We start from the raw sequence: 72,089 nt of genomic DNA on the forward strand, positions 1-72,089 counted from the left end.
ATATGGACAGTTATGCATAAAAAAGAGAGATCAACAAACAAATATATTATTTTTTATTACGTGGCAATGAGAAAAAAAAAGTGCTTTCCTTATTTCAATTGGAAAAAAATTCTTCTTAGCTTCATTTCTTTCAGGGCCTTCATTTTACTTCTTTATGTTTGTTTTGGTACTTTGGGCGTATTTTATATCAGTTGAAAGCCATAGCTAACTTTGTGGTATTCTGTGAGATATGAAGAAACAGGTTTTATCTTTCTCAGGATTTCTCATCATTTCCTGGGCTACTTGTGGTATCTTTTCTTACTCTAAGTTTACTTAGTTTACTCAGCTACATCTAATTTGAAATTAATAGATTCTTAGTAAAATTCCAGTGGTGGCCATGGGGAGAACAATAAAAACTGGAAAAACCACAATATTTATCTGAGAGAAAAATAACAAAAGATACAACATCTCATAAGCAATAACAAACTATTTAAAGTATTATCACATGATATAGAATTGGGTTTATTCTGCTTAGTTTCAGAAAGGAGAATTGGCAACATTTAGAATTCCTAGGGAGGCAAGTTTTAACTTTAAATAAGCAGAAATATTTTTTAACAAGTACATTTGTAAAAAAAAAAAAAAAAATGCAAAGCTCTTTCTCTTGAGATGGTGAACTTTCACTCAAGAGAAATTTTCAAGCAGAGGTTGCATGACTACTGGTTGGAGGTATTCAGGAAGTAGCTAAGTATTAAATGTAGGAAACAACAATAAAGCTAAATAAAGTACTTCATTTTTATTCTAAGATCATTCAGTTCTTCATTTCTTCCTTATAGTTAATTTAATAATTTGAATAGCTAGAAACAAATATTAACAATATGCAAATTGATCCAAAAGTTTTTTAGCCGACTTTTAAGATTTGGTTGCTTTAACCATTAATTGCTTTAAGCTATATTAACACTTTTATACTTTTTGTATATGCTCTATATATACCTCTGGTACAGGTCAGTGGGAATAAGAATTAAGAGCTAGATAAAACATAGGTCTTTTCTATGGAGGTTACCTTCAGTTAGCACTGGCTTGGGGAATATGATGAAATTCTGACTCTCAAAGCAATAGAAAAACCAAAGAACTTTGACCTGGAGGACTACACAGAAAATTAAAGGTGAGCAATTCTAGCCAGACTATTTAGGCTAAAAATTGAGCAGTAAAATCAAGCTCCATGTTTCCTATCTTTGAGGTGAGGAAGGACCTTAGTCCTGAGCTGCTAACAAACCAGACAAAAGACAATCTAGAAGCCCCAAAAACCTATGTGACAGAAAGCCCCTTAGTTAATATTCAAGATATTATTGCATTATATATTTACTAGGGATAAGCTTGTGAAAGTATTATGTATGCTGTTGGATTCTACTAAACAAACTAGTAATATCAGAATTATGTTTTAATCTTTAAAAATTTCCTATCATAGGAAAAAGGTGGTAAATTTTTTCATGTCTTAATTTTAGATTTCAGTAACATTTATTTATAATAACCTACTACAAGTTTCTAGGAATCTTGATGATAAACATGGATTTTTCAGTGGAAAAGGCATTTTAGTCTAATTCCTTTTCAATGAGTCTGAATAATTTGAGAAAAATTCTAGCCAGATCTCCAAATGATAAATTCTTACATTTCTGAAACATTGACAACATCTGTGAATTCACATTTTTTATAATCTATGCTATAAACAAATTTTTGTTTTTAATTACAAAAATTAAATTTCATATATTTCTTTGACTGGATATATTAGGAACTATGCTGATATGGGTAATACTTTGAGTAATTAAAATCCATTATAAAATGAAAAGAACAATCAATAAAGGGAGCCAGAAGTGGGAAGGCATACATCCCTTTCTGTTTTTGCCTTTTTTTAATGTTATTTAGAAATTTTAATTGTAACTGAGAAAGGTTTAACTTTAAACATTTAGCTTTTCTTTCTATTTTATAGTATCATTCAGTTTTATATAGCATTTCATAGCTTAAGCCATTTCTTTTTTTTTTTTTCCTCACAATATCCCCTGTGGTCCCCTAAATTTTAGTCTTTTGTGCTACTAAATCTTAAAATTATATTAAAAGTTTTAAGAGATCTTATAGTAGATGTATTGTTATTCCCATTTCTCAAATGAGACCCTGGAGTCAGGGAGTCAGAGAGATAAAGTGATTTAATTTTACACACTTATTAGGTAGCACTAAAATTCAGAATATGAAAAAAAAAAAAAAACTTTTTGATTCCAAATTTAGGGATTCTTCCAGTACATGATACCAATGTATACTAACTTTTGATTTGGACTGAGAGGACATAGGTTCAAACCTCAGCTATGCTATTTTCTACACAAATAAATTTGGCGCAAATTACTTGACCTTTTTGATCTTGAGTTCTTCATCTTCAAAATAGGGATATGGGAATTAGAAGATCTCAAAGGAGTACAATTCAAAGAGGGACATAGATTAGTGGACTGATCTTTTCTCCAATATATTTTCTCACACATTGCAAATCATAGCCCCAAGTTCATTCTCATCCCCCTAAAACCCTGCACATGACTTCCCCTAAGCTGATTTATGTACTAAGAGTCTTCACCTACTTCTCTAAACATTAAACATTGTAAATGCAGTTCCATTAGACCCACTAAATTCCAAGTCCAGGCCTAGCACTATGGATGATTCAAAAACTATGCTAGTAAGGTGCTACTACAATAAACAACATTCCTACTTCTTTGGCTGCAGAAAGAATAGATTTCATGATCATGATCATAATCTTAGCTTTTAACTTTTTAATGGATAGCTATTTCCTACCAAAGGTACTATTTAATAAATATTCACTGAATTGAAGCAAAAGAAAGGAAAATTGATAGAATAAGGTGAAGAAGGCAGAAAGAGATATAGTCAAGAGCAAATAAAAGATCCTAACAAGAGAGAGTATCTATTCTTCTGTTATAGGAAAAGGAAAAGGATGGGTAAAAATATGATAATTTTTTTCAAAAAAAAGAAGGAAAACAGACTGCTATGATGCACTGTTCTTGATTTCAGCAAAGAGCAAATATCTTCTGAGATTGAGAGATAAAAGAGGGGTAAAATATGGAAAAGTATGAAATGTTTTGGAACATATACTATGGCAAATGTTTTATATATACATATGTATATGTATATATATGAATAAAAGTATTGTTACAAAATACAGAGAGAGACTTTCTTTAGAATCTATTATTAGAGACAGGAAGAAATAAAGGAACAAAGGAAGGAAGAAAGGATACAAGGAAAGAGGAAGAGAGGTAGAAAAGACATATTTATTAGGTGCTTATGATTATTTTTAGTCCCTGTATAAAGCATTTTACAAATATTATCTCATTTAATGTTTATAATAACCCTGGGAGGAAGGTTCTTTTATTATCCCCATTTTTATTTGAGGAAATTTAAGCAAGTCAAAGGTTGTGACTTGGCCTGATTCACAAAGTAACATATGTACAGATTACATTTGAACTGAGCTTGTTTTTACCCACACAGACAGACAGACACACACATGCACACACACATATGTGTGCTTCAATGCATTGCTTGAAATGTACTCCCTAGGAATGTATTATTTTTAGAAATATAATGTTATGTAATACATCTGAAACCAAATACCATTAAAATTACCTTGAATATACTCTTGAAATAAACCATATTTGCCCAGAGTCCTATTCAAGTAAAAACATATGGAAGCCAGTGAGAGTTTTAATTAAACCTCAACTTTTGTGATGGAACTGGAAGGTAACGAGTTGTATAAAACCATACTTGGCATTTAATTTTCCATTCTCTTCATGAATGACATGTTACCTAAAGACTCTCTTGGGATACTAGCTTTTAATTCTACAACATAAAGTCAATATTTCAATAAGCAGCAGACTCCTTTATACCTTCTATTCATAGTAGTCTGTCTTTGAAAAGTAATTTAAAAGGTGAAGAAATTGAAGCAATAAAAGAATACAAGTGCCAAAATACCCTTCAATTTCTCTCCTTTAAATTCTTTTCTCCATAAAAAAATTCCTAGAGAAAGCTTTGTAGCCTAGGGGAGTACCCTAGGAACAGTTAAGCTTAAGCACTGTATCAATTCCCTTTTCAAAGATCTACCCCACTAGGATTTGTCATGATTGTCAATCACTTCCAGGTACTAGCCAATTTGAGCAATTCATTTAACCTCTCTGGGCCTCAGTTTCCTCATCTATAAAATGAGGTATTTGAACTAGATGATGTTTAATGTCCCTTCTGACTCTAAAATTCTATGGCTCTCAGTTCAAAATGCAAGAACATAAACCGGGTTAAAATAGAATGAGCACACTGTATTGGCTCTCTTTAATACATTGAAATAACAACTTTGAGTAGAAAACTTTACGCATATTAACAACAATAAAAAATTGGAGGCACAAGTCATTTTATTTTGAAACAAGAGAAATCTAGTTACTTGTCAGCATCATTCCTAGCTCAAAGGAAACTATTTTTCTTTCTGAATACAAGGTCAATTCGATCAAAAGCATTTTAATAAAATTGTTTTTAGTTTGAGTCTATATAATAGCTTGGGAAAGAAAGTATCACAGAATGTCAGAGTTGTAAGGGATGTCAACTAATCCCATACACATGGACTATAATGTTCTTTACAATATCTCCAGAAAAATGGCATCCTAGGAAATCGATGTCTTCTAATCTTTCTTAAAGTCATCTACTTATTTAGATGTTTTCTCTTTCCTTATATTTTATACATTTTCTGTTTAAAATATATATATATATATATATATATATATATATATATATATATATATATATATATATATATATATATATATTTATACTACTCCTTAATTAGCTGAAGGTAGTTAGGAAAGGTTGGTATTTAATATCCATGTTGAATGGAGCATATATCTTTGATTTAATTAGTAGAGAAAATTCTTATATGAGGAAAGTCCCTCTACAAATATAAGTGGATAACTTCTTTAGAATTTATACTATTATAGATTTTCCAAGAGCAATCAGAGATTATGAGATTCATAAAACTAATAAAGGTGAGAATTATACTGAACTTGCATCTTCTTATGCTAAAGTCTGAATTTTTATACATTATATCATATATTATATAACATAAATATCACATATCACATAATTATGTAACTATGTATACGTTCGTGCATATTTTTACACACATATCTGTTGGGGAAAAGATGTATATAAATCTCAGGAGTATTATTCAGATGTTAGCTATTATTTGAACTAATGAAGTAAGGTCAACAGGAATTGCATCTACATATTTTTGTCATCCTGTTGTACTTCACAATAAATTAATTCAATTATTCAGCAAACTATACAATTTTATGAAATTACAAAAGAAAAGCATAATAACATTTGCCAATACATACTCCCTTGTAAATTTAGATTCAAATATATTTGTAACACTTTTGTAAAAGAGAATGATACATACAACTTCATGTAACTTTTCAGTATAATTTTTTGGGGCCATGAAATGTATTGTCTTTTATTAAAGAAGAGAAAAAGAAAAAAAAAAAAAAACTATAGAAAATTTTATAAAGCACTAATCAGAAATTTCCTCATTGTCAAAATCAGAAGACCAGTAACTTATCTAATCAAATGTATGATCATTTCTTTTTTTTTAGCCCAATCCCCTGAAATTTGCCAAAATAATTTTTCTCCCATTTATTTAAAATATAAGGAATCGTTTCCTCTCATACACAGCAGTGTTTTCAGTCAGTTAAGTCACGAACAACCTCTATGTGATCCATTGAGAACTTTATTGGCAAAGATAGGGAAATAGTTTGCCATATCTTTCACTAGTTCATTTTACAGGTGAGGAACTAAAGCAAACAGGGTGAAGGGACTTGTCCAGAGTCACACAATTAGTAAGTGTCAGAAGGCAGATTTAAACTCAGGAAAATGAGTTTTCTGAATTCAGGCCTAGCACAGTAGCAATTGTGTCACCTAGCTGCCTATCCAATAGCATTAGGAGCTTAATGATATTTCTAATTCTACAAACCTATTGCTTCTTTTGAGCTATGAAAGAAGGATTTGGATGATGATAAAAACTATAAGCCTACAACTGAAACATATATCATTTAAATAATATACAAAAATCTTGATATTATTATTCTAACATTGATTATTATTTTATTTTTTTATAATTTTTTTCACAGTTTATATGCATGAGTAATTTTTTTAAATAATATTATCCCTTGTATTCATTTTTCCAAATTATCCCCTCACTCCCTCTACTCTCTCCCCTTGATGACAGGCAATCCCATACATTTTACATATGTTACAGTATAACCTAGATATAATATATGTGTGTAAATACCATTTTCTTGTTGCACATTAAGTATTAGATTCCAAATGTATAAGTAACCTGGGTAGATAGACAGTAGTACTAAGAATTTACTTTCACTTCCCAGTGTTCCTTCTCTGGGTGTAGTTGTTTCTGTCCATCATTGATCAACTGGAAGTGAGTTGGAGCTTCTTTATATTGAAGATATCAATTTCCATCAGAATATATCTTCATACAGTATTGTTGTTGAAGTGTATAGTGATCTTCTGGTTCTGCTCATTTCACTCAGCATCAGTTCATGTAAATCTCTCAAAGCATCTCAGTATTCCTCCTGCTGGTCATTTCTTATAAAGCAATAATATTCCATAACATTCATATACTATAATTTACCCAACCATTCTCCAATTGATGGACATCCATTCATCTTCCAGTTTCTAGCTACTAAGAAAAGAGCTGCCACAAACATTTTGGCACATACAGGTCCCTTTCCCCTTCTCAGTATTTCTTTGGGATATAAGCGCAAAAACAGCAATGCTGGATCAAAGGGTATGCACAGTTTGATAACTTTTTGGGCATAGTTCCAAATTGCTCTCCAGAATGGCTGGATTCTTTCACAACTCCACCAGCAATGTATTAGTGTCCCAGTTTTCCCACAGCCCCTCCAACATACCAATACAATGAGACCTTTGTCAGAATCTTTAACTTTAAAACTTTAACTTTAAAAATATTTTCCCAATTTGTTACTTCCCTTCTAATCTTGTTTGCATTAGTATTGTTTGTACAAAAATTAAAAGGATAAATCAATAATATTGAAAGTAAAAAAAAACTATTGAATTAATAAATAAAACCAAGAGTTGGTTTTATGAAAAAGCCAATAAAATAGCTAAACCTTTGGTAAATTTGATCAGAAAAAAGAAAGAGGAAAATCAAATTGTTAGTCTTACAAATGAAAAGGGGGATCTTTCCACCAATGAAGAGGAAATTAGAGAAATAATAAGGAGTTACTTTGCCCAACTTTATGCCAATAACTTTGATAACTTAAGTGAAATGGATGACTTTCTCCAAAAATATAGGCTCCCTAGATTAACAGAGGAGGAGATAAATTGCTTAAATAGTCCCATTTCAGAAAAAGAACATATAATAATATATAATAAAAAATTATTAATTAAAAAAAATCAATGTGACCAAAATAATATTTCTGTAATTGTTTAAATTACAAACATGTACACATACACATAACTGCACATTTAATTCAAATAAATCTTTATATGCTGTCCAATTGAGATTTTTAGTAGCTTAGCAGAAATATTCTTTTCTAAGAAAAAACTGAAATGATAAAATATTTTAGTAATTGCTAGCTATATTTGCACTTATCATAAAATCCTATACAATGTGACTCATAAACTAGGTGACATTTCAAAGAATGAAATCACTTAGATTTATTGGAAATATTTCTGTCCTTTTCTAGTCAAGCCAATTAAATAAGATCTTCAGTATGACAACTGCAAGACAGCTTTGGAAACTTTTCACTCAAAAGAAAAAAAAAAAAAAACAATTTTCAAAAGTGATCACAATTTAGCTATAGGAAATTAGGGGAGTATATTAAATGACATAGGGACTAAGAAAATTAAACACTGAAGTGAAAGGAAAGTGATCCTTTATAGACAAGAATAACTAATATTTTTATTTTGATAAAATATTTGATTTCTTTATAAATTTTGATTCCTCAGGTCATGAATTTTTATTTTTTTTCTAAGTTTTTTCATCAGCCTGTCACACTATGTCTTTCTCAGAAACAGAGATATCATTAATTTTTTTTTTTGACATCCTTGTTTTTTTTTTTGTTTTTTTTTTAACTGTAGTGGCCTTTTGTATCAAGGCAGCTAAGTTTGATACACGTTCAGTAACATTTCTTTCAAGAATTAACTCATATTTTTGTGCTTGAGAAACAACACAAGCAATAAGTCATCATGTTGTAGTTTTCAGACTAGTAGATATTTCACCCAAGAAATTTCTGATTTTGATAAATGATCACTGCCTTAAACAATATTGATGGGGAAATGAGTCTACACAGACCTCATCCTTTAATGAACTCAGGGTAATGCCTTTGATCATGTTTTCTACATGGCTATGGATTATGCAGTTTCAAGTTGTTTTTGATTTCCCCACCATTTATTCACTGTAGCCTTCTTTCCTTCCTTTTGTTTTATTTTTAATTAAAGCTTTTTTATTTTTCAAAATGTGTGCGGGGGTGATTCTTCAACATTAGCCCTTGCAAAATCCTGCATTCCAACTTTCCCTCTCTTCCCCCATGCTTTCCCCTAGAAAGCCAGTAGTCTAATATATGTTAATCATGATATAAATATGTTAAATCTAATCTATGCATACATATTTATACAATTATTGTTCTGCACAAGAAAAATCAAATCAAACAGTAAAAAAATTTTAAAAAAGGAAAAAAAAAAGAAGCAAAATAAAATACAAGCAAACAGCAACAAAAAAAAAGTGAAAATGCTATATTGTGAACATGTTCAGTTCCCACAGTCCTCTCTTTGGGTGTAGATGGCTCTCTTCATCCCTGAACAATTGGAACTGGTTTGAATCATCTTACTGTTGAAGAGAGCCATGTCCATCAGAATTGATGATAAATGTAGTCTTATATGTAATGATCTACTGGTTCTGCTCATTTCATTTAACGTCAGTTCATGTAAGTCTCCAGGTCTCTCTGAAATCATCCTTCTGGTCATTTCATACAGAATAATAATATTCTACAGTATGCATATACCATAATTTATTTAGCCATTCTCCAATTGATGGACATCCACTCAGTTTCCAGTATCTAGCCACTACAAAGAGAACTGCCACAAACATTTTACATATGTGAGTCCCTTTCCTTCCTATAAGATTTCTTTGGGATATAAGCCCAGTAGTAACAGTGCTTGATCAAAGGATATGCACACTTTGATAACTTTTTTGTATATAGTTCCAAATTGCTCTCCAGAATGTTTGAATCAGTTTATAGTTCCACCAACAATGTATCAGTGTCCCAGTTTTGCCACATCCCCTCCAACATTCATCATTATCTTTTCCTGTCATCTTAACCAATCTGAGAGGTGTATCATGGTATCTTAAAGTTGTCTTAATTTGTATTTCTCTGAATAATAGTGATTTAGAGCACCTTTTCATATAACTAGAAATAGTTATAATTTCTTCATCTGAAAATTGTCTGTTCATATCCTTTGACCATTTGTCACTTGGAGAATGGCTTGAATTCTTATAAATTTAAGTCTATTCTCTATATCTTTTAGAAATGAGGTCTTTATCCGAACCTTTAAATGCAAAAATATTTTCCCAGGTTATTGCTTCCCTTCTAATCTTGTCTGCATTAGTTTTGTTTGTACAAAGTGTTTGTTCACTTAATATACTCAAATTTATCTATTTTGTGATTAATAATTATCTCTAGTCCTTCTTTGGTCACAAATTCCTTCCTCCTCCACAGATCTCAGTAGTAAACTATCTTATGTTCTTCTAATTTATTTATAATATCATTCTTTATGTCTAGATCATGAACCTATTTCGACCTTATCTTGGTATACAGTATTAGATGTAGGTAAATGCTTAGTTTCTGCCTTACTAGTTTCCAATTTTCCCAGAAGTTTTTGTCAAATAGTGAGTTTTTATCCAAAAAGGTGGGGGCTTTGGGTTTGTCAAACACTAGATTACTATACTCATTGACTATTTTTCTTGTGAATCTAACCTATTACAATGTTTAACTACTTTGTTTCTTAGCCAGTACCAAATGAAGATCACTGCTTTATGATATAGTTTTAGATCTGGTAGAGTTAAGCCACTTTCATTTGCTTTTCTTTTTTTTTTTAATTTTAATAATTTTTATTATACATATTTTTTATAATATTATCCCTTGTATTCATTTTTCCAAATTATCCTCCGCCTCCTTCTATTCCCTCCCCCCGATGACAGGCAATCCCATACATTTTACATGTGTTACAGTATAACCTAGATACAATACATGTGTGTAAATACCATTTTCTTGTTGCACAATAAGCATTAGATTCCGAAGGTACATGTAACCTGGGCAGACAGATATTAGTGCTAACAATTTACATTCACTTCCCAGAGTTTCTTCTCTGGGTGTAGCTACCTCTGTCCATCATTTATCAACTAGAAGTGAGTTGGCTCTTCTTTATGTTGAAGATTTCCACTTCCATCAGAATATATACTCATACAGTATTGTTGTTGAAGTGTATAGTGATCTTCTGGTTCTGCTCATTTCACTCAGCAACAGTTGATTTAAGTCTCTCCAGGCCTCTCTGTATTCCTCCTGCTGGTCATTTCTTATAGAGCAATAATATTCCATAACCTTCATATACCATAATTTACCCAACCATTCTCCAACTGATGGACATCCATTCATCTTCCAGTTTCTAGCTACAACAAAAAGAGCTGCCACAAACATTTTGGCACATATATGTCTCTTTCCGCTCTTTAGTATTTCTTTGGGATATAAGCACAGTAATAGCACTGCTGGGTCAAAGGGTATGCACAGTTTGATAGCTTTTTGGGCATAGTTCCAAATTGCTCTCCAGAATGGCTGGATTCTTTCGCAACTCCACCAGCAATGTATTAGTGTCCCAGTTTTCCCACATCCCCTCCAACATTCATCATTATTTGTTCCTGTCATCTTAGCCAATCTGACAGGTGTGTAGTGGTATCTCAGAGTTGTCTTAATTTGCATTTCTTTGATCAGTAGTGATTTGGAACACTCTTTCATGTGAGTGGATATAGTTTCAATTTCTTCATCTGAGAATTGTCTGTTCATATCCTTTGACCATTTATCAATTGGAGAATGGTTCGGTTTCTTATAAATTAGGGTCAGTTCTCTATATATTTTGGAAATGAGACCTTTGTCAGAAACTTTGGTTTTAAAAATATTTTCCCAATTTGTTACTTCCCTTCTAATCTTGTTTGCATTAGTATTATTTGTACAGAAACTTTTTAGTTTGATGTAATCAAAATCTTCTATTTTGTGATCAATAATGATCTCTAGTTCTCCTCTGGTCATAAATTCCTTCCTCCTCCACAAGTCTGAGAGGTAGACTATCCTCTGTTCCTCTAATCTATTTATTATCTCCCTCTTTATGCCTAAATCATGGACCCATTTTGATCTTATCTTGGTATATAGTGTTAAGTGTGGATCCATATCTAATTTCTGCCATATTAATTTCCAGTGTTCCCAACAGTTTTTTCCAAATAATGAATTTTTATCCCTAATGTTGGTATCTTTGGGTTTGTCAAAGATTAGATTGCTATAGATGTACCCTTTTTTGTCCTTTGTATCTAATCTGTTCCACTGATCTACCAGTCCATTTCTTAGCCAATACCAAATTGTTTTGGTGACTGCTGCTATATAATATAGCTTTAGATCAGGTACACTTAGACCACCTTCCTCTGAGTTTTTTTTCATTAGTTCCCTTGCAATTCTCGACCTTTTATTTTTCCATATGAATTTTGTTGTTATTTTTTCTAGGTCATTGAAATAGTTTCTTGGGAATCTGATTGGTATAGCACTAAATAAATAGATTAGTTTGGGGAGTATTGTCATCTTTATTATATTCGCTGAGCCTGTCCAAGAGCACTGAATGTCTTTCCAATTATTTAAATGTGACTTTATTTTTGTGGCAAGTGTTTTGTAATTTTTCTCATATAATTCCTGACTATTCTTTGGTAGATGGATTCCCAAATACTTTATACTCTCAACATTTGTTTGGAATGGAATTTCTCTTTGGATCTCTTGCTGTTGCATTTTGTTGGTGATATATAAAAATGCCGAGGATTTATGTGGATTTATTTTGTATCCTGCCACTTTGCTAAAATTCTGAATTATTTCTAATAGCTTTTTAGCAGAGTCTTTGGGATTCTCTAAGTATACCATCATGTCATCTGCAAAAAGTGGAGATGATTTTCTGAAGTCTTTTTGCTAATATCTTATTTAAGATTTTAGCATCAATATTCATTAAGGAAATTGGTCTATAATATTCTTTCTCAGTTTTGGATCGACCTGGTTTAGGTATGAGGACCATGTCTGTCATAAAAGGAGTTTGGTAGGACTCCTTCATTCCCTATTTTTTCAAATAGTTTATATAGCATTGGGGCTAATTGTTCTTCAAATGTTTGGTAGAATTCACATGTGAATCCATCTCGTCCTGGGGATTTTTTCTTGGGGAGTTGATTAATAGCTTGTTCTATTTCTTTTTCTGAAATGGGACTATCTAAGCAATTTATCTCCTCCTCTGTTAATCTAGGAGGCCTATATTTTTGGAGAAAGTCATCCATTTCACTTAAGTTATCAAATTTATTGGCATAAAGTTGGGCAAAGTAACTCCTTATTATTTCTCTAATTTCCTCTTCATTGGTGGAAAGATCCCCCTTTTCATTTGTAAGACTAACAATTTGATTTTCCTCTTTCTTTTTTCTGATCAAATTTACCAAAGGTTTATCTATTTTATTGGCTTTTTCATAAAACCAACTCTTGGTTTTATTTATTAATTCAATAGTTTTTTTTACTTTCAATATTATTTATTTCTCCTTTTAATTTTTGTATTTCAAGTTTAATTTTTGGTTGGGGGTCATTTGCTTTTCTTTATCATTAATTCCCTTGAAATTTTTGACCTTTGGTTTTCCAGATGAATTATTTTTTTTTTTTTTATTTTTTCTAGGTCACTAAAATAGTTTCTTTAGAGTTTGGTATAGCACAAATAAATAGATTAGTTTAGATTGTATTGTTTTCTTTAATATATTTGCTCAACCTATCCAAGAGCACTTAATATTTTTCCAATAGTTTAGATCTGACTTTATTTGTGTGGAAAGTGTTTAGTATTTTTACTCATATAGTTCCTGACTTCCCCTAGGCAAATAGATTTCCAAATATTTTATACTATAAACAATTATTTTTAAATAGAATTTCTCTTTGTATTTCTTCCTGTTGTATTTTTAAATGATTCATGAAAATGATGATGATTTATATGGATTTATTTTATATCCTATAAATTTACTAAAGGCATGAATTATTTCTAATACCATTTTAGTTGATTTTCTGGCCATCGGTAAGATTATCATTATATCATCTGCAAAGAGTGTAATTTGGTTTCCTCATTTACCTACTCTAATTTATTTAATTTCTTTTCCTTCTTTTATTGCCAAAGCTAGCATTTCTAATAAAATAATGAATATTAATGATGATAGTGGACAACTTTGTTTGAATACTGATTTTATTGGGAATTGATGTTTGCTGATGGTTTTACATAGCTGCTACTGCCTATTTTAAAGAAAAGATCATTTATTGCTATACTCTCCAGTGTTTTTTTTTTTTTTTTTTTTTTTTATAAGAATGGATTTTGGATTTTATCAAATGCTTTTTCTGTATCTATTGAAATAATCATAATGTTTTTCTATTGATATAGTCAATTTTGCTAATATTTTTCCTAATATTGGACCAGCCCTGCATTCTTGGTATAAATTCTACCAGATTGTATTATCCTGGGGATGACCTTCTGTACTCTCATTGCTAAAATTTGAATTAAGATTTTTGCATCAATATTCATTGTGGAATGAATAAAAATCATTCTATAATTTTCTTTCTCCATTTTCATCGTACTTGGCTTAGGTACCATGTCTATGTCATAGAAGGAATTTGGTAGGAGTCCCTCTTTCCCTACTTTTTCAAATAGTTTATGTAGTTTTGAAGTTAATTGTTCTTTAAATGTTCTTTAAATAAATTAATATTTAAATTCATTGGCCATAGAGATTTTTCTTAGAGAGTTGATTAATAGCTTGTTCTATTTCTTTTTCTAAAATGGTATTATTTACATAATTTATTTCCTCTTCTGTTATTGTGGACAATCTACTTTTAAGTAGGCATTCCAACATTTCACTTATCACATTTATTGGCATAATGTTGGGCAAAGTAACTCTGAATTATTGCTCTAATTTCCTCTTCATTTGGTGGAAAGTTTTCCCTTTTCATTTTTGAGGCTAACAATTTGATTTTCCTCTTTCCTTTTTCTAATCAAAGTGATCAAAGGCTTATTTTATTTTTTTCTATTTTTACAAAACAACTATTATTTTATTTATTAGTTCAACAGTTTTTGATTTTATTTACTTTTAATTTTATTAATCTCTCATTTTATTTTTAGAATCTCAAGATTGGTATTTGATTGGGGGGTTTTAATTTGTTCTTTTTTCAGCTTTGTTGTTGTTGTTGTTGTTGTTGTTGTTGAAAGCCCAATTCATTGATCTTTTCTTTCTCTATTTTAGCCAAATAAGCATCTAGAGATATAAAATTTCCCCTAATAACAGGTTTGGCTGCATCCCACAAATTTTTGTATATTGTATCATTATTGTCATTCTCTTGGATGAAATTATTAATTGTTTCTGTGATTTGCTGTTTCACTCATTCATTTTTTAGGAGGAGATTATTTAGTTTCCAATTATTTTTGGCCTATTTTCCCCTGGCTTTTTCTTAAATGTAATTTTTATTATATCATACTCTGAAAAAAATTCATTTACTATTTCTGCCTTTCTGAATTTGATTTTGAAGTCTTTATGTCCTAATTTATGATCAATTTTTGTATAGATTCCATGAACTTTCGAGAAGAAAATGTTTTCCTTTTTGTCTCCATTCAATTTTCTCAAAGATCTATCATATCTAACTTTTCCAGTATTCTATTTACCTCCTAAAATTATTTCTTATTTATTTTATAGTTTGATTCATCCAGTATTGACAGAGCAAGGTTGAGATCTCCCACTATTATAGTTTTGATGTCTGTTTCTTCTTTCATCTCTCTCAATTTCTCCTCTAGGAATTTAGATGCTACACCACTTGGTGGTTGGTATATGTTTTATATTGATATTGCTTCATTATCTATGGTACCCTTTAGCAAGATATAATTTTCTTTCTTATTTCTTTTAATTAGATCAGTTTTTTGCTTTTGCTTGATCTGAGATCAGGATGGCTACCCCTGTTTTTTTTTTTTTTTTCTTTTTTTTTTTTTTTAACTTCACCTGAAACATAATAGATTTTGCTCCCACCTTTTATATTTACTCTGTATGTATCACTCTGCTTTAAATTTGTTTCTTTTAAACAACATATTGTAGGATTCTGGCTTTTAATCCAGTCTGCTATCCACTTCTGCTTTATGGAAGAGTTTCCTTCATTCGCATTAACACTACTAATACTGTTTTTCCTGCCATCTTATTTACATCAAATTATACTTTTTTCTTTCCTTTTCCCCTTTCCCTTCTCTCTTTCTCTTTGCTTATGAGCACCACTTGCCTCAAACAGCCCTTCCCATTTACAGCCCTTCCGTCTTTCTTATACCTTTCCCCTATTATTTCTGTTTTCCCTTCTATTTAACCTATCCCTTCCCTTTTCCCCTTTCTCCTCTCACTTTTCTATAAAGTGAGAGAAGTTTCTCTTTGAAAACCAATATGTCTAATATTGTTTCTTTGAGTCAAATCTTATGAGTTAGATTCACACAATGTTCATCCCTTTTTCTTTTCCTCAATTATAATAGATTTTCTTTGCTTCTTCCTGAGATATAATTTCCTTCATTTAACCTCCACTTTCTTTTTCTTCCCCAGTGTAATCTTCTTTCCAAATCTAGTTTTTCTTTTATATTATGACAGTAATATCAAACTATACATGCACTCTCTATGTATATCCACAACAAAAATACAGTTCTCAAAATTCTTTCCCTTTTACCTTTCTATGCTTCTCTTGATTTCTATATTTGGAGGTCAAATTTTTGTTTAGCTCTGTTTTTTTTCATCGGAAATAAATAGAATTCAACTGTTTTGTTGAATGTCTGTCTTCTTGCTCCTTGAAAGAAAATACTCAGTTTAGCAGGATAGCTTATTATTGGCTACAGTCCAAGTTCCTTTGCATTTTGAAATAACAGATTCCAGGCCCTTCAAACTTTTAAGGTGGAAGCTGCTAGATCCTGGATAATCCTTATTGTGGCTCTTCAGTATTTGATTTTTTTTTTTTTTTCTGGCTTCTTACAATATTTTTCCTTGGTCCAATAGTTCTGAAATTTAGCTAAGGAATCTTAGAATTTTTATTTTGGTTTCTCTTTCAGGAGGTGTTTGGTGAATTCTTTCAATGGTTATTTTGCCTTCTGATTCTATGACAAAGTTCACTTTGATGATTTCCTGAAATACAGTGTCTAGGCTTTTTTTTTTTTTTTTTTTTTTTAATTCTTTATGATTTTCAGAAAGTCCAATAACCCTTAGATTGTCTTTCTTAAATCTATTTTACAAGTCAGTTGTTTTTCCAAGAATTTATTTTACATTTTCTTCTATTTTTTTTTTCATTTGTTTGGTTTTGCTCGACTGATTCTTGATGTCATGAGTCATTCATTTTCATTGTTCAGTTCTGATTTTTAGTGAATTATTTTCTTCATTTACATTTTTTTACTTCTTTTTGTATTTGCCCAATTGATTTTTTTAGTATGTTGGTTTGTTCTATGCATTTTTATCCATTTCACAAATTGTGTTTTTCAGTGAGTTGTTTTCTTTTTCTATTTTTTCAAATCTATCTTTTAATGAGTTATATGCTTTTTCCATTTCACTAAGTCTGTTTTGTAGTTAATTTTCTTCAGATTGTTTTTGTGTTGCATTTTCTAAACCCTCTTGCAAAGTTTTAATTTCCTTTTCCCATTTTTCTTATATCTATCTTTTAAGATCCTTTTTAATTTCTTCTAGGAGAGCCTTATGTGATAGGGATCAATTTATATCACCCTTTGGGGCTTTGTGTGGAGGCTATTGGCTTTTAATCTCCTCAGGGTTTGAAATCTATTCTTCTCTTTCACCATAAAAACTATCTATGGTCTGAATTATTTTTGCTTTTTTTTTTTTTTTTTAACTCATTGTTTTAAAAAATTGACATTTGCTTTTAGAGCTAGGGAGACTGTCCAAGCTTCCTCTACAAGCAGTAGTGACTGTGCTGAGTCAGTGCCCACTGACTTTTCATGCTAGGTTGGTGTGGCCAGCTCCCATGAGATTCTAGCATTTCAGCATTCACTATTTACCTTTTGTGTGGATGCAGGGCAGAATAACCAACATTGCTGTAGATTCCTCTCTGTAGATTCTCCAGCTTGGGGACCCCCAATTGCTCCTATTCTGCCCTGTCTGCCCTTGGCATCCGTGCTTGGTCTGCTTGTGCTTGACTTACCTCCCTTTGTGCCCAATTGAAACAGACCTTTCTGGAGAGCTTCAAAATTATATTCTTCCATTCATTTGTTGCACTCCCAATATTCATGGGTTCTATCATCCAGAACTAATTCAGAGACTGGATTTGCTAATTAGTTTGAGGGACATGGGCTGAAGTTAGAAAGAAATATGTGTCCTCTCACCATCTTGGCTCCATCCCCAATCTATATTGCCTTTCTTCCTTTCAAGGAGACTGAGTTCTACATTGATATGGTAGAAACCCCTATGCAAGATTCCTCTATGCTCCTTCACATTAACTGTTTTTCCCTTAAGAGAGAAAACAATATTTCCTGGAATGTAATTATGTGATTCATGATGACTATAAATAATTTTATCAGGGATAAACAATTTCATTAACTTGATTAACTAAGAGTTACTCTCTGAAATCTCACTTGAATTGAATTATCCAGCATTTCTCCTTTTAGTTTCCTTTACTTTCTTTAAGCTACTACAGGCAGTTTGTAGAAGGGCCACCAGATGATCTTTTGACTTAGTGGAAAATATTTTCTAGGGTATGAATAATTAAATGATTAAAATAGAAATAAAATAACCACTTTTGGAGGACAGAATTTGAGGTTTAGATGTGTGGATAAGGATCATTGTGATGATAAAAAGTTAATTTTCATGGAAGTTTGCTGAAGTTCCATGTCTGTTTTTTTGTTTTTGTTTTTGTGTTGTTTTTTTGTTTGTTTGTTTGTTTGTTTGTTTGTTTGTTTTAAGAAAAAAAAAGATAAGCAGAAAAGATAATGGAACACCTATTTTCAAGCAATACTTCATACTGAGTCTGCATTATTCAGAGTTTCTATGAGTCTTCAGGAATCAGTTATATTTGGTGTTTTTTGGTCCACTTGCCTCTGATGGTCCACTTTTTTTAGTCCAGGATCAGATTGTATTAGTCTGCTACTTCCTGAGCAAATTCTAAATGTTTCATATTGAGACAAATTTTTCTCTTCCTTGCCTATTTTTCCTTCACCACCCTTCCAAGAGAAGCAAAAATGTCCTTCATCAATCAAGTAAATAGTTCTTGATAACATCAAACTTTAAAAATCCTGTTATTAAGTATTATTAATGAGATTAGACTAGATTGTTTTCATCTAACCTTGTCTTATTTCTCTTTTACACTGGAATCTGATAGCAATTGCTGCATTAGTTTAATACTGACCTATTAGCTACAAAGGGAATATTTCAAGCTATTTTGAACTTGTAAAGTTCTATGTTGCTCTCCATTAATTCTTGTGTCAAAGCCCAGTAGTCTATGCTTATTTAAATGTATGTATTGTAACCCTTGGTTAATCAAGCCAATGAAATTATCTATCCCTGATAAAATTATTTATAGTCATCATGAATCACATAATTTCAAAAATGCCATATGTAAGATACGCAATCAGGCAACAGAAGAGCATCCAATATATGTTATCAAGAACTATTTCCTTGATTAATGAAGGACATTTTTGCTTCTCTTGAAAGGGTGGTGAAGAAAAAAATAGGCAAGGAAGACAAAAATTTGTTTTTTTGTTTTTGCTTTTTTTTTAGTACTAATTTGCTACATATACAAAAATACAAAGATATTATTTAACTTAATGATTTCCATTGTTGAGAAGGTATTTACAATACATTTATCATAGTCATAAATAAATATATAGTTAAAATGCTAAAAGGGTGCTAAATAATGATTGTCCAAAAGAGTAAAATAGTTATAATGAATATTTATATTACATGCAATGATGACAGAAAAAATATAATAAAATATGTAAGATATTGAAAAAAATCCTTAAAGGAAATTTTATAAATTTGAACAGTTTTATTAACAAATATTGTGAAAATAAAAATAAAGAATTTGACATATAGATACAAAATTTAATATCAAATTAATAATTCCTAAAGAGAACTGACATATATTTGAAACAATAAAAGGAATAAACAAAAATAGCAAAAACAAGTCTATGACCTATTTAAATATATGAAAAATTACAGAAAAATATGAAACAAGAAAAGATAAAGCAGGTTACTAAGATTAATATTGAGGAGAAATTTACAATGATTAAAGAGAAATAGAAGTGACTGCTAGAAATCACTATACACCAATTTCAATAAAACAGTTAAAATTTTATTTTGGAAACATAAATGTTTGACAGTGATATAACAAACTAATATTAAAAAATGCTATATAAAAATCTAGACCTGAAATTATGAAGAAGAAAAATGAACAAACTTTAAACATGCAAAGAAAAAAAACAAAACCCCCAAAAAAGAGTTTCCCAAAAAGATTCCAAAATCCTATCAGATGTGTGATAAAAATATACCTATGTTTAATAAAATTTTAAAACTGAGATAAATATGTTTCTTATATACAGACTATGAAACATTAAGCAGAGAAAGAAAGCTATCAAATAACAAATATTGATGAAAAACTGATAAATTTATTCTAGGAATTCTGAGATGGTTCATCATTGATTAACTTAATATAATTATTTATATAGATTTTTTAAAATGAAAGCTACATACTTATATCAATATTGAAAGGGAGATGTTCTGATAAACTATCCTACTCAGGTATGCTCAGGTATACTCAGATATGTCTTTGGGGAAGAAGGAACCAGAACACACAGTAAGTGCAGAAGCAATGGGGCAAGGATGCTGCAGGGTGCACATTGGTAGAATTTTTGGTTTTGGGTTCCAGATCAGAGGAGACAGCTTAAGAAAAGCTAAAAACATAACCCATTTACCCCATGAAAATTTTCCTAACCATTGAAGGTATTCTAAAATGAAATGACTCTTTTGTCCATTTGTGAGTTTCCCATTTTTTCAGCAAAGCCTGGATATCAATTTCTCAATTGGGCATAGAGGGAAATCTTTATGTTTTTAACATACTGTTTGGACTATAAGTTTAGAGAGTCCCCTTCTATTCTGAAATCTCTATGTTCTGTCTGAAATTATCTATATGTCCATTACATGTATAAGAGTTCTCTCCTGTATAAGTTATTCAATGTTTTATATGCACTTTGTGCTTCAATGGAAGGAATTCTCACATTCAATAAACTGATCATTTCATTTTTTATTTCTGTGATTTTGAGGGTAAAAACTTTTATATTTTGATTGTTTTTTTTTGTATTCTTAAGAATCTATTCTAGTACCTTAGTACACAATTGGTACTCAAAAATATATTAAAACCAAAGAGCTAACTTTTAAGTTAAAAAGGGACTTAATGATATTTAAGACTTCTAAGGTTTCTGTACAATATGAATTCTCTTATGTCAAGTCAAGGATTCTATCTAACTGAAAGTCTTCCTATATTTATGACATTCAGAAGGTCATTCTAAATAAATTTTCCTTTGTTAGGTAATCACATTCCTGGAGAAGTACTTTCCTTACATGTGAAATCCATAAGGTTTTATTCTAATATGAACTTTCAGTGAAAATAAAGATTAATCCCAGAGGAGAAGAATTTCCCACATTCCTTATTTTTATAAGGTTTTTCTCCAGTATGAATTCTTTCATGTTGAATAAAACTTATCTTGCTATATATGAATATCCAACAACAACAACAGCAGCAAAATTTATTCTTTCCAGAATCAATGTGTGTGTGTGTGTGTGTGTGTGTGTGTGTGTGTGTGTGTGTGTGTGTGTTCCATCAGTGTTCTGTTGCCTCCATAAACTAAAACATACCCCAGTGCTTTTTTGAAGTTTCACGTAGAAGATGGACATTTGCACACTTTTTGGTGGGATGATTGTTCAATAGAAATGATCAGCATTTGGAGAGTAATCCTCAATTTCAGGCTTATTCTTATAATTTGATAAAATGGTGCTTGTGATTTTACTTTCTGGACTACAAAATGGTTCTTCTTGCTCCAAATGGTAGATTATATCTGGCTTAAAAATAGAAAGTGCATCATTCTCCAGAAACTTTTTTTCAATATAGTTCCATCTCAGAAGGATCTTAGAAGGACCAAGTCCTTTGGAGAGGACCAACTGTCAGGAGAACACATGGCATTTCTGCCTTTGTACCACTCTTTTTAGGCAAAGGCAGAAGTAACTAGTTTTCAGCATGCAGATGGGACAACTGTAGAGCAGAGGACCCAGCTAGTTTGAAATCAGTATGTTTTGCTTATAAATTGAATATATGGTCTTTTAGCATTATTGTCCTTTGCTTTTCTTTACTAGATCATATTTCATTTAAATATATTTCTCTTTCTAAACTGGTATTCTCTTTCTCTATTATGGAAAGACCACTTAGGATTCTGACTATTTTATTCTATTTCTGAAGGCTATCAATTTTGTTATTTTTTTATCTTTTATTATTTTCTCTTAATATATTTTAAGTTCTCTTTTGAAATTGAAATTGTGGAACATTCTGTTGCTATTCTCGATTCTTCTTCCTTTTTTATGGGGGGGGAGGAGGAAGTAAAGCCACATTTAATTTTTTATTATTTTTCATCACTCCTTAGTTTGTATTTGTATGTCATATAATAATTATTTTTACAAGTTTCTATTTCTTTTAGATTTTGTTACTCACTTTTTTCCCTATTCCTATCTGTTGATTTATCTTCTTGTGTTCTACTTTTAAAAGTAATTATCTTCCTACAAAAGTTTTGGTGGCTTTTAAGCATTTCCCACTTCCATATTCTGTCACTTACTTTCTGACTTGCCCCTCCCCATTTGAATGTGAATATACTAACACAATACTGTACTTGTCTTTTCACCTCACACATTGGGTATTTACATTTCAATGGCTTCAATCCCTGTTCCAAGGAAATTCTTAAAGAAAAATAATGACCTTAGGTTGGTTTTAGGATTAATTTTCTTTCCCAATATCTTTGCACTGCACCAGAATTATAAATTATTTAATATTTTGGCTGCATTGTATCTGCATCTCTATTCATCACTTTTACAAGTCTAATAGAAGATAGGTTTAGTACTTGAAAAAATTTCTGCCCAACACAAGGAATCTAGAGAGATCTTCATTCCTCACTCCTTTTTAGATAGCTAGATAGAGAAATTAATGCTGTTTGTTAGAAAGTCACTGTGATAGAAGACAAGTCAAGTACCCTAGCAATGTTTCTTCACAGAAGAATACCTATATTGGTCTGCAAAATACGTCTGGTTTGTAGTGTTAAGGATAAAAAAAGAATTACTTTAAGGACTGAGTTGAGTACTTTAAGGATTAGAATTCTCCATTGTTGGTTTGTAAAACTGCTAACTTGTTTTCTTAACATGTGAATTGAGCTATAATAGCTTGATTTTCTGCATATAATTCCTGTTTAAGTTTGTGATAGGATTGTTGTAAACCAATGTTCTCTTTTACTTTCATATAGATTTAGTTTTCTGTTTGTTTGTTTTTTGAAAAGGAAAAAAAAAATTGAGTAAAATTAGTAATTGACATGGAAACCTTAGATTCAATCTATGTATCCTCTGATTCATCTTTGTAGTTTCTGGCTCTTTTACTATGCACATGTAGCTTCTTGCATGCCTGAGGATATTAAAAAGCCCACCCATATGGAATAAACAGTCTTTAGATTTGGCAAATGTTAATCTATAAAGAGTTACCACACCTTACCCCATTAAGTAAATAAACATCCTAAAGAAGAGGAAGAGGGGGCACATCTATCTAAGATAATGGCTATACTTTCTATACTTGTTTAATATTCTTCATACTCTGTGAGCAAGTAAATCGATTTTTGTTAACTGTTGAATCAACTATGAGTGTGTCATTTCATTCCAAGATTACACCTAAACTAATAATGTCAAGCCCGACCATTACAATTTTGTTTGTTTTGTTTTGTTTTGATGTTAGTGACTTTGCAATGCACAATTGGATAACTAATTAAGATGAAGTTAATGGGTAGGGAATGATTTATTCTCCCTTTAGAGGTATAAACATACAAAGATCCTTGATCCTCACCCCCAAACTAGAAAATGTGAATTTAATAGTCTATAGAAGTGCTAGTTTTATAATGAAAAACTTTTATCATTTGCAATGAAATATTCTTTCAATTAGAACCAAAACAGTTTTTGTTTTATTTTGTTTTAGACAATACTTTTTTTTTTTTTTTTTTTTACTATCACTATGCTTCATAAAACTAACCGAAGATAGATATATATGAAATGTATTTTGTGTTGTTTGTATCAAATAAACTTTCAAGGAAATGTGACATTAAAGAATGAAGTTTTGTTCTGCAATGGAAATATGAAGTAGATGTGGCTAGAGAAATAGGATATTGAAAACAACATATTTGTATAGATTTATAATATAGATTTAAAAAAGGACTTCAAGGTTGAAAAGACTGAAAAATAAACAGACATATTTTGGAACAACTGAATTTAGAAAATTGGATATTGATTGAAATTGACTAGGTGAAGCAAAATGAATTGTACTCCGGTAAATACAATTCATTGAAAAAAATTAATATTGTGTCCTCATTTCAATTTTTTTTTCTATAAATATTCTATGAGAAGAAAAGGCAATGTTGATGACAAAAAAGTGTCCAAAATAATCAGGGCCAAGAAAGTCAGATACATTGTACAAAATGTCAGAAGGATGGAATTATTGAAAGGGTAGTGCAGACCTAAACTTTTAAAATTAAAATATTTTTAGAAAAGGACAATAGTAAAGAAAGTTAAATAACTTTTAATTCTACATATAAATAAAATTTCAGAAATAGCAATCATCTGGACTAACATCCATGAGTTGCAAAAAAATATAACTGTAAAGCCAAATATAGAAATAAATCAATTAAGGTTGATACATGAATTAATATCTATTTCTTTGATTATCGTATTATACCCAGTAAGATGTTAGTTATTTATAAAATTGATTATGACAATGTCTTAATGTCTTAAGTGTTAGGTATTTCTGTATCTTGAAATTAATTGGGTTTCTTTTGTATAATATGCAAAATTAAACCTTCAAAATACTTGATTAAAAATTAAAAATAAATAGTAGATGTAGATACTGTTTTCTGATTTCTTGGAATAAAATATCCAAATTCTGTCTTCTGGTTATTGCATTCAGATTCTAATGACTCAAATTCTCTATTTTTTTTTTCTTCTTTCTGCTAGTTTTTATCTTAGATGGCTAATATTTACTTCTTTTTAAAATAATAGTTTTACTGTATCTTAGTATCTCATGGAATCAATAATTTGTTAGGTCAATTTTTTTTCAGTCTCTTCTTAATTTAGGTAAAGTTTTGTACTTTTTGTGCTTTTCTGTTATTTCTCTTTGTAATTGTCATTCTGGTCTTATTTATTTTACATGTCAGAAAAAGAGCCTCCATGCAAGAGATACTAGACTTTTCCTGGTAGCTAATCAAAGACTTTTCTCCACAATGGGGAATTCACAGTTGAGGATTTGTACCCAGAGGTGTAAGAGATCTTTCTACCTCCAAGATCAGGATAAAGAAACTGTCAAGGTTATGCTTTGCTCCTGGAGATGAATCACACATTTACCTCCAACAATGTTCTGGACAGAAATAAAACAGCATGAGGTTGTTTTTCTCACTCTGAGGAAATAATGCTGAAGTGCCTATTGTACTCCTGGGAGCTAGATTCGAATGACAATCTTCTGGCTCCTGTACCCGAGGGCCAAGTTTCATGATGAAGACAATTTCTGTATTCATGGAGGAACTGGAATTCATTCCTTCTTCCAACTCTTCTATATTAGATGGCAATTATAATCATTTTTATTTGTCATTTTATGGAAGAATTCCATTAATGTTAAATTTCAATTTGGATCTTTGTTCAAAATTTAATCATTAACAATGATTAAAAGGATATATCTGGTTGACTATTTTCTTAAAATAATTTCCTAAGAAAATGAATCAGCCATTTTTCACTCATGTCTGACTCTTTGTGATCATATTTTAGGTTTTCTGGGCCATAACTCTGCAGTGCTTTGCCATATCCTTCTCCAGTTCATTTTAAATAGGATTAAATAATTTGCCCAGGATTAGGGATAGATTGGAATTTAAGATGAGTTTCTTAGATTTCAATCCCATTGCTCTATCCACTCTACCAACTATTGGTACAGGAAATTTAAAGTACTTATAATAGTTCACTTTGTTTGATCAGTCTTACATTTCCCAGCCTTAGGACTTTTATTACAATTGATTTCCAAACAATGCTCATAATCAATCACTTATTTATTCATTTATTTGACAAAATTTTGAGAATAAAAAGAAAAAAATGAACAAAAAAATTCAGGAACAGATCAAAGGGAAGTAAGTTTTGCAAACTCTTTTTTTTTTCTTTTTGGTAAATGGAAGAAAGGGAATGGAATATTAAAACTTTATATTTCTAAGCCAAGAATTCTAGAAATAATTCTTTAAAAAATACTTTTTTTCATTAAGAAAGGGTAGGGTCTTCTAAAAAACCTAATCTGACTTCACAAAAAGTAGATCATAAGATATTAACCTTTTTTTTTATAGTGTTATTAAATATACATACAGATCTATGTGCACATAAATAAGTATACAAAAATCTTACATGTGCATATATCCATTTTTACATTAGAAAGTAACATAAAGACTATAATTTGATTTATTTTCAAAATTGTAGAATTTAAAAATAGGTAGTTTTCATTTTTGGGGGAGTTATAACTGGATGAGTAAAAATGCTACTTTGATATTTTTACTTTTTAGAGGACCACTTGACAAACCCTCTCATAAGCTTATTATATCAAAAATGAATAGGTGAGATTTAGTCGTTAATGTTGTTGTTCAGTTGTTTCAATTGTATCCAACTCTTCATGACTCTTTTGGGATTTTCTTTTCAAAGGTACTGGACTGGGTTTCCATTTCCTTCTCTAGATCATTTTTGAGATAAAAATGTTTAAGTTACATGCCTAGGATCACACTAGTAGTTAAGTGCCTAATGCCAGATTTGAATTCAGATCTTTTTGATTGCAGGTCCAGCATTCTATCATTATGGCATGTTGTGTCTGTACTAGCTCTCTGGAGGATCTCAGTACCAACCTGAGTCTTACAGGAGCAATGATGAGTCAAGATGCACATGGAAGGTCAAAACATAGAGTCTGTTTATTCCAAATTCTCTCAGCCTTATAAATCCTAATACCCTTATATAACTATAGCAACACTGCACAGATGCTAACTGTATACTGAGCCAGGGGGACAACATAAACAACTTGCTATTGTATGTAGTTTGCCACCTGGTATCACCCTGCTTCAATTACAACATAGGTTGTCACCATCTCCTGACTTCTCAGGAAGGCAGAGAGCCCTTAAGGGAGATGAGGAGCCGAACCAGACATTGTTAGCGGTTTCTCTCTGGGCTGAACTATCTTCTACCTAACCCAGACTTCCCCTACTATTTGTGGCCCTCTACATCTCTCCCTTTCTTTTGTTTTAATTGAAGCAGGTATATAAAAGTGGTTAATTCCATCACCATGAGAGGAATCACACAAGCAAGTAGTAACATAAACACTATGAATAAACAAGATACTATAAAAAGACTTCCATAAGTCCCAGAGGGAAGGTATAGAAAATAACTATCAGTTCACAAGCACACATATAACTTGTTCAGCAGCAAAGTCCAAAGCCAATCGATTGTCCATCACTTCATATGTCAGGGAATCCAATGATTCTTGAAAGTTTTGAAGTCCTGCATCAGTCTCATTAACAATTATTTTTTATTTTAATGATGATGTTCATGAGTCAGTTGCAATACTCAAAGGGTAACTGCCATGTTTTTTTCAGTAGTGGACATAGTCAAAGAAGGAACCACCAAATGTATCTGGGGTTTTCTCCTTCATTTTGAGGGTCTTTTCTTTTTCCATCTCTCTCCAATGGACAAGGAAGACATGGCTCATTGGCACCCATCGGATTCTTTCTCCAACTGTAGAGACACAAGCAAATCCTCTGCCCCCAAGCAGTTAACCTATCTGGCCCCTTCTATTTACTGTTCTCTGGATCTCTCTATTTAGCAATTATCTAAAGATAGTGTAGCTGCTTGCACTGGACACTGACGTTCTGGTGGGTTATAAAAGCTGTCCACTGGAGCCAGTGGCTTTTTTATGGCTTGTAAATGCAAGATAAATGCATGGGTAATTTTTCACATTGACCCTTTCAAAACGTTCTGTTATCCCCCAGATAACAGGTAGACCAATACATGTTAAATATATAAAAGTATACAATATATCCACACAGTTATTTTGCTGCACAAGAAGAATCAGACTTAGAAATAGTGTACAATTAACCTGTGAAGGAAATCAAAAATTCAGGTGGACAAAAATAGAGGGATTAGGAATTCTATGTAGTGGTTCATATTCACTTCCCTGAGTTCTTTCACTGAGGGTAGCTGGTTCTATTCATTATTGAACAAATGGAACTGATTTGGTTCATCTCATTGTTGAAGAGAGCCATATCCATCAGAATTGATCATCATATAGTATTGTTGAAGTGTATAATGATCTCCTAGTTCTGCTCATTTCACTCAGCATCACTTCATGTAAGTCTCTCCAGGCCTTTGTGAAATCATCCTGTTGATCATTTCTTACAAAAATAATAATATTCCATTACATTCATATACCACATTTTATTCAGCCATTATCCAATTGATGGCATCCACTTAATTTCCAGTTTCTAGACAGTACAAAGAGGAGTGCCACAAACATTTTTTGGCTTTCCCTTCTTTAAGATCTCTTTGGGATATAAGCCTAGTAGTAATACTGTTGGATCAAAGGGTATGCACAGTTTGATAACTTTTTGAGCATAGTTTCAAATTGATCTCCAGAATTTAGCTCCAAAATTTAGCATTATCTTTTCCTGATATCTTAGCCTATCTGAGAAGTGTGTAGTGATATATCAGAGCTGACTTAATTTGCATTTCTCTGATTATTAATGACTTGGAGCATCTTTTCATATGGCTAGAAATAGTTCCAATTTCTTCATCTTGCAATTGCCTGTTCATATCCTTTGACCATTTATCAATTGGAGAATGGCTTGGTTTCTTATAAATTAGAGTCAATTCTCTATGTATTTTGGAAATGAGGCCTTTATCAGAACCTTTGTCTGTAAAAATGTTTTCCCTTCTAATCTTGTCTGCATTAGTTTTGTTTGTACAAAAGCTTTTCAAGTTGATATAATCAAAAATTTTCTATTTTGTGATCAATAATGATCTCTAGTTGTTCTTTGGTAACAAATTCCTTCTTCTGAAGCTAATGCATCTTTATAAAAATCAATAGTGTAAAGGGCTAAGTTTAGAAATTCTCTAGGGTAACTGTGGCTCTCCCTTTTGTTTTTGGAGGAGAGTCTTGATGTCTCTCTCTCTCCTCTCTACTGTTGCCTGTCCTTGAGGATTATAAGGTATGCCAGTGATGTGTAAAATCTTATGCTGTGCACAAAAGTGTGTAAAATGTTTAGAAGTATATGTAGGTCTATTATCTGTTTTTATTGCTTGTGGCATATCCATAGCTTCAAAAACCTATATAAAAAATTCAATGACCACTCAGACTGTCTCTTTCACTGCTGATATTGCCACAGTAAATCCTGAAAAGGTTTCTACTATAACATGGATAAAAGACAGATGACCAAAAGATTTATAATAGTCACATCCATCTGCCAAACTTCATTGAGTCTCAAACCACGAGGGTTCTTCCTGGAGAGAGTGTAGGAGTGTGGAAAATAAAACAAGCTGTACAGGCTTTTATTATGCTCCTAGCTTCCTCTTTTGTTATCCCAAACTGTAGACCTAAAGCTTGAACAGCCTGATGATATTTAGAATGAGATTCTAGGGTTGCCTGAAATAAAGGAGTATTGGCTAACATGGTGAGAAGGGGATATGCCTTTGAATTTCCATAAAAAATAGAACCTAGAAGTCCATTATGAGAGTTGACATGTAAAATATAATACCTGCACATTTTATCACTTGCTCTTGAAGTTCCTTAAAGAGCTGATTATATTAGAAACTACAGATTTTATTTGGTCTGGCAATTCTTTGTAATCTACTGAATAAGCCAAATAAGATAATATATTTATATCTCCTGGATAATAAGTAAGAACTAGCATAATTGCATATAACTCATTCTTCTGAGTGGACTGAAAGGAAGTTTTGACTACTCTTTTTATAGCTAAATCAGGAGAATATACAGCACAAATGTTACATTTGGATGCATCTGTAAAGACGGTTGGTCCTTGAAGAGGAACCTTAGAAGTCTTTTCTTTTCTTTTCTTTTTTTAAATCCATGGCCAATTATGTAATGGCTATGTTATCTTTAAGGGGGAGACCTGTGTGTAAAATTTGGAGCTGTGGCCAAGATAATTTGCCACTCTGGGATGATTTCACAGCATACATTAATTTGTGAATTGGTATAGAATGTGTGTTTCTTATCAGGTCTTATCCCAGATAATGGTATTGCTTCCTTAATGATCTTTAATAAGATTCTAGCCACAAGCACTGGGTAAGGAATAAAGCTTTGGTCTGGTTGTGCTTGGAGGTCATCCACTCAATCACACTGTCTTCTAGATGAAGAACTGTTAGAGGGACCTTTTTTGCAGCAAAAAACTGATATTTCCAAGGGTTTTTGAGAAATTCTTTCAATCACATTGAATAAAGTCAATTCAACCTCTCTCAGAGTCTTTTTTATAAACTTGTTAAATGAATCTAATGTAGTGTCTCCCCTTAAAATGTCATACAATGATTCTAGTTGATAAGAGTTAAGCTTAACACTGGTCATATCCATTGGATATCTCCTATCAATTTCTGAAAGTCATTTAAGATGTTCAACTTCTCTGTTCTTAAAGAAAGTTTTTGTACTGTAAGTACCTTGGGATATACTTCATATCCTAAATATTGAAAAGGAATGTGTCTTTATTTTTTTTTTCCTGGGGCTATATACAATTTGTAGTTTCTTAGTGTTTCTATGGTGTTTTGTAGACATGCTTCTAATATTTGCTCCTCAGGTGCACATCCCAATATCATTCATGAAGTATGATAACTTAATTTTGAAAATGACTTTCTTACTGGAGTAAGAGAAGCAGTCACATCCATTTGACACATGGTAGGGCTATTTTTCATTCCCTGTGGCAAAACTCTCCATTCAAATCTTTTATAAGGCATAGTTAAATTAATGCTGGGTACTGAAAAGGCAAATCTTTTCCTATCCTCTCCATGCAGAGGGATAGAATAGAAATAATCCTTAATATCTATAACCCAAAGAGACCATTCCTTAGGCAAATAAGTAGGAGGTGGAAATCCAGTCTGAAGAGGTGTTCATTTACCTTTCTCAAATCAAACAACATCCTCCATTTTTCCAGATGTCTTTTTTCACAGCAAATGCAGGGGAATTCCAAGGACTTATAGAAGGTTGTAAGTGTCCTTAGTGAAGTTGTTCCTGTACTATGTCTAATAAGGCCTGAATGTTTTCACTGGTTAAGGACCACTATTCCACCTACACTGCTGTATCATTTTTCCACTGGATAAGGGATATGTGTAAGGGCTGGCAGGCCTTCATCAGTGGCCCTGACTAAAAAGCTTAAGAACTTGATAGAAATCCTAACTGCAGTAAAAAGCATTTTTTCTTTTGCCTTTCCTGGGGACATAGAAGGACAGAACTATGCTGGAGAGGCTAATGGTGTCACTGCTCAGGAAGCAGAGGATGCCACAAGAGCACATGCTTGGGCTTAGGGAGAAGTAAATGTGGGCTGAGAAACTGAGAAGCACCATGTACCTCAAACCTCTCAGGGCAATCCTTATCTTCTTTTTCAGCCCATGTCCCCCAGCCCCTCAAACCACCTAAAGTAGTAAAAAAAAAACAATGTAAATCAACAAAATACTGAAAAAGACTTCCTTAGCTCCTTCCCATGTGCTGGCCCCTCCATGGCTATAGATACCAACCCTCCCCTAGTTTTTCTCCTGATACTTCCTTGTTTGACATCCCGAATTAAAAGCTTTCTGTTTCTTTTTCTTATATGTGGGATTCCTTAAAGGCGATTTTATCCCATTGAATTCAATTAGTTATTCTCTCACTACCTTCCACATCTCTGGTTCCAAACTCTCCTCCACAACATCTGAAAACTCAGTGCTTCTGAGTTTCCAACAAATTTTGCTTCTCTCTTAACCTAACTAAGCATGCTTTATACTTCCTTCAGAAAGGAGGTTCTATTGTTACTATTTGCACCATTTTGGCTGAAAAACAGAAGTGACTTGATTAGTCCTTATTGTATCTTCCTGCTTGCTTGTCTTTATACTTTTCTTATGTGGATCACAAGGAATCCTCAATGGAACTCCCTGATTGCATCCATCAAGCTGCTTTGTGCTCTGCTTTCCAAGGCCCCACATTGAACACCAAATGTTGTTCCAGACTAGCTCTCTAGAGGATGTAGTCCTAGCCTGAGTCCTTGGTCTTAGAGGAGGAGTGATAACCACATGAATGGTTAAACATGGAGTCTGTTTATTCAAAATTCTCTCAGCCTTATATACCTTAATACCCTTTTATAAGTATAGCAGCACTGCACGCACTAACTATAGACTGCAGACTGTACATGTAGAACTACATAAACAACCAGCTATTGTGTGTAGATGACTCTTTGCCACTTGGTATCATTCTGCTTCAATCACAACACACATTGTCACCACCCCCTGACTTCTTAAAAAGGCCAAGGGCCCTTAGGGAAGATGTCGAGCCAAACCAGACATTGTCAGCAAGTTCTCTCTGGGCTGAAGGGTCTTATACCTCACCCAGAGTTCCCCCACTGTCTATGGCCCTCTACAGTGTCACCTATTTGCTTTTTAGTTACTGCCTCATTTATTAATTCAGGAGATAAAATAGATACTGATTGGGTCATAGACTCTAAGAGAAGTTAATATTGAGGATAACCCTAAAAAATTGCCTCACATGTTGGTCTTTTGTCATTTAGCATTTTTGTCAATGATTTATATGAAATTATACATGACATGCATATTCTAATAGCAGGAAGTTAGGATGGATAGCTAGCCTAAGGCATAAGAATTTCAAGGTTCAAAAATATTTTTACATGAGAAAAGTATGGATTGAGAAGAAAATGATGGTGATGATATGATTTTTGCTGAGGCAACTGGGGTTAAATGACTTGCCCAGGGCCTCACAGCTAAGAAGTGTTAAGTGTCTGAGGTCAGATTTGAACTCAGGTCCTCCTGAATTCAAGGCTGGTGCTCTATCCACTGCGCTCCCTAGCTGACCCTATAAAATGATTTTTTTATAAATATAAATGTCAAGTACTACATTAATTAAGGCAAACACCCAAATTGTATACACATAGACAATTTAAATGGTACATATAGGTATCAAGATTTCAAATGAAAAAGACTCAGGTCTTAGAACATTGTAAAATCAATATTCAGTAACAGTCATAGGGCAGAAAAAAGAAAGATATAATTTAGGCTTTATTAAGAGGCATTAGGTCTGAAACATATGCAGAGATGTGATGTATTGGACTCTGGTTGGATCATCTCTGGATTATTGTACTCAGTCTTGACTAATACTATAAGAGAGGATACTGACAAGATGGTACCATATCATGAAAAGGATGAACTGAATGAGATAAACAGGCTGTAAAGGAATCCTTAAAATTGTGATGCAAACATATCGGTTTAAAGATCTTTGGATGTTAATGTCAATAAAGAGAATATGTGGGGAATAAGACAGTTATGTTTGATAATTATAAGGGACAACATGTAAAATATTTTTCCCTTAGGTTTCAATGGGCAGAACTAGGCTCCATAAATTGAAGCATAAGAACAGTAGATTGATTATTGATGAAAGAAAATTAATATGAATTAAGAATGCCCAAACATGGTCCTCTAGTGGGGAATGTGAACATATTTCTTTGAGCATGAGTTGGACTAAAAAACAGTTCAAATTTGTCAAAATTTAAGAATAAGTAATTATCTAGTATAAAGACATTATAGAGCACATAAGTATATTTGGAATTGAAAAATATATGGTTCCTCCTCTTTTAGAGCATACAGTACAGCAGTTTCAATAGGACATTTATACAAATACCTATAATACATCAAAAGATTAAATAAGTGTCATAAGAAAAATATAAAGTGTTTTCAATTTTTCAGTAGAAAAAGAAATCTTAGAGCTCAATCAATTTGGGAAAGTTTTTATAACATGGCATTGATATATGACCTTTATAAATGCTTAAAAATTCAGAATTTAGAGAAAGGAATAGGTGGCATTTTGGGAAGAGAGAACATTCTGATTAAATATATTAAAACAGAAAGTGTGAAGAAGCTTAGAAAACTATTACAACCCCAGTTTATTTACTAAGTATTATTACTAGTATTATATTTAATAAGCAAGGCTGATTGGTTGGTTGTTGTCCTTTGTTCTTGAAGAACACTAAAATGACATTATTATGTTAGAATCAAGTTACAGTGTGTCCAACTATGGCTTATCAGAGTAATACAAGCTTGGATTGCTCTGTTAAAGGTTGACACAAATAGTCCCTATGAACATTTGGAGTAAGTTTAACTTCACATCTCATTTTTCTTGGGAGCTAATTCAATTTTGCTTTGCTTATAGAATACAGCACTTTTCTGCCTGAAAAGTTGGAAGTATTCAGGGAAGAATGCTGAGCCATTTACAGGACTGCTTTCCACCTTTGATGTTCACCTGATCCACCCAACTCTCAACTGTGACTTCAAAAAGCTAAAGAATGCACAGCAGTCACACCCAATAAACCCTTTCTGCAAATGGGATAAACCAGGCTGAGACAGCTAAATGAGAAAGAAATATGTTGAACTTGGAGCCAAGAAGAACTAAGTTCAAACACCTACTATTTGTGGGACCCTGAGCAAGTCATATAAGCTCTTTTTGCTTTAATTTCAATATTTGTAATATAGGGAAAATAATACCACCTGCCTTGAAAGGTTATCATGGGAATCAAATGAGATAGTATTTGGAAAACATTTAGTACATTGTCTAGAACATGGTACTATATAAATGTTAGCTGCTAATAAGCAATAAGTTATCATTCAAAATATTATTCTTCAACTTGAGTGCATGAGCAAAAGTGTTGTGCTTTCAGGAAAAAAAAATAATTCAACTGTGCTTTTATAAAATGAAATTTAAAGGACAAAGAGACTTAAGGTAGGTTCAACATATTATAAGTCCTCCAATAATCTTCAAGAAGTAGCAAAAATTTTTACATAAAGAGTCTTTTATGTATGGAACCATTCTAACTACATTTTATATTGCCTCAAGAAACCACAAGAGAAGTTTAAGTTTCATAATTCCTAACTCTACAGTATCATCAGAACAGAGAAACTACTTATTGTTCAACATGGGTACATATAATTATTCATTTCTGTTAATGCTCACTGAACAACAGTTGCATGGTGCTATATTGGTTTGATGTTTCCTTTTCTGAATTGAACTCCAAAATGCTATTTAATTTTAGACTAAAAAAAGTATACACTCACTTTGCCATGTTTTATCTTTTTAATTTTTTTCAATATCATGCTGTATCTATAGTGACTATACTTTACCTTGTCACACATAGCCTAAAGATCTAAAATTTTGACCTCTTAAATCAATCATCTAGTAAGAAAGGAGTTATTGACATTAATTCTTTTCCATTTTCTTATCATAGAATATTAATTCATTTAATTGAAATTTTATTGGCTCAAAGTGTTTTATAGGCTCAGAAGATCAGAAATTAAGAGCTGAAATTGCCCTTACGGGTCATCACTACAAATTTCCCATTTTACAGATGAGGACGTTGAGGCTGAGAGATTAAATGATTTTCTCATGGCCATTCAGGTGGTGAAAAACAGAGTTGATTCCAACCCAGCTCTTTTATTTACAAATATAATTCTCTTTTCTTTGAATAACCTCCTATGATGCTTTCCCCTAAATGCTTCTCATGATGTGTTGGTCAGTAATTTCTCTCTTATTCATGACATTAGTGAAATCTACATTTAATCATATGAAATGATTGCAAGTACACACTGATAGAGCTCAGACTGCACTCCTACATATAGATCTCTACATATACATATGCATGTATTTGCATAAAATAATAAGAGGGATTACATCTTGGATTTTATTGGCATAGAATATTTCTAAAAGTAAGGAAATTTCCTGTATCAATGCAAATCAATCTCTTATTTGAAAGTATGATCTTCGAGAGTGACCTAGGGTACTGAAAGGCTCAGTAACCTATTTAAGGTTAAACTTTAACCCAGCTCTTCCAGGCTTAAGTATAGCTTTTTATTAATTATTTTATTTTTCATTATTAAAATGTATTTAGCTATTTTATTTAGCTTTTTATTAATAGTACTATACTTGTCATGTGAATGTGTGTGTATATACATGTCCATAACAGCATGAAGTAGATACACAAATATATTTACATAAAATATATGAACATATAAGCATTTCCTATGCAAATGTGCATATGTATACTACAATTCATATAAACTGTGCAATATATATATTATATATATGCACACTTGTAATATACATTTATTTACTTATATGTAGGTAAATTTTATGTTTTTAAAATAGTTTTTGGTATTAATACTTAATTTACATTTTTACAAATTTTCTACTTTCATTTTGAGTATCATCCTATTGATATTTTAGTTATTTGATCTTAGTACAATTAATTATTTTTTTAAAAAACAATAACTTTTACCATTTTTATTTGTTTGTTTTTTGTTTTTGCTGAGGCAATTGGGGTTAAGTGACTTATCCAGCGTCACACAGCTAGGAAGTGTTAAGTGTCCAAGGCCAAATTTGAACTCAGGTCCTCCTGACTTCAGGGCTGGTGCTCTATCCAGTGCACCACCTAGCTTCCCCATTCTTAATTCTTAATTATTCAGGCAAATCAGTCAGTAGAACTCCCTATAAAAATAAGCCATACAAGCCATAATATTGACACAGTACTCAGCACTTGGCTATACACACACACACACACACACACACACACACACACATACACACACATATACACATACACACACACACACACAAACATATATATATATACATACACATACAAACATGCATATATATGTGTGTGTATATAGATTAAAAGACTCAGATTTCATGTCTTATTCTTTCTTGCTGCAGTGATCAGAATGCCTGCCATTCTTAATTTTTGTACCAAGCACTTGATTTCCTGGAAACAGGACTAATCTAAATTACTGAAGGACTAATTCTATGCCCTAGTCCTTCTAATTATGACCTCTGTGATCAGAGGCAAAATGCTTTTCCTCCATGAAGCTCAGTTTGTTCATTTGTGAAATACAAGAAATAGTAGTTATGCTCCTAAACTTCCCTAGATCTGTATATGTTATCATTAAATGAGAAGATCTATTTAGAATATATTTTAATCTTAAAACAGAGCATAACTATTAGCTATTATGTTACATATCTTTTTAAATAGCAAACCCTTCCCTTTTTTTTTTCTAGGACTCCATAAAACAGTTTCTATCTAGTATCCATTTCATTGTTAATATTTTAAATCCTTCCATCCTACTTATTAACTTCCAGCAGGCTCTGTAGGTTATATTAAATCCTAGAATCTAAATATCACTATAACTTTCACTTTGGTTATTATTCATAATTAGGATAATTATCCAAGGTAATTTCATCGGAATTTGAATTTAAAATACTGATTTCATTATGATCCAATATTATTTAATCAAAATCACTGGATGCTAGATCTACAATAGACTCTAGAGATCTCTGAGTCGAGGACAATCATTTTACAAAAGAAGAAACAGGCCCAGGGAGATTAAAAACATTCAAGGAAGGTCATACAGCTAGTTAGTGGGATAGTAGAGACTAGAAATTAGGTTTTCTGACTTCCACCCTACTGTTCTTTCTCACAATTTAGAATGGATATGAACATTATTTTTTGTTATTTTCTGTGAAAATAGTTCTGTGCCTCTGTAGGAGAGCAATATAGTGAAATGAGCTAATTGAAGAGAAAAAATTTCTCAACCAGAGAAAATATGAAAATATTCTATTTCAAATAATAAATGACATAAATAGATGATTGTTTCCCCCTCTGAGTTAAAAAATGAAAGGGTTTCAATAGAATCTGATTTGGTATGGTATGGTTATACTTTATTCTGCTATGAGAGATTTATATCATGGTTTCTAGACTGAATAGATCAAGTTAAAGAGTTTTGTTTCACTGCAGTCAGTGCAAGAACAAAGCAAGGATCTAAATAAATTGTCTAACATGTTCAGCACCACCAAGTTGTTATTCAACTGTGGGTAATTTGGTCTAATTATATTAATAAATGTAAAAAATACCTACTCAAGTCAATTATATCTAATATAGATAATTTACACAGCATAACTTCTATATTCATTCTTGCTTTGAAAAACAGATACTTCATTCATGCTAATTAATTTATAATAATTATGGTACTTAAATAGTACACTATGTGTTAATCTGTGTAGGATAATACTGGTCACTTGTTATTAATCCATTTAACAAATCCAATAAAATTTTTAACCATGGTTCATTGCCATTGGAATGATGAATAAAATTTAAATAGTTTTGTTGATTAATATCCACAATAAGCCTTACAACATGAAAGAGGGAAGGTATAAGTTTAAAATTTTATACCTGGGTGTGGCATGTCAATGTGGAAAGCTTTTGTTTGATCAATAAATGACAACATTAACTAATTGAGGAATGGAAAATTAATTCACTTAAAATATTGTTCTATTTGCATTCCAACTATCAACCAGGAAAGCTGATTATTTTTACTATACTGAAAAAATTACTTTTTCACATTAGATAACTATAAACTCTCTATGAAAAATAACTATTGAGAATACAATTTTTTGGTATTGTGGAATTCCACTATTCTACATTTAAAGACATTTTCTTTTGTATTTACAATTTCTTAGAGAGAGATTTTAATGTGGATATATTTCCTATGTTTAACAAATGTATAATTACATAAGTTTTATATATATATATATATATGTATATATATATATATATATATATATATATATATATATATATACACACACACACACATATGTGTGGGAAGGTATTAGAATATGTATTCAGAACTCCCTCCAGTTGAATGACAACACTGCTATCAAGCTATGTCCTTCACTCTAACCAAATACCCCAAAAAACTACCAATTTGGAAGGAAACTACCAAGTTTATGCCAAGAAAAAAAGAATGTTTACCAATCTTAGACAATCACTCAAGCTAAATAATAAAAAGTTGAATATACAATAATGATTACTTTTCAAACATAGTACCTCCAAAGACATCTTCTAGGGCACAGAAAGGTTGCAGTCTACATCACTGAATTCAATATCATATTAATGAAAATAGGAGTTCTAAACATATTGGTTTATGAATAATCCTTAATATTCCTGATTCCTCCAATAGTTAACATTGTCTCATAGAATAAATGTGCTGCTTTTAGGTAATGTTTAACTTTTCATGATTCTGTATGGGGTTTTCTTGGCAAAGATACCATAGAATTTTGCCATTGCAGTTCCTGGTAGATTAGGAAAACAAAGGTGAAATTACTTGCCAAGGGTGACATTATTATTTAGTATCTGAGATTGCATTTGGACTCAGGCCTATTAAGTACTCCATTCAAATAACCACAAATTTGCATACAGATTTTCTCAAATTATTCTTTATATATTTTGTGTTTATTTATGTGTGTACTATCAAAGTTTGTGTTCCCTTCTTTCCTACAAATACAGGATTCTTAAGGGAAAAACCCTTTATCTTTTTTTTTTTTTTTTTTTTTTTAAGAATTCATCTCTACTTCCAATTCCAATGATTTAGACACAATAGATACTTAAAAGTATATAATCAAACTGCTATGAAATTTTTTATTCTTCTGAAATTGGAGAATTTCATTATTCAAGTCTCTGGCATCATTGAGAAAGTATTGCCAATAAAATAGTAAACAAAAATATAAACATAAATAAATATGCCAAGGAAATGATTTTTGCTTCCAGTGAGATTTTTCCATAGATCCTCCAAAGAATATCTCCCAAATGAATTATTTAAATATATGCTTATTCAATTTTATTTATACAAATGCATATAGAAATATATTTCAGGAATTTCTTGTTAATTTAGACTTCTCTACACATTCAACCAGCAATAATTAATATTTCAGAGAGTTGCAACCATCTGCAGTAACTCAATAATTATTAGTTTGTACCAGAGATTCTATAGCTCACATAAATTCATGGATACTTCATCTAATTTTATAATAACTATTTCTCCTGAAGGAATAAGTTATACAAATATATATTGAACTTATGGAATATTTATTTTTTTATCCACATAACAATGCCTCAAAATATTGAAAATGGTTATACTTGAATGGAGCCAACATGGCTTAGGAGAAAAATGCTGTGATGAGATGTGTGTATCACACAGTCAGTCTGAGGTTTCATTTGGACTCAGGGTTTTTCGGGGGGATTTTAAGTTTAATTTTCTTTGTTTTTAGTGAATCCAGGTTGGGTACTCTATCCATTATATAACTGTCGTTATATTGAATTTAGAGATTTTTGAAAGTGTATACTACACACATGTGTGTATATATATATCCATATCTATCTATCTATATACAAATAGATAGATATATATGTACTGTATAGTAATTTTATTTGTGTGAATACCTATTTCTATATGAATACAATACAGACTTTTGTTCATTACTTTAGTGAGTAGGCACATACTACCTCAATGGATCTGCAGTTTTCTTGCTCAGATATCTGATTCATTCAAATAAAGATAAAATCATTGTATAGATCACAAGTTATATATTTCTATATCAGTATTGATATCAGTACCTATATATATGTATATATATATATCATTATATGTATAGACTTTTTATCATTAAAGATCTTTATTTTAAATTTAATTTGATTATATCATAAAGCAGAAAAGCAATGATGAATGATCAGTTATGTAATTTGAATCTAACAGAAATTTTGAGCTAGAACATAACAGATGGTATATGAAATCTTTCTTTCAATCAGAAACAGATTTTATAAATTAGTATTGGCTGGTATGCCATAAGTGGCAAGGACCTCCAATTATTGAAGAGCATCTTCAAAATCTGGCTTATTGCTCCATTAAAATAGTATGATTTATTAAAACATAAGTAGTATAATTATGTTACAAGACTAAATTTATAATATACTGCTAATGGCATGATTTTGCATTTCTCCCCCCAAAAAGATAATTGAAATAAATTATATATATATATATTACATTTGGCATATACTACCTATTTTTTTCTTAAGTATAATGAGCAACATAAAATATAACATTACTTAAGGGAGGAAAGTTTGAAATGGCTAGGGAATATCTTTAGTAATATCTTTGTTATCACCATCATTTTAATCATTGTACTCTAAATTACAAAGAACATTTTTCGAAATAAACTCATGTGATCAGTAATACATATATTATTCTCATTTAACAAATGAGTGAAATAAAGTTTAGAGGCTTGGATTATTAAAACCACACAGCTAGCATGGAGAATTATGACTTAAAGCCAGGTCTTTTGTCATAGAGAAAGAGGTAGCCAATGTTAAGTCCCTCCATTTGTGACTTTTATCTTATTATGTCCTATTTCCTGTAGTAACTTGCTCCTCTCCTGCTATAATTTTCTAATCTCTTCCATGCTTCTGAATCTTTCTTTGCTACACTTAATATATAAATAAATAAATACATTTAAATATTTTCCCTAACCTTAAGACAACTTTTCCCTTCCATATGCTCAAGCTATTGTCCTATACCATCTTTGTTTTCTCAGCAAACACCTAAGGGGAAACAAAACTATCTATAGTAGTTGCTTATGACTTTCCACCTCCTACTAACTATTTTAAAATTTGAAGTCTGGCTTTCTTTCCACCACAGGAGAGAAATTTCTCTTTAAGGTTGCCAAAAATCTTTTCTCAGACCTTAACCTTCTTGTAAATTCTCTAGCATTTAACACTATGGATACTTTTAGATAACTCTATTTTCTTTGGATTTTATTAATATTTATCTTTCCCAAGGACCCTACTCCTTATTTGAACTTTCCTGTTTCTCTCATAGGCTTATCTATCTTTCCAATTAACTGGAGTCATTTTAAGCTATTCATTTTTCTTCCCATCACCCCTCACTCACATGACATAAGTTGGTATATCCTATTGATTCCAATGACTCTAGGTCTCGTTCATGTCTTCCTTCTTCTGTATTTATTCCATATACATTCTAATCTAGACTCTTCTTTGCAGTGAATAGAATTGTGTATCAGAAAACAATCAATTAATATCTGACTGCTTTAGTTTCTATATCTGTATGATGGAGAATATAATAGCATTTTATTCTTTTATGTTATGAGGAGAGGATAAAATCAGGCAATATTCATAAAATTCTTTGTAAAACGTGTTAAATAAATGGTAGTTATTATCATTAGATTCTTGTAACACTCTCATAATTAAAACTTCTATCTCTCCTTTATCTTCCTCTTAATATATCTTCCATACCTGCCAAAGTGATATTCCTATAGTTCAGGTTTGTTAATTGAACTCTGTTCAAGTAGATTCAAGTGGTCCCTATGCTAGAAGAAATAATATGATCTTTATGGCATCTTCAGGGCCTTGCAAATTACTAGAATATAAGTCATTTAAGATTGCCTACTGATTTACTGATTAATATATTTCCCACCCCAAGTATTTTCTGTTATACCATGCTACTTAAAGTACATTTACATAACATATTTTATGTCTTCATTCAATAATCATGCCATTAAGTATCTGAAGTAATTTGTCAATTTCTAAACATCTACTATACACCAAAACATTTACATTATATGAAAGAAAAACAAAACTATAGAAATATAAGCATATATAAAACATACTGAGTAAAATGAAATGATTTTAGGCAAAGCTAACTTACATTAAATGAATTTCTTGACTATGTTCAACGAATAAGATCATATGTTCTGATTTAACTAACCAAATCATTGCATTTAAAAGAAATCTATTTAATTAATGCCAACATCTTTGTAACTAAATTTGACAATGTCCTATGAGGTAATGAAGAAGATCATGGGATTATATCAAGCATAAAGGAGTTTAAAAGAGAAACCATATAAAGCTTGAACTATATGCTTAAAATACAATGACCTGGTGATGTGGCAAGAACAAAAGTATAATTGGGTAATCTGTGATCTCCAATAGTGTCCTCATAATGTCAAGAGAAAAAAAAAAGAGGGTGATCCCCATTAAATGAATTCTCCTCATCTTGTGCAAAATTATGACAAGACTTGGACAAAAATTATACAGAATGGAAAGTTTATGGATAGGTTGTCTGTTTTCTACTGGAAGAAATGTTCATATGGATAAGATCGTATAACTACAAAATATTTTTACTATTTAAATAATTTTTTTCTAAAAATGGTTTTGGTACACTAAATAAAATATATTTTATATCTTCTAAAAATATAATTTTGCATCACTATATAAATATAAAACTCAAACAGAAGGACTTTCAAAACAATTCAGAAATATATTATTGGAGAACCAAGCCATGTCAACTAAAAGATAGAAAATCACATTACTAACATACTATGTGTCCAATAGTTGAATAATCAAAATATTTGTTATAATTTTGTCAAGTATTGAAAAAAGCATGGGAGAAAAAAAAAATAAAAAGAAATTGTTAGTCGATGATTCCCTAGAAACTTCCTTAGTGCCAATACTAATTAATGATTCACAATCCTAACAGCTAATCACAGGGTATCATGTCCAATGAGTGAGCTTAGTTTTTTCTTTTTTCCTCCCTTCCTCCCTCCCTCCCTCCTTCTTTCCTTCCTTCCTTCCTTCCTTCCTTCCTTCCTTCCTTCCTTCCTTCCTTCCTTTCTATCTTTCTTCCTTCCTTCCTTCCCTCCATTCTTTTTCCCTTCCTTTCTTTCTTTTTCCCTTCCTTTCCTTTCTTTCTTCTTTCTTCCTTTCTTTCTTTCTTTCTTTTCTTCTTTCTTTCTTTCTTTCTTCTTTCTTTCTTTCTTTCTTCTTTCTTTCTTTCCTTCTTTCTTTCTTTCTTCTTTCTTTCCTTCTTTCTTTCTTCTCTTCTTCCTTCCTTCCTTCCTTCCTTCCTTCCTTCCTTCTTCCTTCCTTCCTTCCTTCCTTCCTTCCTTCCTTCCTTCCTTCCTTCCTTTCCTTTCTCTTCTTTCTTTCCTTTCTTTCTTTCTTTCTTTCTTTCTTTCTTTCTTTTCTTTCTTTCTTTCTTCTTTCTTTCTTTCTTTCTTTCTTTCTTTCTTCTTTCTTTCTTTCTTTCTTTCTTTCTTTCTTTCTTTCTTCTTTCCTTTCTTTCATTCTTCTTTCTTTCTTTCTTTTCTTCTCTTTCTTTCTTTCTTTTTCTTTCTGTCTTTCTGTCATTTCTTTCTTTCTTTCTTCTTCTTTCTTTCTTTCTTTCTTTCTTTCTTTCTTCTTTTCTGTCTTTCTGTCTTTCTTTCTGTCTTTCTGTCTTTCTTTCTCTACTTAAGACAATGTTCTACAAAGATCTAAACAAAAATCTCCAAACTTATACTCTAGCTATATGGTCACATTTAGATTTGATATTGTCAGAGGACTGAAATCACTGTGTATCATATGATGTCTGATTTGGGCTTTTACTGAAGCCCAATGTTTTTCTGCACAGAAAAAAACATTTTCATTGAAAAAATTGTTCAAAAGAAAAAAAAGAAGGAAGGTTATTTAGAATAATTTAATGCAAAATATAATTATATTCTGGGAACCAAAAAGAGCTTTTGCTCTTAATTACCTCAAATAGAAAGGAAATAATAAAAGGCATAGAAAGAATTCTATTTTGTTTGTCAATTGGAGAGACAGTGAAAATGAAGAACTCGATCTTGTATTCTGCTGGAAATTATAAAACATCAGTATTATTAAGGATTTATAAATTTCTAATTAATTAATGCAAAAAAATTCTGAGAAAGAAATACTTGTAATTATCAGTAAGCTGAAAAAGGAATATATAAGATAAGGTGTTTTGTTTGTTTGTGTTTTCACCCTACCTTAAGTAAATCCATAAGAACAATCCTTTGTGCTCACCCTCTCAGTGATCTTACTCTTTGGCAAATGCTGCCATGGAATTTATGATTTTATATTATATGTGTAATACTTTAGATTTGTTGAAGTTTCCCTGTATATCAAGAGATACTAGGGCTATAATCAACATACTGCAATAGAACATGATTAGTTACATCACCTACCATTTTGAATAATCCCTATGCTTGTCACTGCTAGATAAATCGAAGCAGATACTTTAATACTCTTCCTACAAGCCTAACTCTGGTTCTGTACTTTGGTGAATGATCACAGTGCTTAGCAACCTTAAAAAATTGAGATAATCACAAGGCTCAAAGATTCTAATAACTTAGTCCCAAGAATACATGTTTGGTTTCACAAAATGTCAATCATGGGAACTGTTTACTGAAGATGTAATGATGACTGTGACCACCATTTAGTGATTTTCATGCTTATAAACCCTGCCCTTGTCATAAGCCATAAATCCTCCTCTGAATAAAAATAAATAAATAAATGAAAATTTGATGGGTATGATATTTTCATCTATGACCCATGTTCTTTTGCTCTTTGTTATGCAGTAGTCCAAGACCTGCATTCATTAAAGATGTTCTGTCAAGTCTTTTGTGATTCTAATTGTGACCATATGTATTTATTTTTCTTATTACTTGTAATAATACTTAGTTTCTGTTACCTCCCTTGACATTATTGATATATATATATATATATATATGTGTATATATTATTATTATTATTTTATTATTATTATTAAGCTCCAGAATTGTTCTCGTTTACTTATTAGGTAACATTTAACTAGAAATCTTCTATGTTTCTCTTATTTGGATATTCTTAATTCCAATACTCTATAGCTTGATTTATGATTGCTATTGAATTGTTTATTATGTTATTTGTGATGCTTTTATTCCTTGTGTCAATTAAACTTTAAGCTTTCACTTTTGGTAATTGATTAAGAAAATCTAAATTTTTTGATGTGTTTTATTTTCTGGATACCATCTTTCATTGTTACTTTTATATTATCTTAAATGTGTTTCTTTTTGTTAACTTTTAATACTTTTAATTTTCTATTATGTATTTCATCTGGATAATTATATAATCTTCTAGTGTATTTAGCAACTCATCAATTTTAGTTTTAGTTACTTTTACTTTTGTGGTATTTTATTCCTGTAGCAATGGTGTGCAGTAGCTAGAATGCTGGCCTACAGTCAGGAAGGTTCATCTCCATGAATTAAAATCTGACCTCAGACATGATTGTGAAATCCTAGGCAGCCCCTTAATCCTATTTTCTTCATTTCCTTTTTTGTAAAATGAACTAGAGTAGGCAATGGCAAATCATCATTTCCAGATTTTCATCAAGAAAATCCAAATGTATTTACAAAGAGTCAGATATGGCTAAAAATGAATAGGTGGCAACATTTTCTTCCAGTCCTTAGAATACTCCCTAGGAAATCTCACATTTTTAACTACAATGGCACCAATTTCTACATTAGTATTTTATATAGGCCCAGAAATAGTTTTAGATTTTGGGAACAAAAAGGGAAAACAACATTTTGATTTAGGAATGAAGGTCTTTCTTACTACTGTCCCTCATTTATAATAGATTATAGTTTAATTTTGAACTGAGGATATCATTAGCCAAAAAAAAAATATATATATATATATATATGTGTGAAGTATGGTTTTCTATGGGAACAATATTTTAGGTGTCATCTAAATATATCTAATAATTAATAACACATTTGTGCTTAATTGACTCTTTAATTGGGACCCATGCCAAATTTCACTTAAGAGAGAATGATGATATTTTTAAAATCAGGCATAACCATAATTATTTAGTGATGAAAAGGAAATCAGTTTTAATTGATTATTTTTGGTTTGATTATAAGATTAAGCTTCATTCTTTAGTAAAAATTATTCCTAAAGTATGCCAGACTAACATAGATTATCTCTTAAATCTAGGTTGCCTATGGATTTAGAAGAATTTACCATTTTGTAGTAGATAAACTTGAATAAGACATAGTAGGATGGATGACTCTTTTAAAACTTTCCTTTTCAAGTAGAAATGGAAGAAGTATGATCAAAGACTAATTCCCCATTTATAAAAAGGGAAGTTGATCAGAGGCTAAATTCCCTTTTTTGGCTAGAAGAGAAAAGTTAGATGGAAACTTTCAATTTTAGTGGTTAAGTTCTCTCTCTCTCTCTCTCTCTCTCTCTCTCTCTCTCTCTCTCTCTCTCTCTCTCTCTCTCTCTCTCTCTCTCTTTTCTCTCTCTTTCTCTGTCTCTCTGTTATTTCCTTCCCAAGTTTCTATAATAAAACTCTTCATTTGATGGTGAGTTTTTTATTTTGTTCTTTAAATTGCTTTGGTTGCTTATATCACCTAATAAAATGATTTTACCTTAATTTGCTGCTTAAGTAGTTAGATGTTTTTATTAGAAAAATGCATGTCCTTATTTTTGAATTTTTTAAAATAGTTTTTTTTTTCTGTTGCATTTAATTAGGAAATATGATATTTAAGTTTTTTACACCATATATTAGTTACAAAGTGATAAAATTCTAAAGCATTCAAACATATTCTGGAGCTCTCTCTCAAGTCATTTTTACCATGATGGTTTGACATTTCTCCTTTTGGAGATTTATTTATGGATTTAAGGTTAGGCATGTATAGGAGCACATTTCCTTCTATAATTAGTCTTATGGCTATAAATATTTTATATTAAACAATTTAGCAGCCTTGAAAAGTTTTTGAACTTTTAGTCAAATACTGTGAGAGAATGTATTTATAATAATTACAGGTCACATCGCCATTTTAAAATTATCATTTTGATGCTAATGATCTACTGGATAAATTCTTGCCATAAAATGCCCAAAGGGCTTATGAAAATTTCATTCTAAGTATGAAAATGTCTTTTTCTCAAATATTGGAAATATTGGTAAAATTTTATATCTCAATATTATTAATTATAATATCTAGGGTTTGTATTGCCAGATTTCAATTCAGTAAGATGAATCACTGACTCTGGGATAGGGACACTATTCATTACACCACCTAGCTGAACCTTCCAAAATATTATCTAATTGCTTAATATTCTTAGTATTTTTTAATAATAATTATATGAGAATCTTATAATCTTAGAGTACCTAAATTCAATAAGTTATTTTTGTCTCTTCCTTTTCTCTTTTAAATTATTTTTATGTCATGAACATGCCCTATTTTCTAAATTGTCCTATAAACTCTATAAAAGAAAAGATAAAAAATGTACTTGTCTTTGTACTGGCAATGGTTACAGTAATAGGAAATCAAAGAGTGAAAAAATATGAAAAGAAATTGCTATTTATATTAAAATAGCATATACTGTTTTCTATCTTTTTCCTCCTTCCTTTTTTTCTTTCTTCCCTTTTTTCCCTTTCTCTCTTTGACTATTGTGCAAATGATATGTCTTAGACATTCTTTATCAACAATGACTATTTACCATTCTATAAATGTTGAATTCACTAGTGGCAGGAACATAATATTTTTTTTTTTCTATCTGACCTTATTCACAGTGCCTTGTACACTGGATAAATACTTGATGAATTGAGTTCTTGTCTCAAGCTCTTAGGACACATCTTTGGTTTCCAGCTTTGACCTCTATTGTATTTTTTGTTCATCCTTTGATTCTTAGCATTCCAGCAAAAACACAAACCTACAAACATATACACAAACAAACAAACAAAAAAAACCCACACATATATGATAGAGGTAGAGAGATATAGATAATATAAATATATAAATATAGATATATACATACATATATAAAATATGCCCAATTTAAAATAGGGAATATTGGAAATAAAGTGATTACTCAAAAGAAAGCTTATTCATGAGTGACTTTTAAGAGCTCTTTGTGAAGGCTAAGAAATAGCTTTATCTTAAAAACAATATGGGGAAAAATTGACCATTGTGTGTAAAACATATCTTTTCTAGCCAGAGCAGTCAAATTAAGCTTACTTCAATTCAACAAATATTTAATGAACATAAAATGGTATTTTCTATACCACATAAAACAATAGAAGACAAATTATAGTTAACATTTTATAACTTTTAACTAAAATTTATCTATCAAGTTAAAAGTTGTAAAGTCTAGATTTGTTCAATCAACAGTATGTCAATATAGAACTCACTTAAAAAATGGGCACAAAGATGAAACTGAACTATTTTACTGTGCATTTTTACAGCCAGGACTTATTCTAGACAGAGCCACAGGGTTGACATTGATCTCCCTGTGGATTGACTTAATTGACCATTGATTTCACCATAGGCCAATGTAATAAATCATACTGCACTGCTGGTTCACACTAATTCAGTCTATGTCTCTGGCTCCATTCTCTCTCTTCACCTATCAGTCCTTTATGGTGTTACTAGATGAATCATCCTAAAGCATATAGCTAATTATGTTACCCAATCACATTGAAAAAACTTTTAATGGGTCCTCATTATAAAGAACCAAAATTCCAAATGCCCATGTCAGGAATTCAAGGACCTGCATTATTTGCTCACCTACTGACTTCCCCAACCTTATCTCCTCTTATCTGTCTTCATGCTCTTTGCTTTTCAAGAAACACCTGTTTTCTCTGAACATAGCCCACATTTTTCTCACTTGACTTCTTTATCATGCTGTTTATTCTATCTCTACTAATTCCTCTTTTACTCCAATTCTATTGCTAAAATCCTTCAAGGCCTACATTAATTTATTGCTTCCCTCTGAGAGTGTACCTAAACAATAGAGGTAGAAGGAAGTTCTCTTTCCTCTTGAATTTGTACCCATTTTACTTTACTTATATATTTTATTTGGCATTATTTTTATGTCATAAACATGTCCTATCTTCCAGAGTATTATAAACTCTCTAAAGGAAAAGATAAAAATGTAATTGTCTTTGTAACCCTTTCCATAGCCTCTATCATTTTGAATCTTATAGAGTAGTTGCTCAAAAATACAATCTGAATGACTAAGATGATATATTGGTAAAATTTATTTTAAGTATATGTTAAAATTTATTAGCATAATATCCTAGTGTTTCATGATTTGATCTCAATTTATCATATAAAATAATTTATTGTAAAACAATTATATTTTGTTAATAAAATTAATGTATTTTTAGGAATGTAATAAAAAAAGAGAGAAGCAATAGAAGGCAAAAACATTTTAAAGAAAGCTTGGCAAGAAATCTAGTCATGCAAATTCACCTGAAAACTAGGGGCAGCTAGGTGGTGCAGTAGATAGAGCATCAGCTCTGAAATCAGGAAGACCTGAGTTCAAATCTGACCTCAGACACTTAACACTTCCTAGGTGTGTGACCCTGGATAAGTCACTTAACCCCAATTGCCTCAGCAATTATACATATATGTATAAAAGCACAATAAGACAATGGAAAAGGAGTAAAAACATTTATCTTAGGAAATTATTTTAACTTCAAAGAAAATGAAACTACTTTACCTTCTGTCCAATATGACCATTTCAGATATGCTTAAAGCAGAAAAAGAATAAAGAAAAAAAAATTAAAATAGGTATGTTAGAGTCAATATATGTGAAAATAATATTTTTACATGTAAAACATTATAAAAATGTTAAGAGATTTATGTACAAGGCATTTCAATCAGGGAAAGATGCCAAAATTTTACTAAAAGTAAAATTCTACCTTAATTGATACAAAAATAAAGCAAATAAAAAACTCAAACTTCAAACACATCAGACTGAAAAAAAAAAAAAAATTGATTCATGTAAATATTGTAACAGAAGCATAATTAATGAAAATACTGTTGTTATTGTTTTTTGAGAAAATTATGACATCAGTAATGAGATATCTTGACATGCAAGTGAATTGGATTTAAGTGAGGGAGGACTGTGCAAGGTCATCATCCTCACTTTCTCCTCCTGAGCCATCTGGTTTCAGTGGCCAAACTGATGGCAGTGGCTAAAAAGGATTACTAAAAATAGCTCTGGATACAGTAGGGAGTCTTTGATCTTTTTAAATGCAGGTCTTCAACAGATCTTAGTTTGACTGAGGCCACAGCCAATCAGTGATTAAAGTTAGATAGAAATTGAGGCAAAGCATCTCCTTTTTAATCTAGTCAAAAAAAAAATAAAAACTAAAAACAAATAAGTAAATATCTGAACCAACAAATAAATAAATGGATATGCAAATAAATAAACAAATAAATAGATAGATAAGTAAATAAATGAATAAATAAATAAATAAATCTAGGAAGCTGAAGAACCTCAGGGTTTCTGGCCAAAGCAAAAAGGATTGCTATTTATGGTCAATCTGAATATTAGTAGAGAATACAAAAGTTTTTGAAACAATATTCCATAATATATTGCATTGCTACCACTTTTACAATTTGCAAATAACATATATTATAGCATCTGATATTGACAATATCTTTGTAAATTAGTCTCTATTATTATAATCATTGTTTGTGCCTATGGAAAGTGAGTACAAGTGGAACTAATTCACTTATTCAAGGCAAAAAAAAAAAATAATAATAATAAAAAAATAAAAACTAGTAAAAGTGCCTGAAGTAGATTTTAAATCCAGCTGATTTCAACTCCAGAACTTTATCTACTTAGTCTATTTTGTTAAAAATCCCAATATCTTCTGATTATTAAAAAATGATTCATAGACCCTAAAAAGCTTCATAATATTTTCCTGGTACTTTAAGCTATTTAAAATCGATTACAAATATAATAACAGAGAAAATTGCAATTAAGAACTCCATATATAAAACAGGAAGATATAGTCTCAACAATGATATTGGATACTGATAGAGGAAATTGAGTGCTGGTTCCATTTTGAAAAAAGTTGTGGATTTTTTTTTTTTTTTTTTTTGTGGATATAAGCTCATTCATAGTTTTACAATGAAGAAATGTTGATTAATCAAGATCTTTTAAAGAATCACATAATATTCACATTGCAAAGTTAAATAAAGAAATGAACCATGATGCTTTTATGTATAGCCTATGGCCAAGTCATGGAGACATGTTTAGACATCATCATGCCTGAAAAGATATTTCAGGATTTACACTTTTATAGAAGCATTTACTAATAAATCATTTTTTAAAAAATCATTTAAAAAAAAAGTCTTCTAAGAGTAAAAACAACTTCATTTAAAGTTGTTTTCAATATTAGAAGACTTTTTTTTTTTAATGATTTTCAAATACTTAAGTTAGTAGGAAAACATACTGCCCAAATTAATCTGAATGTAGAATAAAATATTTTTCAAAATTAAAAATAATCAATGAATCTCTTTTAATGAAACATAATATGATTATACAATAAATTTTTTTAAGCCTATTATTCTTTAAGGGAAAAGATTCAAACTCATCATATTTTATGCCAATAGATTTCAGTAAGATCTGATTGTTTCCTTCTGACTTCAACTGACACTTTCCCTTCTATAATCACATTTTTTTTTTTCATTATTATTGGAACCATGATAAAAAAAAAAAAAAAAAAAAAAAAACAAAAAAAAAAAACTGTTATGGTTTATTTATTTTTAAATGGTCCTTCATCATGCCAGCAGATGGCATTGGTTACTATTTTTGGAAATGAACATCTGTGTGATAGTGCTGCCTGATTGAGGAAACAGATATTCATAGAACAAATCTGATTGAACAAGAAGACTTTAATTTACAGCACCTAGAATTGCGCCTTGAACATTTTATAGGCTTGGTTTGTTGAATTGTTGAGTTGAATGTTGAATGTCAAACCATTTTATTACATTGATAAAGTTTGGTTAATCTATCTTTTGATTTTTTTTAAGTCACAGTGGATAACAACATATCATATTATTACTTAAGAACATGGTTTTGGTATTGATTAATTTTTATTGCAATTTACTTTTCAAAAATATGCATAATCATTAAATCAATTTAATTTAGAGGTACAATTGTTCAATAAATTAATCATCTTTTATTGAAATTAATAAAAATGTGCCAAATACATATAAAGACTGGTAACTATCAATGTGATTTTAAATTAGATAAATTTAAAGGCATTTCTCCTCCAAATGAGAAAAAATGATGTGAAAAGTCATGAATTAGAGAGTACAGTCTGCCCTATAGCTACCAGATATTATTAAAGGTCTCCAGCATCACAGAAGCACTAACATCAAAATATGGCATTATTGATAATAAATCTAAGCAGGCATTTTCTATCAATTGAGATAAAGTTCCAAATTCCTCCCCAAAAGGAGACAGTAGTAATAAACACAGATCTATATGTATATAAACCTATCTACACACATATACACATATATATAGATATATAATGGAAGTGAGGCAAATATAGTTCGCAATAAATCGTGAAAATGCATTGATTAATCTTCCTTGCATGTGATGTGGTTATCATGGTATTAAAAAGTAAGCCAAAATAGTAATTAGCTTATATTAAAGCATAATTATAGCTTAATCAGTCTTTTAAATATGAAATGAATCCATGAAGATTAGATGTTGTTGACCTGAACTGAAGTTTTTGAATTAAAACAGGAATATAAAAACATCTAGATGTACTGAGTTTATAAACCATAGGTTAAAGTTTGCATGTATACAATGCAAACTACAATATAGTACTTTATCTTAGGGTTTTTTCAACATTAAGTCCTCTCAATACTAAGAAAATAGAAAGGCAGAAAATGTTCTCTTTTGCTTTTATATCCTTGATTCTCTGACATACTTTTTTTGTTTTTGTTTTTTTTAATTAAAACAATTCTTATTACACATTGCTTTATGAATCATGTTGGGAAAGAAAAATCGGATAAAAAGGAAAAAAAAAAAACCTGGGAGACAAAAAAATAGGGGAAAAAAAGTGAAAATAACATGTATTGATTTACATTCATTCTTCATAATTCTTTATCTGGACACAGATGGAATTTTCTATCCAAAATCTCTTGGGATCACTTTGAATCACTGAACCACTGAGATGAATCAAGGCTTTTATAATTTATCATCACACATTCTTGCTGTTATTGTGTACTTTATGTATTGTATCCTTTATGATTCCTTGGGATATAGAACCAGTAGTGAGACTCCAAAGGGTATATACAGTTTGATAGCGCTTTGGGCATAGTTCCCAATTGCTCTCCAGAATGGTTGGATCATTTCACAACTAAACCAACAATGCATTAGTGCCCCAGTTTTTTCACATCCCTTCAACATTTATCACTATCTTCTATCATTTTAGCCAATCTGAGAGGTGTGAGGTGTACTCAGAGTTGCTTTAATTTGCATTTCTCTAATCAATAGTGATTTAGACAATTTTTTCATAAGACCATAGATGGCTTTAATTTCATCCAGTGAAAATTGTTCATATTCTTTGACTATTTATCAATTGTGAAATGACTTGTATTCTTATAAATTTGATGCTTTTATGTATTTTAGGAATGAAACATTTATGAGACATACTGGCTGGAAAGGTTTTTTTTCCACCTTCATACTTCTCTTTTAATCTTGTTTCTATTGCTTTTATTTGTGCAAAAAATTTTTAATTTGATAATAATCGAGGATATAGAGCTGGTAAATACTTGTAGATTTGAACTCAGATTCCTCACTCCATGTCAAATACTCTAACCATTACCTAGTTGCCCTATTATTATAGAAATAATGTAGACTAGCATTTAAAGGATCCTCTGATTCTTTAATAAAGGTGTGTATGAACCATTTAGTAACATAGGTGTCAATCTCAATATCTTATTAAGTCTCTTTGTTAGAAGAGTAAGAAGTTATGGCCAAAAAGAAATAATCACATAGTAAATAATCTTCTGGTGTTAATTCTCTCCAGATTTTTTCTAGGTTAGTAAAAAAAAAATCCTTTTTCATTTTGTATTTGAGTCCTTTACATTTTTCTAGATTGACTCTCAGTGGTAGCTGGAAGTTAAACTCTGCATCCTTTTGAGACATTAGAAGAATACATTTGTGGAAGAATATATTAATGACCTCTGAATAATGATTGGGGGACCATTTTTCTTTTTGATTTGGAGATATCTTAGATATGCTCTATCTTGGCATTATGGAGAATCACATAAAAGTCAGGGTGGTTGATTTTCAGTTATTCAAGATAACAAACAAACAATGAATAGATTAATAATAAATAAATTGTTAGGGAAATAGTAATTAAGTTCCATTTGTATGCCAAGCACTGGTCTATATAGTGAAGACACAAAGCAGACAATATTTACTCCCAAGGAATTTACAAACTAGTAGAAGAAACAATATATGAACAAGTAAAAACAAAGCAAGTATAACTTGGAAAGGATTAACAGAAGGAAGGTACTAGAAGTCACTACTTTGAGAAAGCTTTCTTGTAGAATGTCGAATTTAAATTGGGATATAAAGAAAATGAGGGATGTCTCTAATAAGAAAGTATTCTAGGCATGGGAGATAGTAAAAAAAAAAATGTTTAGAAGCCAGAGATTAAGGGTTTTGCTCATATAACAAATATGAGACCAATGTCACTAGATCAAATAATTCTTACTCGGCAATAATGTGTAAGAAATCTGGAAATGTAAGATGGGTTAGATTATAAAATATTTTGAATGCCAAAGCATGCATGCATTTTGAATTTTCTCCTAGAGACAATAAGAATATACTCGAGTTTACTGAATGGGGAGGGTGGGCTGGTGGTGGAGGGTAATGTGACCTAAATTTTAGGAAAAATAATTTTTGTTCATTAATAAAGGCTGGATTAGAATTTAGAGAGACTTCAGACAGGAAAACTCACCAGCAGGTTATTGCAATAATCAAAGCATAAAGTGATGAAGGCATGCACTAGGGTAGTAGCAATGTGAGAGAAGAAAATGGATTGTATTGAAAATATTTTGAAAAGATGGAATTGACAATCCTTGACAGTTTTGATATGGCAATTGAGAGATGGAAAGAAATCCAGTATGAGTCCTAGGTAATAAGCTTGAGGAATAAAGAAATTGGTGTTGCCCTCTACATTAATGAGAAAAGTAAGGTTGTACATGGCAGAAGGTTTGGAGAAAGAGGTAAGGAATTCTATTTTGGATATATTGCATTTAAACTATCTATTGAACAAATAATTTGGCATGTTGGAAAGGCAGTTGGAAATAAGACTTTTGAGGTTAATAGAGAGTCGTCCATGGTCCAAAATGGGCAAAGAATATTTTAAGTATATAATTAGCTAGCAAAGTATGCTTCAAGAACAGCTAAACTAATTCAATATGTGGGTACAAAGGCACAGGGATTTCTGTAACCCTCAAATTTCCATTCTTTAGAGAAGGAGCATGACACCTCAACTTAAAAACCAATAGCTAAATTTGATTATTAGGGAAGAAATTATTCTGTTTTATTTTTCTCCTACTGTTGAGTATGAGATAAGAATGTGACTTAAAATAAATATTTAGTTCTTTTTGAAAACTCTGTTTCCAGGGCTGGACTGGAAGGTTAATCTCATATTATCAATACTCTGCTTAGATAGTACAACTGATTGTCTATGGAAGCTGAAAATGTGACTTCATCTCTAAGACTTTATGATATTTCTGATGAAATAAATATGCTTAGAGTTTACAAATGTTTCATCATATTAATGTTAGCATTTTGTAGCATCTTAGACTATGATGAAAAATGGAAATAAAATAATGTTTATCTTGTTGCATGTATTATATAAAAGGAAGAATAAAGAGGTCATCTCTAATATTAGAAATTCATGATTTTTTATTTGTTTTCCTAAGAAATATTCTTTTTCTTATAAAATGTTCCCCCATGATGATAACTAAACTAAGCAACGGACTATATAATGTTATATCATAAGGATTTTCCAGGCCATATCAATTCATTACTAGTAAAACAAAGAATTGAGTCAATCATTTTTAAAAATCAATTTGAAATTAAGCAAGACACAATAAATTATTTCTATCATTTGATCCAGAAAACACCATGCTGTTCAGAGTTAAAGGACATGTGTTTGAGCCCTATCTCTCTCATAAATTATTGTATGACCAAGGACAAGCAACTTAACCTCTCTTGGCCCTGAATTTTTGCTGCTGTTGTTGTTGTGTATAAAAGGAGAGAATTGGATGTTATGACCTTTTTTCTCTAACTCTATTATCCTCTCAACTATCATAGAGAACTAAGCTTGACTCAGAATTTTGTCATATTTTTTTTTACCATCCTCAAAGTAAATATTTTAAATTTCCTGACAGATATAAAAAAAAAAAAAAAAAAGAAAACAAATAAAACCTAGGACCTCATATTTTAACTTTGTGGTACTGGGTGGCAGTGTCTTTTCAAGTAGATGGAAGAAGTTAGTAGGAAGAAATCATTCAAAAAAGAAAATAGATTCTAGAATTCTACTTTAGCTGAGCTTTTGTTTATTTTTTTTGTATTTATTTGTTCGTATTGTGACATGTATATATACATATATATGTAAATATATATGTATACTCATATCTATCTATCTATATATGCACACATACACACATACTCTATTTTTCCATTTATCTACCAGTTTCTCTAACTGTGAATAAAGAAGGCCAGCCTTCTGGGTTAGGAATCAACTTTTTATCTATTTTATTCATCCTTCTTCACTTTAAAGGTTGCTTCTTTGCTGATGCTGTTTACCTGATTCCACTTCTTTTCTCTTTACCTTGTGCTAAGCAAACCTACTGGAATTTCCCATTCTTTTCCAGTTCCATCTCTGCTACCACTTACCAATAACTATAGACTTAAACCCAAAAGTTATTGGAAGAGCTTATATTCTTACTATAAAACTACAACAATCAGCTATGCCTCTAGGTTGCCAGAGGCAGATGTCATCCAGACTGAGTTGAAAAGAATAATGACCTTCTGGGACCTTGACATTAATAGTACAACCTGAATGAAATATGCCTCTTTGGAAAACTCTATATTTGCCCAAAATTGGAAGGTAACCTTATTGTAAGGAAGTTAAAGCCTGGATCCCCAAATGACTTGGCCTCCTTGCTTCTGTGCAGAAATAGAGTGCAAAGTGGTAACAGATAAAATGTTATCTTTGTTGTTTATGGAATACTCTGAAGTTTTAAAAGCTACTTCTCTTTCAGCCCCTAAGGAGTTTTAAGAATGAGGAAAAGGTGAGCTGAAAATATGCACTACTTTTTGGTTTGAATGGCAAAGTTAAAAAAAAAAATCAAGAAAGTCAAAAATTCTATTAAAAACATGATTGGCAACCACAACTATATGTTCTGTTTTATGCCCTGAAAAACCGAGAATAGGCTTTGTCATCATTGAAACTGAAACTAGCAATACAGAATTGGATTCAGAACTAATAGGGACAGCATCATCACCATTAATTAGGTTTAGAAATGGTTCTTTGCTAAATATTAAATGGAAATATCTTGCTAGATGTTTTGTGGGGCTAAAATATAGGGTTTCTGGGAGTTGAAGGAATGGGCAGTGGAATAAGAAGTAATATTGGAAAATATTTAATATATTTCTACGTAAATACATCGAATTCATTGCTAAATTTAAAAGACACAAGGGGAATTACAGAACATCAATTAAAACAAAGGAACACTTTTTATTTTTCCATTATACTAATTAAAGTTTAACTTCTCAAATATTTCCTTCACAAAATGCTTTAAACAATTTTAAATTTAGACATTGAAAAATAATTAAGACAATAAATGTAATATAGTATGGAGGTCATCCTACTATAGTAGGTACGTATGTGCACATTTTTATAAAGTCAAATTCTAATTATTCTAAAATCAAAAAAACTTATTCACAAATTTTCAAGGACAGCTTATTATTATGAAAGATAGTATAGTATTTACTTTAATATGATATGCAATTTTGCTACTGTTGTAGAGCTTCTATTAGCCAGTAGTCAATATGATAAATCATAATTTATAACCTTTGATTACAGATTGAACTATGCTTCTCTTTTGAGAAGAACTTTAGCTATATTAATCTGGTAAAGCTCACCACCAGAAGACTGATTTCTAGGTTGTTTTGGTAATAATAAAATTCATGAAACTGCCTGTTACTTTGATGAGACAGTGGCATCTGAATCAGTAAAGACAGTAAATATATAAAATCATACCTTTTTAAATACTGAAGAATAATTGCTTTGATTATCCCAACCCTTCCATCTTTATTTTACAAATTTGAATCTCTGTTTTCTCATTTTCAAGATTCTAGTAAATGTAAATATTGATGGGGGGGGGAGAGCCTCTTCTTCACACTAATCCACTTCATAGGGAGGTGTAGGATTAACCTAGGTCAGATGATTTCACATTCAATAGGCACAGGCTTAAAAAAGGGAAATATAAAAGTTTATTATTTTTGGGACCTTAATTTAAAAAAGATATAAGAAAAGAGGAAAATTATAGCATAAAAGTAATGCCCAATTAACAAACACAGTGTGATCATCAAGATAATATAAGAAACAAGCATAAGATGTACACATGCATCATCAGCACTACAAGGATCCACCAAAGCCTGAATTCCTTGCCTGGGAGAATCTTTGGTCACAGCAATTCGGTCTCTAAGCATTATTAGGCAAGTTGTACACAGCTTCCTAACCGAATTCTCAAAGTTCCATTACACTAAGGCATTTTTAAAGACTGAGAACAAAGTAGGCACTATGCTAAGTATTCTTATGTGATATGTTACTCTTGAGATGGAGCAGTCCCCTCAGATACAGGCTGCTCTATCACAAGAGACGCACCAGCAGAATTGGGGAAGATGGTAAAAAGAGTTCTCACTTTTCACATTGGGTTGTGGATAGGGAGGTGATACACTATCTACTTATATAAGTTGATACAAAATGCAAAGGAATTGATTTCAAGAGGAAGAAGAGGAAAGGATACTAAAAGGGAGGAAAAGAAATGGAAAAGAAACGAAAAGAGTAACTATTTGTATACCAACTACTATGTGCCAGACACTGTACTAAGCATTTTCCAAACATTAACAAGGAACTACTCTAATTGCTAGGAATATCAGAAAATATAGGAATTAGCATCTAAGTCATTAAAATTATTCTTTGAAGAAGTAGGGAATTCTTCAAAAGAAAATATAATAGTTTAGTCTTTCCTTCACCCTTACCATCTATTCATGTTTTATATGATGCAAAACAATAAGCCAGTTTAAATGAGTTATAAATTATGAATGTGACTAATTTGAAATATAACCTAATACACCTAATCTTTACTCATTAATAATTTTACATGTTCTTCTATAATAAGAATGTCTGATATAATATACAAAAGAAAAAAGTGTATGGAAAAATATTTGATGCTTGAGGCATTAAGAAACTAGTAGGTTTTACATAGTATAGTGACATGTTCATATTGTTTAGGAAAATCACTTTGGCAATGTTGAAAATGATTTGGAGTTAACAGAGTCTTGATTGAGGAAGACAGACAATAGAACATTAAATTACAGAGAACAAAGAAATCATGAGAATGTGTAAGTAGCAAAAAAAGTGGCCCAAGAGATATTACATTTTGGGACCTTTGGTCACTGATTGGACAGTGGTATCCTTGACAGTAATAGGGGACTATGTAGTATGGATATTTCTTTTTTGGGGAGAGGAAAGATATGATCCAGACCATAATCTATTTGGGTCAACTTACTTATGTAATTCTCTCTACTCCATCCAAAATGAGAGAGGATATGATTTTTAATTTTTTTCTTTAGTTAGTGGAACCTCTCACTAACTAAAATAACTTTTCACAGTGGAAACTGCTAGATGGCTCAATAGATAGATTTTTGGATCTGGAGTCAAGAAGAACTGAGTTTATATCCAATCTCAGATATTTGGAAGTTATGTGATCCTAGGAAAATTATTTAACAAGTGCCTGTTTCTTCAGTTTCCTCAACTGTAAAATGAACATAAAATATCCATTTTATAGGATTGTGAAAATCAACTAAATATTGATAAGGTACTTAACTTGGTGTCTACCATAAAGCAGGTATGTAATAAATATTTATTTCCACTTATTCCTTCTCCCACTTCTCTGAGTAATACTTATTTTGCTTTGTTTTTATGAGGTGATTTGGTTGTTAGGAGATTTCAGAAGAATTTTCTGAATGACACTTATACTATTGCTGTGTGAAGTGGTTATTTTAGACTTGAACTTCATTGATAGAATAACTGAAGGGGTGGAGCAGTATTTGAATTTTCACAGCATAAGGACTGTAAGAAAGAGACAGTATAATGGAATAAGTGTTAAGTATGGTTATGTTGGAGCAAAAACACATAATTGGTTTTCTCTGTGGATTTTATTAAGTTTAGCTAACCATTTTTAGCGCCATTCTTTGCATACTCTGAAATATTTCTTCCCTATAAAACCATTTCTCCAGAAGACCCTACTCTATACTTTTTTGGAAACTATAACTTCAGGATACTAAAATTGTTGACAGATGCTTAAAAAGTCATGAAGAAAAGATTGTATATATTCCAGATTTACTAAATATTGCTTCTTTTCACATCTTTTACCTTGCAATAAAATTGTCATTTTTTTGATATTTCATTCATAATGTTCCATATTCCCCATTTCTATGTCATAGTTCATGCCCAGTTCCTAGAGTACACTTTTTTTCTCATCTTACTTATTATTTCATGTTTCCTTTAGAACTTTGCTAATGTAATTAATCAACTGTTATGTTGAGCCTTTTCTGAATCCTCCTTTTTATCATTTTTCCTGCTATAAAAATATTTTCCTTGTATTTATGCTATATGTTTTTTTTTTTTTTTTTTAACATCTTGTTATCTCCAATTAAATATAAACTCTTTGAGGGCAGGAACTAACTCCTTCATGTTGGTCTTTGTATCCCTAGGGATAAATATAGTGATATGTAGACATAACTACATACAGATAATTAGATATGTGCCTATTTTGACTTATTTTCTTTTAAATCAGTTATCTTATTCCTGGCCATTAAAAAAAATAAAACTTTATTGCCAATTTTAAGTAAAGCAGTTTATAATTTTATTATTGTATTTTCTTAATACAGTTTATTCTACAGTGTAGAGGAAATTATTTTTCAGAAACTACATAATTAAATAATTTTTAAAAATATTTTAATTTTTAAAATAAGCTTTCCCCAAATTTTCACAATGTATTAGCATTATTTTAAACAATGCCATCATTTTTAGACCAGTATAAGTAATAATTATATATTCTTATATGGAAATAGGATTTCTACTTAATAAAGAGTTTTCCTCTCTGATATCTGCTGGCAAGTATTTTCTTTCTTAAACTTGTAATTTATCTTTTGAGATAAAAATCTCAAGGATTCTAATCAATTTGAGTTCTTGAATTGATGTCACATTCAATGGTTGAGCATTCATGCTTGTTCTGACCAATTATCTTTTTCCTATTCTTCCCAGAATAGTTCCTTTAGGTGCTCATGCTGAGTTGTCACCTTGGCTGCTCCTATATCATATGTGTCTTAGACCATTTTCCCTTTTCAGTTCTTTCCCAACAACTCCTCATTGCTCTCCATTAGCCAAACAGTAAGATGTTTTGTTTTTGCTACAGATAACAGTCCCCCTCCCACTCTCAAACATTTCTTCCTAATATGGTCACTACCTATTCCCTAGTTTTATCCTATAGAGGAATACCTCCTTCTGTTTAAAATCCCAACATGGGGCAGCTAGGTAATTCAGTGGATTAAGCACCAGCGCTGAAGTCAGGAGGACCTGAGTTCAAATCTAGTCTCAGACATATAATACTTCCTAGCTGTATTATTGTGGGTAAATCATTTAACCCCAATTGCCTCAGCACAAAAAAAAAAAAAAAAAAAAGAAATTCCAACACATTCCTCTAGAGCAACAAATATCCTAAACTTCAGTATGAAACTTATTTGGATTATGTGAAACAGAATTCCTTTGTATAAATAACTGAAAAGGAATATGCTTATAGTTAAAGGACAGATTAAATCAATATTGGAAGCAAGACAATAGTTTCATATCTTTGAAAAAAAACACTTTACTGAAATGAAGAGATATTGGTTTGAGGGCTGTTTCTGACACTCAATGTGGGATTCAGGACAAAACACTGTACCTCTAGAACTTTTTTGTCTGTAAAGTTTGAGTTGTTATCATGACTCTGCTCTGCATAAATCATATAGACATTTTCCTCTGTAGGCTTGCATAAATTCAGTCTCCAATTCATTGACCAGAGAAGTAATTAAATTCTTTAAACACTGGGGCAATTTCAAATGATGAATGGGATTTAAAAATCAGAAAAACACAATTTTATTTCCATTTCATTGTTATTTATTTGTAATGTTTCACATGTTTTGTGACATGAACTATTAAATTCTTATTAATTATCTGAGAATTATAAAACTAAATAGATGAAATCTGTAAAACATTAAACTATAGAAATATCATCTTAAAGACCAATCTCTTGAATTATAGTACCTTTTCAATTTGAGGCTTTGCTTTTTTTTTTTTTTTTTTTAAACTTCTATTCTTTCTTTTTGGGTTTCTCAAACAAAAATAAGAAAAATGTTTTAAGTTTCATAACTAACACAGTTGACCTCTACCATTTAGAACCCACCTTGTGTTTTGTCCTTCTCTCTGTGCTATCAACTGAGGAATATATGTTATGAGTGAGTTTTTCTCTTTGATTACAGAACATTATTTCAAATCATTTTATTAAATAATGCTATTTTTGAAGGCTTAAAATCAGACTTTTGCTTAAATGTTACCTTTTTGCTAGCTATTGTAAAGTGGTCAAGTGAATTTCAAAGTCACTGTTTGAATCTTGCAAGAAAACCAAGGACTTTTTCTTCTATTTTGTGTGTAGAGTGAAGGTGTTTAAACTAATTATCTGAATCTCTTTAGATAACTTGCCTTTCAATTTTCTTCTTTATTGTATTTCTCTCCAAAGATTCTCTTATTTTACTTCTCTTTTTGAAACTGTAAACTTGCTACATTTGTTCTTAAAAACTTTACTAGATCAATGTCATTTGCTATAGCAAATTTCTTTTTTGTCAGTATTTCAAGAAAAATATTATAAATCCCCAAAGGGACATTTTTTAATATTACACACCAATTTATTATTCTTAAAGGAAATTTCATGCTATACATAACTAGCAATAAAACTAAACCTATCATTTCATTAATGTAGGGATCTCTCAGATTAAAAAAAATATTTTTTTTTTTCCAAAGCAGGACAACACCATCTCCATAACCTATAGTCATAGAGAATGATGAAGAACATGGAAAGGTTAAGGGATTTGTTAAGAATTAATAAATTAGTAAGGGTTAGAATTTTTAGGATATGGCAACATGCTATAACAGTCTTGTAGCCAAGAGGATTTAGACAAAAATTTTTATCCAGTTTTTTTTTAATTATCTATTTCTTCTTCCCTTTGCAAAACACATTTTTCACATTTTATTCAGAGATTTTCCTTTATGTTGCTTCCTTTCTTAAAGATTAATTTTGTTTTCAAAAAGTATATCACTCTTAACCATCTCTATTCTTTTAATGTTAAAACATATATATTTCCAGAGTATTGTGGGATTTCCAAGGCCAAGATGGTAGAGTGAAGAAGGAACTGCCTAGAGTCTTCCTAAATTCTCTTCTAATTAACATTAAAACAATGCATCAAGGGGCAGCTAGGTGATGCAGTTGATAGAGCACTAGCCCTGAATTCAGGAGGACCTGAGTTCAAATCTGATCTTAAACACTTAATACTTCCTAGCTGTGTGACCCAGGGCAAGTTACTTAACGCCAACCTCAGGAAAAAAAGAAAAATAATAATGCATCAGAATCAATTTATAGCTTACTAGCTGGCAAAGGACAGTGTGGAGGTCCCTCTAGAAAGGTCTGTCTCACTAGGGTAAGAACAGAGTATAGCCAGTGAATAGCAGAAGCAGATACTCCAGAAGGTCAGGACCAAAACTCCAAGACCTGTAGCAAGCCACCAGGCCATGTTCAATGTAAGGGAGACCAGACAAACCAAAAAGATACTGCAAATCAAAAGATTTGAGACTTCACTATAGGTCAGCAGCAGATCAAAATCCCACCACTACTGAAGGCCACCAGTAATGCCCCTTCTTCTATATTGTCCAGAAATAAAGCCCCATCTCCAGGAGAGGCTGCCAGTGGGAGTCAATCCCTAAGGTAGTTCAATAATGATTCCCTGCTACTAAGATACAGCAATCAGCAGAAAGGATCCCTTCTTATAGAATGCAAGTCACAGCAGTACATAGAGTTCCACAAGAAGCTTGGAACATATAGGAAGAGAGCCCAACTTAACACAAAAATATAAATGCACAAAATAATCAACAACAAGAACAAGAAATAAATAAACCATGATTGTGGAAAATTACTATGGTGAGAGGGAGTATCAAGGTATACATTTAGAAAAAGATGTGTTAAAATGGCTATATGCAAAGCCTCAAAGAAAAATGTAAATTTGTCTTATACAGAAGTATTCAAAAAGAGCTTTAGAATTAAAGCAGATCAAAGAAGTGGAAGAGAAATTGGGGAAATAAATGAGAGAAACACAAGAAAATTATGAAAAAAAAAAAAAAAAGATCAAAACCTTGGCAAAATGGCAGGAAAAGTTGAGGGTGAAAATATACAAAAATTCATTAAATAAAATAACTAAAAACATAATTGTCCAAAAGTGGGAGAAAAAGACTAAGGCTGAGACAACAGGAAGTATCAAGGTATTTATTAAGAGAAATTATACCTAACTTTGATCTGCCTACCTCCCAGCAAAGTCACAATGATCCAGGCTTCTCTTATTCTTCAAGCTCATTTCAGCACCCAAAACACAAAGATAATTAACAAGTGAAACTAAGAAACTCTATAGATCAAGGGTGGGGTAGAAGGTCAGGATTGTTGGGTATGTCACCCACATGCACTAGATAACTAGCATTCCAGGCCAAATTTTTTTTTTTTTTTTTCTCAAAAATGTCTTCTTCTTTGCCACCCTATTTATTCTAGACAGTCCTTTGTTAGCTAACCTTTCTATCTCAGCACCCTCATTAGTATCAGAGGATTATTCCTTTGTTTAGAAATCAAACTTCACAACCATTTAATAAACTAAGACTGCCTCCTAAGGAAGAGTTTATGAATGCTTATGTTAGTTAATAGGATCTCCTTTTCTGAAATATTTTTTTTCAGTTAAATATAACCTCAGCTCTCAAAAACAAAACAATCCTCTTCATGAGAATCTTAGCTATTTTTTTTTATTAGCTTATATGTTCACCCCACTTTTAAATATCTTTTTCCTGTTCCTTTCAGCCTGTGTTTGCTCAAATTTGTTGCTCAAGGTGGAGATACCATCCACTGGACACTACATTTACCAGTCCCTGGGCCTTAGAAATCACTCCTTCAAGTGGGAACCTGTAAGACAGGGACAACGCTACACCCAATCTCAATTACAAGCAGTTTCAGAAGATGAAATCTCTATCCCATACCCCAAAAGATTTTGGGTCCCATTTGTTTGAGGGATGAAATGATGAGGTCCTAGGTATCCATGTGGACATTAGCTAAGAAAATCTGAAGCACAGATATAATATTCTCTAAGGCAAGAGGGAAGAGCACTGATGGGATCTTCTCAGTCTTAAGGAGCCCTTTTGTTCTTAAGTAGACCTTTTGACCAAGTAGATTTTTAAATTACTTTATTCAGGTAGAAGTATCTAAAAACCCTACTTTTACTACATTCAATCAGAAACAAATTTTAATTTGTTCAAAAATGATTCAAAGAGGGAATAACATGTATCCTGAGATTTACCCTGTTGGAAAGTAAAAAAAAAAAAAAAAAATAGATGAGGATAATTGAAAGAGAGAGGGGACTGATAGAAGACAGGACAGTTGGTGGAAGTGTTGGTGAGAAGTAAAACACTGTTAAAGATGAACTTAAAAATAAAAGAAAAAAGAAAAAACAGAAGAATAAACAAGGAAAAATAGATAGGAGGGCAATACAATACACAGCTATTTTTACTATAAATGTGAATAGAATGAAGTTACCCATAAAAAAAAAAGCAATAGAAAATAAAACAAGATAAAACAAAATATTGTCATGTGCCCAGCAGAACTTCAGGAAGGAATCAAAATATATAACAATTAAAAACCAGAATCTTGTTGACTTCTAGAGGCAGAACCAATATGATGGAGTAAAGCTAAGAAAATCTCCCAGTTTCCCTCAAAAACCACAAGAAACCAAATCATAGAACAGAGTCTGATGAAGTTAAACCCCTCAAGCTTAAGGTACAAAGGAAAATATTCAAGAAAGGTCAGTCTCACTTTGGTGAAAAGGGAGTTCAGCCCAGCTCAGACATACTCCAAGAAAGCCAGTGAGAGGGTCTTACAGCAAATCAATAATTGAAACCTTCAGGCCTATTTCAGTAAAAATACAAATCAGTGGGGCAAAAGAGAAAATTCATTGTGGTCAAATAAGAACTAGGCTATGTTATGGAATGAGAATGTATATTTTTCTTTATAATAATTCAAAAAGGTTTTGTACAAACAAAAGGGAAGCAATACACTAGGAAAAAAATACAACCAAGGATTTTGATAAAGACCTTATTTCTAAAATATTTAGAGAATCAACTCAAATTTCTAAGAATTCAAACCTCCTATTGATAAATGGTCAAAGGATATGAAGTGATAATTTTCATATGAAGAAATTAAAACCATCTTTAGTCATGAAAAAATGCTTTAAATCAATATTAAGCAGAGAAATTCAAATTAAGAGAATTCTGAAGTGCTACTATATATGTCTCACACTGGCTCAGATGACAGGACAAGATGTGTACTATGTCATGAATGTGTGAGGGCATATGGAAAAACTGGGACACTAATACATTGTTGGAGTTGTGAGTTGATTCAACAATTCTAGAGAACAATTTGGAATTATGCCAAAAGGGCTATACAACTATGCATATCCTTTTTTCCAGCAGTGTCTCTACTAGGTCTGTATCCCAAAAGGATTATAAAAAAAGAGAAAAATGTTTGTAGCAGCCCTTTTTGTAGTAGAAAGAAATTGGAAACTAAGTGGCTGTCCATCAGTTGAAGAATGGTTAAATAAGTTAGGGTATATGTATATTATGAAATATTGTTCTATAAAAAACTATCAGCAGAATGATTTTAGAGAGGTCTGGAGAGACTTACATGAACTGATATTAAGTGAAGTCAATAGAACCAGAAGAACATTTTATATAGCAATAGCCAGATTGAACAATGATCAGTTCTGAAGGAGGTAATTCAGCCCAGTTCCAATGGTCTTGTGATGAAAAGAGCCATCTGCCCCCAGAGAGAGAACTGTGGGGAATGAAGGTGGATCACAATATAGTATTTTCATGTTTTTTATTGTGTTTTGCTTGAATTTGGTGTTCATTCTCATGTTTTCCCTTTTGGATCTGATTTTTCTTGTGTACCATAATTGTGAAAATATGCATAGAAAAATTGTACATATTTAACATATTAGATTACTTGCTATCTAGGGGGCTGCTGGGGTAAAATAAATGAAAAAAATTTGGAACACAAGGTTTTTCAAAGGTGAATGTTGAAAATTATGCATATGTTTTGGAAATAAACAGTTTTAATGAAAAATAAATAAATGAGTTACAACATGAACAAAACAGAGAAAGAGATCAATTAATTTGTCATACAACTAAAAAAGCTACAAAAACCCACACAAATTAACCCCCCCCAATTAAATATAAAATTAGAAATTTTCAACTCAAAGCAGAGATTAGTAAAGTGAAACTAAGAAAACTTTTGAACTTATCAATAAAATTAAGTTTTGTTTTTATGAAAAAGCAACAACAAAACAGATAATATTTTGGTTAATTTTATTAGAAAAAGGAAAGAAAATAACCAAATCATCAGCATCAAAAATGAAAAGGGTGAACTTACTACCAATGAAAAAATTAATGCAATAATTAGGAGCTATTTAGCTTAATTCTAAGGCAGCAAGTCTGACAATCTAATTGAAATAGATAAATATTTACAAAAATATAAATTGCCCAGGTTAACAGAAGAGGAAATACAATACTTAAATAGTCCCATTTCAGAAAAAAAAAAAAAAAATGAAATTAAATACATCATTAATGAATATCCTAAGAAAAAAATCCCCAGGAACAAATAGATTCATAAGTGAATTCTACCAAATATTTAAAGAACAATTAATTCCAATACTATGTAAACTATTTGGAAAAATAGATAAAGGAATCCTGTCAAATTCCTTCTATGACAAATACACTATGACCAAGTTGGATTTGTAGCAGAAATGGAGGGCTGGAAAAATATGAGGAAAACTATTGCTACAATCAACCAAATCAATAACAAAACCAACAGAAATCAAATGATAATCTCAATGACAAAAACAAAAAACAAAAACAAACAAACAAAACAAAACAAAACAAAACAAAAAAAAAAAAAAAACAGTAGAAAATTTAAAGATAATGGAAGCTTTCCTTAAAATAAAAAGCAGTATTTATCTAAAACTAGTCAGCATTATGTGTTGCTGGACACATTCTGAATAAGATCAGGATGAAACAAGGATGCCCATTATCACCACTATTAACAATTAACAGCTTTAGCAAAGTTATAGGATATAAAGTAAATCCTCATAAATTATTATCATTTCTATATATTGCTGACAAAGCCCATGACCAAGGGATAGAAAGGAAAATTCCATTTCAAATAATTGTAGACAAAATAAAATATTTGGGTGTCTATCTGCCAAGACAAACCTAGGAACTACAAAACACTTTTCACAGAAGTGGTCAGATTTAAACAATTGGAAAATATTAATTGCTTATGGCTAGGCCAAGCTAATATAATAAAAATGACAATTTTGACTTAATTGATTTTATTTGTTCAGTGCCATGCTAAAGAAACTGCCAAAAAATGTTTTATAGAACTAGAATAAATAATTATGAAGTTGATTAGGAAAAACAAAAGATATAAAATATCAAGGGAATTAAGGGAGAAAATACAAAAGAAAACTGTATCAAAAGAAAAAACAACTGTTTGAAAAATTTAAGAATACAAGTCATATCCCAGTTGATAAATGGTGAAAGGATAAAAATAGACAATTTTCAGTTAAAAAAATTAAAGTGATCTCTAGTTATATGAAAAAAAAAATACTCTAAAGCAGTATTGATTAGAGAAATGCAAATTAAAACAACTCTGAGGTACCATCTCATAACTTTCAGATTGGCTAAGATCACAGGAAAGGATAATGATAAATGTTGAAGAGGATGTGGGAAAATTGGGACACTAATGCATTGTTGGTGGGGTTGTAAAATGGTCCAACCATTCTAGATAGCAACCTGTAACTATTTCCAAAGGGCCATCAAAGTGTGCATACCCTTTGACCCAGTAGTGCTACCGCTGGAAATCATAAAGAAGGGAAAAGGACCCACAAATATAAAAATGTTTGTTGGTAGAAAAACTGAAACATGAGTAGATGCCCATCAATTGAGAGTTTAGTTTAGCATATAGTTTAGCATGTGATTAATAGTTCAGTACATATACTTTGTACTCAATATAGTTCTACAAGATTCACACCTATGATGATGTAATTAAAATAGAGCATATGAAGCTGGAACAAACTCAGCCAGAGACATTCTGTCTTTGATCAGGCTCCTGGTGTCTCTCCTCCTTCTTGCCCTTTGGGAGAGACTGGTTCAGGCTTGAAGACAGACTCAGAGAAAACAAGAGGACTGGAGGCAGGAGTTCAAGCTCAAGCCAAGGAGAGACATTTATTTCATCTTCATCAGCCTCGTGGTGGCTGGCCTGTCTGCCTGCTTCCCCCATTGAGACCAAGGCCTGTCTGAGGGCCTCCAGAAAGCTAGCCAAAGCCCCAGGGAGGAAAACTAGACTATGAAAGATAAAATAAAGAATTTGGACTTTAACATCTGGGTATTCTCATGGTGATTACTCTGCTGAAACAAAGGTTGCTCCAGAAACCTCCAGAAAACCAACAAGAACGCTACAGTTTCCCTGATGTTAGGGTCCTTTTAGAAAATTAAGAATAAATAAACAATAGCAGCAAATTAAGAGAATATGTAATTAACTTACTTTTCAGAAACATGGGTAAGAAAACAATCAAGGATCAAACAAGAGATGGAGAACATTATATAATACAAAATGAACAATTTTTATTAGATAAAATTAAAAAGGTTTTGCAAAAACAAAACTAAAAGTATAAGTAAAGCAAAAAGCTGGTAGAAATTTTACAATTATGTATGATAAAGGATTCATTTCTCAAATGTATTGAGAATTTCACCACATCTATAAGAATACAAGTCATTAACCAATTGATAAATTTTAAAGGAATATGAATAGAGAAATTCACATTAAAATGACTGTGAGATACCACCTCACACCCATCAAATTGGCTAATATGACCAAAAAAAAAAAAAAAAAAAAAAAGAGCAACTTGCAACTGTACCCAAAGGGCTACAAAACTGTGTACCATTTGACTCAAGAGTAATACTATTATTCTGTATTCCATACAGATTAAGAAAAAGAAAAAAGAAAAAAAAAAAAAGATTGATTTTGATGGAATACTATTGTGCTGTAAGAAATGATGAACAAGATATTTTCATAAAAACTTGAGGATACTTTCATGAAGGGATGGAAAGTAAAGTGAGAAGAACCAGGAGAATTTTGTGCACAGCAACAGCAATATTAGATAATGATCAACTGTGAGTGTCTTGACTTCCTCAAGACAAAGTTTCAAGACAATTCCAAAGTGACTATCATGAAAAGTGTTATGCACCTATAAAGCAAGAATGAAGTATGAATATAGTTTAATGCATAGGTTTTTTTTTTTAAAGCTTACTTTATTTTTCATGGGGTTTCTTTGGGGGGAGTTTGTATTTTATTTAATTTAGATTAATATGGAAATATATTTTGCATGATTGAACATGTGACACATATATCAAATTATTTACTTTCACATTGAGTAGGTCACAGAGGGAAAAAGTAAGACAACTTGAAACTGAAATTTTAAAAAATGAATAGTAAAAGTTATTTTTGCATGCAGTGGAAGAAAAAAAAATGTTAGAAATTAGAAAAATACAGAGCATGGACTCAGAAAACCAGGAATCAAACCTGAATTTTCTAGTGTAATATCTGTGATCTTAGGCAAAAATAAATAAATAGATAAAAGGAAGTTAAATTCCATGAGCCCCAGTTCTCTCATGTATAAATTGACTATACCAATATCTATATTATCTACCTAAAAGTTGCCATGGTTAGAATATGTCAAAAACAAATACTTGTCTATTGATTATTTGATAATGTTATTTCTAAATTTAAGATAACTGTGCTATAACTTAACCATAGTTTAATAAATTAGACATTTTAAGCTATTTAAATCTGGACAAAGAATGAAAAATGTATTTAGCTTGAAACCAGGAATTTGTTGGAGTTTAGCTCCACTAAATACTAAAA

At 31.1% G+C, this 72,089-nt stretch overlaps 1 pseudogene; it reads right to left on the reverse strand.

Annotated features, from left to right (window-relative positions):
• Positions 1-8,071: 8,071 nt before the first annotated feature.
• On the reverse strand, positions 8,072-19,429 carry LOC141561901 (large ribosomal subunit protein uL6-like; annotated as a pseudogene).
• Positions 19,430-72,089: the final 52,660 nt, after the last annotated feature.

Source organism: Sminthopsis crassicaudata, chromosome 3 (assembly GCF_048593235.1).
Source record: "Sminthopsis crassicaudata isolate SCR6 chromosome 3, ASM4859323v1, whole genome shotgun sequence".
Classification (NCBI taxonomy): domain Eukaryota; kingdom Metazoa; phylum Chordata; class Mammalia; order Dasyuromorphia; family Dasyuridae; genus Sminthopsis; species Sminthopsis crassicaudata.